At 45.8% G+C, this 72,089-nt stretch overlaps 2 long non-coding RNA genes across 2 annotated transcripts; both read right to left on the bottom strand.

Moving 5' to 3' along the window:
• Positions 1–11,907: 11,907 nt before the first annotated feature.
• On the bottom strand, positions 11,908–53,415 carry LOC125942298 (uncharacterized). The gene is made up of 3 exons (XR_007464977.1): positions 53,353–53,415; positions 48,109–52,530; positions 11,908–12,264 (listed from the first exon to the last, which is right to left on the bottom strand). It is a non-coding gene; the product is annotated as an uncharacterized LOC125942298 (long non-coding RNA).
• On the bottom strand, positions 27,466–34,638 carry LOC119437358 (uncharacterized). The gene is made up of 3 exons (XR_005189336.2): positions 34,325–34,638; positions 32,143–32,928; positions 27,466–31,469 (listed from the first exon to the last, which is right to left on the bottom strand). It is a non-coding gene; the product is annotated as an uncharacterized LOC119437358 (long non-coding RNA).
• Positions 53,416–72,089: the final 18,674 nt, after the last annotated feature.

Genomic DNA, 72,089 nt, shown 5'->3' with positions numbered 1-72,089 from the left:
CCACGAGTGCAGATGCGCGAACACCGTCAACAAACACTTTGATCACATTTCAAGGACTGCGTTGAGTACTTTCACGTTTCGACGGCGCCGCAGCCCTTGCCTCTTGGACTGCGACGATTAGTGTTCCTCGTCCCGAGTTACGGGACGGGGTCGCATCGGCGACACTGAGGGATGTCGTGGAGATTGTGAACGGCGAGTATAGTTGGCGTCGGGCACAGAGTCGGTGACATAGCCGAATGGGGGTCGGAATATGGACGGTTGAACTGGCTTGTCACGGCTGATGCGGCGCTAGGCGGCTGAACGCGATTACAATAACGAGCGATGTGACCGGTACAGCCGCACGCAAAGCATATCGGCCGGTTGTCGGAAGTACGCCACCAGTTCGCTGGAGTAGGTCCCATCCATGTCGAAGAGGTCGCGTAGTACAGGGCGGCTGCTGGTATGATGGCATGGCGGGCTGTGGTCGGGGCCTAGCCGCGACGTTGTCATAACCGAGAGGGACACTCGGATAGAGTGGTTGAGTACTCGCGACGACTTCAGCGTAGCTGAGAGCTGCAGCCGTCGGGACCTGTTGGGGCGTCGCGACGACATCAGCGTAGCTTAGTGGAGCGGCCGCAGGAAGAAGTTGATGCTGGTCTGGCAAGACCTCGACGATTTCCTGCTCGATCACGCGACGGAGAGTGGGCATAACATTCGTTGCGGGCTGTTGCACATGGGGAGGCTGAGCGAAGGTCAGCAAAGAGAGCTGGCGTGCAACTTCCTCCCGAACGAACGCTTTCATTTCTGTAAGCAGCGCGGACTAGTCGGAGATGGTGGTCAAATCAGCAATGTGTTCGTTACGCGATGAAGGGCGACGTGTCAACGAGTGCTGCCTTCGTAGCTCCTCGTAGCTTTGGCAGAGAGTAACGATATCTGACACGGACTGAGGATTTTTCGCAAGTAGCATGTTGAACGCATCGTCTTCGATTCCTTTCATGGCATTTCGTATTTTGTCGGATTCCGACATCGTCGCGTTGACTATTTTGCACAAGTCCAGAACGTCTTCAATGTAGCTGGTAAATGATTCACCCGGCTGATGTGCACGTTCGCGCAAACGCGATTCTGCTCTCAGCTTGCGCACCGCTGGGCGACCAAACACCGCCACCAAAGAAGTCTTGAACAAGGACCACGTCGTAAAATCAGTCTCATGGTTGCTCTACCAGAGACTGGCTACACCAGCGAGATAGTAGATCACATTGCTGAGCTTTGCGGGGTCGTCCCATTTGTTGTGAGCGCTTACCCTCTCATACGTTGTCAGCCAGTCCTCCACATTGCTTTCGTTCGCGCCGCTGAAAATGGCAGGGTCCCTGCGGCGAGGCACACCAGAGCACATGACAGACTGAGGAGGCGCTTGCTGGGATGGGGTAGGTGGCACTTGCTGGGATGCGTCTTCGGGCATGGTTGAGCGTAGGGTACGGGATCGAAGCTCCAGGATTTACGCTGTAGGCAGAAGCACTCTCCACCACTTGTAAAGGCGTTTATTAGACACCGGCCGTTTGGGCCGTCCGTTGTTTGAAAGTCCAGGCTCTCAGCACGAGCGGTGTGTCTCGAGGAAAGCGCTGGAGGGATCGACCCACTAGAAAGGGCTGGAGAGCGTGACCCGCTATGGCGTTCGTATTCTTCGCTACAAAATTAATGTATGCGACCAAATTACAGTAGCTCCACTTGCGCGCTTCCTCCTGGTACGCGCCGCGGTTGATTTTTCGCCCTCTGTGGCGATCGCTGGAACTTGAGTGTGCGGTTCCTGGGGAAATTTCGCAAAGAAAGCTCCGATTTAGTGAAACGCAGCACGCAACCCGCAATTCCAGCAAGTCACGTGTTGTGCTGCATGATGGCAGATGTGGCTGGTAAACTTTCTACTCGATAAGAGCTACAGTCATTCGAGCGAGAATTTGAGCGTAACGCCTCTCCTGGTCGTGGAAGCGGATGTGGAACATGCCTCTGTTTTCCGTTTACCTTTTCGTATTATTTTTCTACGTGTCAACCCAACAAATAACAGTTAACTTCCCTTATGGTTTCTTTGGCTTCACTGCATCTTGGCTGCAAGCTATTGTAAGAAACGAAAAATCGAACCCTTCGGTTCCCTCGTTCTTTTTGCCATTCCTTCTTTCTGGAGTTTTACGTGCCAAAACCATTTCTGATTATGAAGAGCCGTAGTAGAGGGCTCCGGATTAAGTTTGACCTCCTGGTGTTCTTTAACGTGCACTACAACGCAAGCACACGAGCGTTTTTACATTTCGCCTCCATCGAAATGCGGCCGCCGCGGCCGGGATTCGATCCCGCGATCTCGTGCTCAGCAGCGCAAAGCCTTAGCTAACTGAGCCACCGTGGTGGGTTTCCTTTTGCCATTCCCCGAGACAGCTCAGGGGCTATGGCGTTGCGCTAATGAGCTCCAAGTCGTGGTTTCAATCTCGACCACAGCTGTGCCGCATTTCGGTAGGGGAGAAATGCATACACGCGCGTGTACTTCAGATTTAGTTGCACGTTAAAGAAGCCCGGGTGATCAAAAATTAATCCAGAATACCCCAACTACGGCATGCCTCATAATCAGGCCGTGGTTTCGGCACGGAATAACTAAGTATTTAATTATTATTATTTTCCATTGCACGGCGAGGGCATCTAAACTGGCAGTCTTGATGCGATGCAGGCAGCATACCAGGATTTATTGGTCAGTTACTCCTAAACGATCACGTACTACTTGACGCCGGCGGCTGAAAAGAAGTTCCCCATCCTCCGCTGTGGCCGTCAGTGGCGCTGGCTAACATTCATTTAGGGCTACCTCTATAGAGTACCCAAGAAAGTTCACTTGAGGACAGTCGCCGCCGCGTCACTCCTTCGAACGGTTTGGTGGGAACCCGTGAATATATTGACTCCCAGGATGCATTGCTTTGACGAGCGGCACTGTTTAACGTCCAAAAGCAAAGCAGGGGCCATGATAGACGCAGTAGTTGGAGGCTCCGACTTAATTTCGTTCGCCTGGACTTCATGAGCCTGCACTCATTGCTCAGTGGAGACTCCATTTGACTGCGGTCCATTTGTAGCATTTCATTTGTAGCATGGCGACCGTAGTCAAATTCCATTTGACTGCGGTCGCCGCGACCAGGAAACGAACCCGCAACTTCGTGCTCGGCAACAGAACGTTCTAGCCGCTGAACCAACCTGGCGGTTAGAAATGACTCATGTCGTGCCTGTGTTGCTGCTGTACAATAGCGATCAGGGATTCGCGGCTTAAGGTGAAAGTGCGAGTTTTTTTATTATTATTATTATTATTATTATTATTATTATTATTATTATTATTATTATTATTATTATTATTATTATTATTATTATTATTATTATTATTATTACCGGAAATGCCGCAAGTAGTCAATGAACGACGTTACAGTGAAGTAAATCTTACAAGTTAGTTTTACAGCTATAGTAAGTATAACGATTTCTTTGGTCCTCTCATAACGTTACGGCTTCTTCCAAGAATCACCCGCCGTCGTGGTTTAGCTGCTATGGTGTTCCGCTGCTAAGCACGAGGTCGCGCGGGATCAAATCCCGGCCGCGGCCGCATTTTGGTGGGCGCGATAGGAATAAACGCCCGTGTCCCGTGCATTGGCGACACAGTTAATGATCCTTGGTGGTCGAAATTCATCCGGAGTCCCTCACTAAGACGTGCCCCATAACCAAATTCTGGTTTTGGCGCGTAAAACCCCAGAATTCAATTCTCCAAGAAATTCAACGGCGCTGACACGTTGTATTTGCTTTGTAACACAATACTGGCTTTATGAGCTTTAAAATTGCATCTTCGTTACTGTCGTTGCTCCGGCTCGTGAAATTGTATACTCTAGCTGTTCTAAAGCACGTGTTGTTACCCTGTAAGCCTAACTTATAATTACACTTGCTCGGCCTCTGAAGAGGTCACCGGATTTACTGAATAAATAAACAAGCAATGCACTGCAGAGAACTTTAAAAAAAAAAAGAAATGGCGCTCTCGTACGTCTGGCAGTCGCCTTTCTTTCCGACTGCTCTGAAACAGGAATGTCTCTCAATTAACTTCTCTGATAGCCTTCACAGCGGACCCGAGGTTTCTTTTACGCGTTATATGTTTGTTTGTTCCTTGTGATGACCACACAAATAGATAGGTTGTCTCAAGACAGTACAGCGTTCTTGACATGTCGGTGCTGTGCCAGCTCCCAGACAGTCGTGCTATTATCCTCGTTCCTTCGTAGCAAGATGGCATCCAAAACGATCCGGCCTAGCCTGCTGGCAGGAAACCCGCAGATTAACAGACGGCGAATGCGCGGCACAGGCTTGTCCGTATGTCAAGCAACCAACCTGGCGCGGTTTGTCGTGGATGGAAAGGCGCTAAATACCAATGCTTCCTCCTATCCGCCACCGGGTAAGAAAGCCATGCCACGAGAATTTCGCCGATCAACGACCTCGCTCGCTGTACAGCAGCAAGTTGCCATATTAGCGTAAGTTGTGGCAATGGCGCCAGTGTGTAGATGTAGAGCCTAGATGGTAGTGGCTTGCACGCCATGTTTTTTTGTCCCCCACGCACACAGTTTCCATACGTGTTTTCTACGTCGGCCAACACTCACAGGCACTCGCACTCACCTGCACTCACACTCACTGGCACTCACTCACACTCATCTGCACTCACACTCACTGGCACTGACTCGCACTCGCACTCACCTGCACTCATTCGCATTCGCACTCACCTGCACTCACGCTTACTGGCACTCACTCGCGCTCACCTCCACTCACCTGCACTCACATTCACTGGCACTCACTCGCACTCGCCACCACTCAATCTCACTGGCACTCACTCGCACTCGCCCCTTTGAAATGAGTGCGAGTGTGAGTGAGTGCACTCATGAGTCACTGTGCCGATTTATACCGCTCACGATTCGTGTACATTCATAACGAAGCTTCCAATTTAGCACCTTTTGCATCGGGAGTGCGCCAAGGCAGTGTTTTGGACCCAGTTTTATCTTTAATATTCATAAAAACTTTGCTTTCCCGATTACATGGCAATATCCGTCATTCGTTGACTATTGTATTTCGTACAGCGAAATTAATCACAGTGATAATCACCATATATAAAATTCTGCCTTTTCTTGGTGTCAGGAGTGGCAGATGACTCTAAATGCCCAAAAATTTGTAACGCTAACAGTAAGTAGAAAGAAACAGATATCTGAGTTTACTTACATTATTAATGACACACCTCTCACTTGAGCATTTCAGCATAAATATTTAGGTGTCACTTTAACACACGCTCTCTGATGGGAAAGCCATGTTAACAAAATCACCTCAAGTGGAAATCAATGTACATGCAGACCACTAAAGCGACTCTTCTTTCTGAGAAAACACCTTCGTCTTGCGCCCCCAGATACAAATTTGCTGGCCTATACAAAATGCCTGTTCGACCAGTGCTGGAGCACACCAGTATTATTTGGTTCCCGTACACAAAAGAACTCATTGCAAAGAATGGAAGGGGTGCAGAGGAAGGCAATAAGGTTCTGTTTTAATAAATACAAGTTAACGGATTCATTGACTGAGTTATTAAAGAGAGCTGGTTTATTCACACTGCAAAGTAGAGCAAAAGTGGCACGACTGAAGTTTTCGTTTCAATTTATTCATGCTGACATAAAGATTCACGTATCCGTGCTAAGTTCTTCGAATCACTCTAGGTCAACACGCCAGAAGCATTTTCGAACACCTAAAGAATACACCTTAAACTCAAATTGATTTAAATGTTCATATTTCCTTAAAACAATTAGATAACGGAATGAACTTAGTCATTCCGTTACTAATGCTTTATCTTTACATAACTTCTTCATAACTTCAAGAGGCCACCAACTTGGAACAGCGTTCGCTCGGAGCTTGCCCCTCGCTGATCATCGAGGAGGGAACGGCAGGCACGACGTAAAGCAAACTGGTTTAATACATCGCTACGGGCAAGCCAACATGGAGAAACTAAAGCCCCTCAATGAATTATTGAGGGCTTTAGGAGAAACAGAGCAACTCGTGCATGACAGCAACTGCAAGAAAGTTAAGAAGCTGAGTTCTTATCTACAGTGCAGGGCGCTCTCTCTTTATATCCCGTCCGGGGTTCTATCTTCACAGCACTGAGTCTGGAACAATGTCAATGCGTCTTTATGCTTTTGAGGACGCATTGGCATATTATGTGTGCTCGCGCGTGGCGCGCCGTGCATTCTTTGTGTTTTGAATGCAAAAAAAAAAAACTATTACGCGGTGCAGCGCACGTACGCGCATAAGAAAAACGCGTCGAGCAAAGGAAAAAAAAAACACACACACACGCACAACCTGTGCGCGCGACATGGGGAAGGGGGGCGGAGCGGGCAGCAAGCCGGCCAAGTCGGTATAATAAAAACATACAGAAAAAAAGAAGCTGCGAGAGGAGGAGGTGCCGCGCGGCTTCTGTTTCTGTTGCCATGACGATGTAAAGAACCCTACCCTATGCGCCGCCATTTTTATACAGTATCGCCCGCCTGTATGGGCCGTAACTTAACGGCGCCTTGGCACTAGCGTCAAAAAGAGCGGCTGCATTTACTCGACCAATGGGTGCCATGCGGAGATTCGCACTGCGGTCTCGAACACGAGACATGGTCTGGTCCAACCAGGAAGCGACTTTCCAATTGCCAGTAAGTACAGAGGGGGCGTGGCACTGCGGGTCATGTGACTTCTGCTTAACACGTGTTGTCATGGCAATCGTGAAGCTCCTAGGTGCCTAGGGACATAATCGCTTAGGGACTTTTGAGGCACTGGTCTGGGCCACGCCGACCACAATAGGTGAGGCGTAAACTCGTAAAGGCTCATGGGATTCGCCGTCTGCATCGACTTCCGGTTCAAGGCATCCGCGGCACGCCGTTTCGCCAGCGACTTTGTTGGAGCTGAGACACATTTTTTTCGTTCGATCTCGTTACATATCTTATCGCTAGCGCAATCATGGTTGGTTGTGCAGCTGTCGGTTGCTCAAGTTCGAGTACGAAAGGGAAAAAGATGTTCAGGTTCCCCTGGAGCGAAGAAAGAAAAATGAAGTGGGTTGTGGCAGTAAGGAGAGCCACGGTGAGTGGTAGCCTCTGGATACCAAGCGTCGGAGCCAGAGTATGCCAAGACCACTTCGTCACAGGTGGGTGATATCTGCCGTAGTTCTTGCATGTATGATTTATCGGTGTCTTACATATTCGGTATTTAACTTGCGTACAGGCGCACCTAGCAAAGATCCACACCATGTTGACTACGTGCCATCGATATTTTGGCACGACGAGAGAGCAACTGAGGCGTCAAGACGGAAGCGTGAAAGGTATTTAGGTATATAGTTGAATGGAGCTGTAAACTTGTTTCCCACCTCAAACCGGTGTCTTGGTGCGTCGTTTGCCTGGGTACCAGCTGGGAAGGCTGTGCCTCCTGGATACTTGCATGGCTGGCTGGTACAGAGCTTCAGTAAGAAAAACCCAAGTGTCAAGGATTAGTGTTATGCAGTTACAAGAACGTCAAGTTTTGTAAAGCTGCCGATAATCAGTGTGAAATGTGTTCGAGTGGAGCTGTTTGCTTGATTCTAATCTCGAACTGGCGACCAGCTTTGTGCTGAGCTGAGAAAATGAAGTTGCCTGGCTGGTTTGGTCACAACTGCAAAAAGCCAGATGCTGTCACTATGTAAACAAGAAAAAGCGCACTACTATTGTATTTAAAGAACGGTGACACTGCGTTATTGGTAATTCTAAGTGTTTCTCCAAGCATTTTTTTTACAAATCTATTTATTCTATACCTTATCTGGTGCACATGCGTGCCGAACAGGCTGCAGCTACGCGTACAAAACACGCACCAGAAGATAAAGTGAACGTCATCTCGGCCAGTCTGTTTGCCAACGCGATGCCGATACGTAAAGGCCCACCAAGCTCGATTTAGATCCCGTGGACAGATTTAGTTTTTAAAGCCTTTTCAGCACTGCATTCTTATCGCGGCTAAGGTACAGCTGCATTTGCGAACGGACGATTCAACAATTTGCCAGGCTGCCGCCGCTGCACGCTTAGTTCCAGTAACATAGGGTACCCATTGCACTCGGTGAATATTGATAAGAGCTATTATCCCCCACAATAACAGACGACAACAGAGCAGGGCCGCTATTTTGTAGCGATGCCTTTAATGTCATAATGCCTTTTCGCGCTTATCGCGCTTTGCAAGTGGTCAGAGCGACGGTCGGCTCACGATATCAACGTTGATAACGCGAGCGGACCGTCGCTCTGACCCTGACAAAGCGCGATAAGCGCGAAAAGGCATTATGACATTAAAGTCATCGCTACAAAATACCGGCCCAGTACAACGACGTGTGTAAAAACAGCTGAGCGCCCCGCCACAAAGAAAGCCTCAAAAATAAACACGTTTGTGGCCGACCCGCTGTAGCATGTACATTACTGAAAAGTTACAAAACCATAATGGTGGTTAAAACTAGTACAAAGGCGTAAAAACAAAGGCCACGCCACTTATACCAGAAAAACAGAGATTCGTGACAGCACGTACAGTCCGTCATTTGACACTTCTATTTAAAATGTTATTTGGCAATGACAGCGTACGCTTACCTTTCGTGGTCTGTCCTAGGTGCGGCCATAGTAGGGTGCACAAGGAATCAGCCGCATAGATGATTTGTTGCGATCACGAAAGCGAACGGAGACATTGCGTGAGCGACACGGAACACGTAGAAAGACTGCAGACGGAAAGCTGTTGAACCGGAAGTCGATGCAGACCGCGCGCATCCCATGAGCCTTTACGAGTTTACGCCCATAAAACGAGTAATCGCAGGGAATTGTGGGGCGCGCCGTCTGCTAGCAGCTTCCGGTTCGACGGACGACGCGGCGGCATCGGCGGCATGCCCGGCGCACGTGTTTTTCTACGCGGTTTCAACTGTCAGTCGTGCGAAGTTTTCCGTCCGCTTTGTCAACCAGCAAGGTCGTACCATTCATGCAGCTGACTTCTAGGTTTCAGTTCACTCTGGGTGCGACGATGATGAGCCAAGAAAGGCAAGGATACGTTTTTATTCATAAAGGCTTTCGTTTTGGCGGCCTTTTTTAGTGGCGAAGCTCCTTAGGGTGTGGGTCTGTCCCTCCTCTGTAGTATGTAGTAGTAGTAGTCGTAGTAGGTAGCCACGTCTACTTTTATGAAAAAAAAATCCGAAAGTTGTTTCCGTAGCGCGGAATCGAACCAGAGACCCCTCGCTTCCGAACGCGCGGCGCTAACCACTACGCCACGAAGCGCACATGGACACACGCACCACGATAACAATAAATACCCAACATTAACGAAAGACTGCGCGTTTCTAACGCGTTTGTGCTAGCGCGTTACGGCCCGTGTAAGAAGCTGGTGTAAGACGCTGTGGCCTCTCCGCCTACCCCCGTATTCATAAACGCTCCTCGACTTGAACTTGACTTGCCACCGCCTTGGGCAGCGCGTTCGAAACGCGTTGAAGGCGGTGGCAAGTCAAGTTCAAGTCGAGGAGCGTTTATGAATACGGGGGTTATACTATCAGCAATCATGTGATGGCGTCGGCAAACGCGGTGCACCTTCCGGCATCATGCGGCATGTGTAAACGGCTGTGTAAGACGCTGTGGCCTCTCCCCCTTACTAGAGAGTACTGCACGTTTCTAACGCGTTTGTGCTAGCGTCCCCTTAAGTGGGAGATGGTGCAATTATAATGAAGGGCGCTGTTACAAAATAGGAATGACGTCACATATGGCGCGTGTCATTGGTGGAAGTCAATCGTTCGATTTAGTGCGGCGAGACTGGGCGAATTACACGGAAGATTCACGGTTTACCGATGATTCCCTCCGGAGCTTCGCCCACTCATCATCATTCACCCCGTGGATATGCGGTGTTTTTTTTTTTTTTTTTTTTCTGCCAGGTTTAGCTCTACAACATTTTCCGTTGCTTGTACGCACCATCACTGACTGCTCTGCCTGCGGGTCAGTCAGACAGGTGAAAAAGTTTTCGTTATCCGATAATTTATCAAGCGTATAGAAGCATTACTTAGAAAATCGGGTGCTGAGGCGATGGCTGCAGCGGTGCATGCTGCTCTGTGATCGTAGCTAAAAACCGATATCGTTGGTATAACGGCGCAGCTAGCGCTGAAAATGATAACGTTGCACGCTGTCAACGGCATTTCTCGGTCGAAACTCTAGGTTCATTTGAAGTGGTACGTATACAGTTAGACGTTCTCGCTTTTTTGTCAACAATGGCCGTATCGCCGTCATAATACGGCTGCGCATTATCTCTATGTGTGCTGAAGGAGCTAAGGAGGGCTAAAAAATTATGGGGTTTCATACGTGCCAAAACCACGATCTGATTATGAGGCACGCCGTAGTGGGGGACTCCGGCAATTTAGACCACCTGGGGTTCTTTAACGTGAACCTAAATCTAAGTACACGGACACGGGTGTTTTCGCATTTCGCCCCCATCGAAATGCGGCTGCCGTGGGAGTTAAGGAGGGCTAGTTGGTTACGAGTATATGTATGTATCTCGCTGCGTCCCGCTTAATTTCGCGCCGTAAAACCTCGCTTCATATTACCTCTATATGGGCATGCGAGTACTGAAATAGTTCTGGTTGCCTTAGTCAATGTTAGAGAAAGAAATATCTTGGGGAATCATTCCGTGTCGGCCCTTACACAGCTAAACGCCGCCTAATAAATGGCACTGTATGTTCCTTTACTTTTTGTTCACGGATGGTCTCTGCCTTGTTACAGTTTTGGAAGTGACAGCCATTCCTATGATGCTTGTGCACAGCTGACACAGCAAGGGTTGCTGAAAGGCAGTAGTTACATGCGTTCACCTTTAACGCTTGAATTTGAGCAGCCAAAGGCTGAACATCCGACGATGGTTTTGCTAGGCACCTGCAACCGGGTAATCTTCTAATGGGACAAAGCCGGACTGCAAGCGCAAGTGGCTCAGTCAGCTAAGGCGTTGCGCTGCTGAGAACGAGCTCGCGGGATCGAATGCCGGCCGTGGGGGCCGCATTTCGATGGAGGCGAAATGCGAAAACGCCCGTGTGCTTGCATTGTAGACATGTTAAAGAACCCCAGGTGGTCAAAATTAATCCGGAGCCCTCCACTACGGCGCGCCTCATAATCAGAACTGGTTTTGGCTCGTAAAACCCCTGTAAAAAGAGCGGACTGTAAGCGCATCAATGGAATTCAACGGCGAAGCGGTGGCGGCGGCTGCGCTGACTCGAACCGGAAGGAGCTAGCAGACGGCGCATCCCACAATCCCTCGCTATATTACGGGGAATATTTGCCATATTCATGTGGCATAGCGCTTCATCGAGTTAGCGAACCAGAGCTGCGGCGTCGCCGTGTCTGCCCTTTACGTAACCATGTGCACTTGCTTTACGGAGTTCTAGGGATGTGCTGCATCCTACAAGTTACATATCGGCGATTGCGTCGACCGCGCGCTGCACAACGCGAAACGTGTGGTTTGTGTACTGCGCTTCTTGAAACGAGTGGTGCAGCCGTGCCGCTCATTGCGTCGACCTCGTGCTGTACAACGCGAAACGTGTAGTTTGTGTACTGTGCTTCTTGAAACGAGTGGTGCAGCCGTGCAGCGGGGGCGGTGGAGAAGGATCGGGTCTCCATTTGCGCCTTCACAGACATATGGTCCCGTTTCGATCTCATTGGCTGCCGGCTATCGCGAGATTGTGCTGTTTACCTGGCGTAGTATGAAGTTTACGATACTAACAAAGCTCGTTCACGTTCCTCCGTTCTAGATGTCATTTGCATGACGATCGAGCTGAAAACGAGACCTATATCTTAAATTACTTTGTATTATGCAAGTTATGCCAATCTTATCACGAAGGGAGTGCGGGCGTAAATATATGAACATATTTGTGCATGTCTCAAATTTTGAATTATGTTTCTCTGTATGGCGCAAGTTTTGAATTCTCCAAAAGTGGGAGGAGACTGCTATCAACTGCTTCATGCTACGAAGGGTGCAAATAGGCAAGAATTCCCCGCAATTACATAGTTCTTTCAGGATAGTAGAGTACTTACTCGAGAAATGTAATTTCCGAATCTTTTATTACACAGTTATTGAAATGAGTGTGTCTGTAAAACAAAAATGAAAGCTTGCACCAAGTGGTCGTACAGGCATACTGGCTGCATTAGAAGTGCTGGCTTTACCCCAGTGTTCTGAAGACCTCCGAAGTCCATGTGCATTCTTAAGCAGTATCTGCAAGGAGTGCAGAATTTGTGCAGCTCAGGACCATGGAAAACAAGGCACTTGTGTCATAATTCGCAAAGTGGAGGGGAGGCAAATAAGCTTCACCACTGATTAGGTAATTCTAATCAAAATAGAATGGGAATGTAAACAGCCTATATCGTCATGGGACCTGAAGACAGCTCAGGGCCTTCAAGTCGGTTGTTACTACTACTGCCCGATAGGCTTTGCATTGGAGACTCAAGATAACAAACCCACTTGCACTGAGTGAAGCTCCATTGTGCTAGGGCACTCCATTTTCTTTTATGTCACTAAATAATGCAGTCGGGCATTGTTGGTCTTCCTGACCTTCAAATTCTTCACTAATTCAGCATCAAGCAGCAGAAAAGTGCTACCTTTGTGGCAAGTCTCTCTTTACATATGTGGTTTTGAACAAATTGCAGAAAGTGTCAGTTATGCAGGTTCATTACACAGGACTGACCAACACCTTTTGCATGATATTGCTATACCGAGCAGACAATATTTTCTGCGGAATTGCAAAAGTTGCAAATGGTGCATATCGTCTAACATTTACAAGAACATGAATATTTGAGATAATGTTGCAGCTTTCGAAACATGATGAGTGAACTTAAATTTGAAACACATTTTCTGGTGGTATGTATGCACTGCGTTTCCCAATCCATTTCATTACTAGGTTTGAACATGTTGCACATTCAAATGATATAGAAATGTCTGTAAGGAAGAAATATAATGCCTTGTAGGTGATCATAGAAATATTTTCCTGAATTAATAAAATGTGCCTTATGGCAGCTTTGAAAGAAAATGTGTACAGCAATAGTTGCGTTGCTTCGTGCAATGATGCAGCTCACGTGGTCATGAATGGAACAAAGAAGGGCAATTATTTCCGACGCTAGCACAGGGGTGAGTCGAATGTAAGATGCACTGTTTAGGGGCCTCTTTGGGCTACAGAAGCAGCCAGCAAATATCTTACTCTGTTGATCACCACAAGCTCCTTTCCACCAGCTTCTGCGGAAGCCTCCCCTATGGCCTTTTCCCCTTCAGATTGCAGGCGGGTTGCTGTCCAATGTGAGGAACACACCAAACTTCGCTGGAAATGCGAACATTCCCACGCTGAGGAGGAGTTGTGTGTAGCGTTGGACAGCCAGGCACAGGGGTCACGTTGCCAACATACATGCCGAGACAGCGCAACCATAATTCCAAATTTTACTTACATGTGGCCCTGGGTAGTCCGATGCATGGTAAGGTGGCCAACGGGTGTGAGTGGCTGTTCAGCTGTTTGGTTGGTTTGCATGAGTGCTGCCATTTTCACTTGGCAAGGTCGCAGCCATCGCAGTGTCTCCACGTTTGCCATGACAACAGGTGTTAATTTCAGCAATGCGTGTCACGCTCTGGATTTTTTTCGCTTTATCAAATCTTGTTTAACATTACATACACCACATTTATCTTTTCGCCGTTTCACTGCATTACAAATTCGTTATCGTGGTGAAGCTTACTAAAGCACATTTGCCATTGTAGACCACATTGTTCACCTTTAGAGCAGGAGCACAATGCCAATTCATGCCTATGCTTCTGATTGGACTACGCATGCTGTTTAAGAATTGATTCTTTGTTCATAAGTGTGCAAGTAGCCTGAAGTTTCTCCTTCACCAGGGCACTGCTCATTGATTACATTGATTGCTCTATTTGGGAGGGCTGAAGTTAATAGGGAAGGGCGATTTTTATTAAGGGGACAAGAGGTTGCCAAGATGGTTGCAGCAAAGCTTTTTTCTGGCACCTGTCCTGCTAGAAGCTTCAATTTAAATATTTGTAGCCTCTTTTAGCCACCAGTTAGTGTATATCAAAAGCTGACACTGACTGAGCTTGGGAACATCATCTATCCTCTGTGCAGTGAGCGTTATCCTTTCTCTTTTTTTTCTGTTTTTGTGCTTGTTTTTATGTATATTCTGCACACTACCCGCATGAGTGCCAAACTTGAGCTTGTTATTATCAGGTCTCATGGTTGTTACTAACAGAACAGAGTGAAAAACAAGGGCTTGGAGGCATCTAGTGACCTTGCTTGTCATCTCATGGTGTCACTCCATGAAAACACCATAACGTTCCAAAAGACCAACTAGGAAGGGAGGCTTGTTAGAATTGCTTCTGAACTGTATTGCCATCAAAACAACAGTGCTCTCAACAGTGGCGCACCGACGGGGGGGGACTCGGGGGTTGTAACCCCCCCCCCCTGAGGCCGACTTAACTCCCTAGTCCCCCGCTTTTTGTTTAACCCCTTTTCTTTCCTTACGCATTTGAGTGCTGCAACTAAGATGTACGACACACAATCATCTGCACACTCGCAAAAAGCACATTTTTTTGACAATTTCCCGTGAAGAAATCGAAATTAGTGCTGTTTAGATCGTATTGGCCAACTGTCAACCCCCCCCTGGCAGAGATCCTGGATGCGCTACTGGCTCTCAATGACAACTTTTGGATGGAAGAAGGCTTGCACCAAGCAAAGGCTAAGAAGAAAGCATTCAGGATATGCAAAGTGGGCCCTTTGAAGCTGGCAACATCACTCAAGGAGCTCTGCCTGCCTGCCCTCTTAATTGATGCACAAAGATGATTCCCCCTTTGAGGGGATTTTTTCAGAGGTTGCTACCTGGCAACAGTGTTCGGTGTTTAATAGCAGAGAAGCTTGTATTTGCCCTCTGTCAATAATCCGTTGTCTCCCGAGCCCCTGTGAAGTGCCCAATCTTTAGATGCAATGTGCTTTCCATGCATGCATACATTTTTAGCTCATAAAGACGTCAATTACTCCTTGCCTCAAGCTGGTCCTCACTGATGTCGCCCAAGAAGGGATCGGGGAGTATGGTGATGCACTTGGCAAAACACTGTTCATACCAGTGAAACCAGATTATTGGAGCTGTGGTTTTTTTATGTCCACTCCATCCGCCTCATTTACAATGAGCCATTATTTGCTCAACAGAAGCCATACGTACTTGGTTGTGCATAGCCTGCGTACTAAGACCTGTTAGCGTGTTATGACAGCGACCTGCCCTAGAACTTTAGCATGGCATCTATATGTCAAAACCTTCTAATACGTTGATTACTTCCTTCTCTTGTTTCACACTTTGCCCAATGAAGCCAGCAACAGGGTCAGCCACATGTTCAACAGGCTTCCCATTAGTTTCTCCTTCACCAGGGCACTGCTCATTGATATGTACGTTTTCTTGACTTCGCGCTGCACTTCAACCATGGCGACAACTGCTAAAACCTATAGCCAGGAATCAAAAAAGTGCTATGCATCATGTTGCTCCGAACTCATGACGTGTGCTATAAGGCCTTGAGGAACAACCTCGTTTATTTACGCCATCATATTGCATGAAGCTTTGCATCCTAAGTGCAATGATTAGCATGTGCTGGCTTTCCAGTTATTACTGTCCGGCTTACTGAAAGCTATCCTGAGTGAGTTTCGGAAGCAAAAGACTGCTGCCTGACAAAAAGTAGATAAAGCAAAGGTTGCTATAGCCGCATATGTCAAACAAAATGAAGAAGGCTGCCGAGTGTACAGGTGGTTTACTTCATATCCAACAAGCTTGGTTCTCCCTTTGCAAGTGAGTAAACTCAACTTTCCCCGAAGCCATTGCCTGTGACAAACTACATGCCAGATGCTGTATCCCTTGCAAAGCCAATGTTTTGTAAGAGATTCTGACATCCCGCAGCAGCTTCTGCACTGGGCAAACAGGCCACTGTAAGAACAACTGCCCGTACAAACATGCTAATATCATAAACATGGGGGTGTTGCATTCTTCTTGGCTACTGAAGGGTGATAGGCTGGGCGCGGTCCGAGATGGTTCTGTGCTTACACTGTGAATATAACCTGACGGCAGGTTTCCTTATCCATATTGTGTGCAAAATGGTTAAATGATGTCAACTATGATAGCCATTTTTAATATGAAATGCAACAAAAGAGCAAGAATAGGTAAATTGTAATGCAAAAAGATGAAGACAAGCAGTACACAGGATAAGTGAAAGACTTTCTATTATTGAAAAAGATGTCACACACGTGCAAGTATGCCACCAGCAGCGGGTAACAAACTTTCAAGCGTAGGTGAGAGCCATAACTTAACAAAATGCTACAATCCCATTCAAATGTAAAATGGCCTTGGACACAGAACAAGTACATATTGTACAGAAGGAAAGGGCAAGACTCCATCCATGGCACCACACACTCCCCTTCCATAAAGAACTGCAACAAGAACAAAAGCATAACACATTTAAGACATCACTAAAGTCAGTGACGTCAGAACTTTATTTTCACTGGGGGAGCGAAAAAAAAGAACACTACCAAGACATCAGCATCATCATAATTTATTCATCTCGAGTGCCCAACATTTACTAAATAAACACAATCAACGCACTGACATAAAGGCAATATTATAAACAAACTACAATTTTGGCTTACTAACTGCAGCAAACAATTAAAAACGTAGTGCCTGAACAGTATGTTTTGTGAGACGTTTGGTAAAGTGTTTGTTAGCGATATTCTATAGATTTTGCCAGACTGTCTTTATATACATTCATCATTTGACGTGATTCTAGTTTACCCCCAGTTAACAAGGTTGTCAAGGAGATTAAACATAAGAAAGCTGGCAATGAGACATATTTAAATCGACATGGTATGCCTGTCCAGGTAGCGTTGGGAGCGACAGCAAACTAGAGTACACATACGATAACACACGTGTATGGATATAAGTGTAGAAAAGAGGTAAGTAAACCAATTTGACAGCTTTTCACTTGTACGATCTTTGGCGCCATAATCTCCTACAGCAGCAACAACAACATATTCCAAGCTACAGCCAAAACATGGAATATTATGACACATCAGAAAATAATAACTTAAATTTCAAACATGTGAGACACTGCTAGCCAGGGGGAACAAACCACCATAAATCGTAAACGAGCCCCAAAAAATTACGACATGCACATATTCGTCGTAGACTCACAATAAAATTGCAGAAATAATGTGTATGGATATGTAAATTGCAAAATAAATTTAATGTAATCACAAACATAATTTACACATCTTAAACATGCTTTCCATACACAGAAATATTAATGAATCCTATAACGATACCATGGCCAGCTGGGCTAGTTGGTACGTATTCATGCTGAAACAGCGCGACGACAGACGAAGCGAGTAAACCGGTAAGAACAGCGCTCGTTCTGTCCAGTTTACTCGCTTCGTCCGTGTCTACTTCAAACTGTATCAATATGAACTATACCATGTAATCAACCTAGGATCCAAATGTATATTCCTAAGTGATGTTTGAAATGCTACAATGTCGCACAAACGCATTTATGCGCTCGTGCATCTTATGGTCACACTGTGCCAAACATGGACTTCCTTTCCGAGGTTTTTACAACAAACATCTCAATTACGGAGTCTAAGCTCAAAGTGGCGGTTAAATCACCGTGCATTTGCAAAAGGAGTAGATGCATCAACCTTTCCTTGGACATTGTGCTTCGAAAGCACGTCTGCATATGTTGCAGGACACTGAAGGATCGTTCAGATGTTGCCGACGATGCGGGTACCGCAAGAATTAGAAGCACAAGTTTGAGCCATGCTCCCTCATTTGTAGATGAGGGGGAGCCGTCGCTCCCCTCGCTCCCCTTGTTCCGACACCCCTGCTTAATGTGCAATTTGCCGAGTCCGAAACCAAAAACAAACAACCCAAAAAGGTTTTGCTAAGTTTTAAAATGATTAATATTGTCAAACTGTCTCGTCACTCTTTAAATCATGAACCTGAAGGCCTGATAGCAGGGTTGCAGAAAATGGCATAAAATAACCATACCTCGCTTACCAAGGACACCTCTGGTTTGGTTGTTCTCCGATCTTGCACAATAATTGTGTATATGCTTTTCTTGTTTAAAATGGTTAAGCAGACAGGGAAAAATGGCCGTCGCAACAGCAGGTGTATGCATAGTCTGCGCACGAAAAGCCACTGCTTTCTTACTTTCTTTTTTGTTCTCTACTACTATTCACAAGTATTTAAGCACCTTAATAGCACTGCTGCACACATGCTATTGCAAAACACAGAATTGGGCAAGTTGTGGCATTAAGAAAATTGCAGTTTCACTCGTAATAGCTGGTGAAATGTAATGCACAGTAAGCCTGCTTCATGCGGTGTCTGTTGGAATGAACACTTGCCGATGCAAGTGAGTAATATCCTTTTGAGACGTAAAATAAGTGCGAGTCATATTTGCTTGTGGACGTTATGCCTCCCAGTGATGAAGTGGAAAGATTCGGCTTTTCTTGGTCCTCTTTCACATCCAGACTTGGCCACTGGTGTCAACCAAAACAACCCTTTATCTTGTTAATGCTGAATTCGTTTTGGTTTTCTCAAATCTATATTTGGGCTACCTCATCACTAGGCCTTACTCTGTCCTTGGGGAAAACAAGACATCAGCAGTCCCATACAGTAGGCATGAGAAGCCAAGCACTGGAAAAAGAATAATGGAGACTAAGCAGACACATCCGATCATTGTCATTACGTGTAAGAAGAAAATTTAACAAAGGACTGCCTCCACAAGTGGGACGGTGATGTGCCACAACCTGAAGGCGTGAACGCCAGCTCTATATATACAGTACACAAATATTGAACAGGTGTTAGCCAAGCATGGCACCTGTTGAATCGCGCTCTCCAGGATCATTATTCGCCACGGCTGTAGCTTCAGCAGAGTGGCTTAGATGTAGAATTATGGACTGCCAATCTTTCGGTTGCAAGTTCAAATACTCACTGCACATGAGAATCCTTTTATTTGCAATTTTCTCGCAAGAAATTTGGGAATTCCCACGGCAACACCAGTAGGCATCAGAACAACCAAGGCTGTTACAGCCGCTATTACTGTAAAACAGATGGCACAAGCCCAAGAATTGAGACAAGCACATTCAGTAGCGCACCCAGGATCTCTGCCAGGGGGGGTTGACAGTTTGCCAATACCATCTAAACAGCACTAATTTCGATTTCTTCATGGGAAATTGTCAATAAAATGCGCTTTTTGCGAGTGTGCAGACGATTGCGCGTCTTACATCTTAGTTGCAGTACTCAAATGCGTAAGGAAAGAAAAGGGGTTAAACAAAAGGGGGGGTTAAGTCGGCCTCAGGGGGGGGTTCCAACCCCCAAATCCCCCCCGTCGGTGTGCCACTGAGCACATTACATGCCTTTGTTCTTCTGCTAGTGCTCCATTACTTTTGTGCTGCAGTTAATGATCTTGAATGAGTGCAAGGAGCAAGAACTTAGCCAAAAAAAAAAAAACATTAGGCTTAACAGCTGCATCTAGTAGTATAATTTCACCTATGCAGCTTTATACAACCCTGTGCATACTCACCCAAAGCACATGAGTGGCATCCTGCAGACAAAAAAAAGAAAATATTGAGCTTTTCTAATTGGTTTGGAGTAAATGCATTTGTTTTGGCCTAACTGGTATTCCATACTGCACGTACTTGCACTTTGTATATGTTATCAGCAACTGTTAAGTCACCTTCTTATCTCTGCAGCAAATCACTCCTGCAATCAAGTGTGGCGGCCCAGGCTTTACGTGCATTTCCACCTGTGCAGTTGGTAAAAGTCCTTGGCTGTTTACTGCCACTTCATATTTGAAACGTCCGGTTGCATAAGAAGGCTTTGACAACACTGGCAACCCTAACAACAGCAGGCGTCACTAAAAGCCACCAGTACCACCTCGTTGCAGATTGTGTTGAACATCCATCTTGTCTACTGTGACTAGGATCCCAGGTACCTTTCTTCCGCAGCGGCTGGTATTGGTGGTGCTTTCATGCAGAAAGAAGCTATGGTCGCATAAATCAAAGTTGGGTCACAAACCAATCTGGCACAGGTGGAAACAGTCCTCTTTCTCAGATGGTAGTTCAGCCCATCTCGCGAGGCACATTTGTTCAAGCAATTTGCATGTTGTCGATGTGAATGAGATTGGTTGAAGGTTGTCTGGTTTCTTGCCTGGTTTCGGTAATGGCATCACCATCGAGTGTTTCCAACACATGGGAAATTAACCAATATTCCAGATTTCATTTATTACAAGCTGTAGTGCTTGCTTTCTAATTTCGGGAAGATTCCTCAACATCTGCCAAGTGACTCCATCTTTGCCAAGTGCGCTTCAAGTGTTGACATGCTCGAGAGCAGCAACAGGTTCTGCCATCGTAAAGAGGCTTTCGATTCCCTCCTCGGCAAGTGGTGATTAAGGTGCATTTAAGTCTGGGGACGGTCGGTTGCTGTGAGGTGGTTGGGGAAAGCATCTGCTGCTTGTTCCTCAAATTCCTCAGACGTGCACGGTAGATTGAACATCGTGTTTTAAATAGTATTAGAGTTTTTAGTTCATCCTGTTATAGTTGAGAATGTGTGTCACAGCTTACTGAGAGCTATGTGTGCAAATAACGTGCAGCGGTCCATCCACTGGTCTCTGGTGAGTTGCTTAGCACAATGTCTTGCCTGGTCAGTCTTGTGTAGAACATTGATCAGGGCTTGTTGCTTGTGGCCACAATTTAAGTATGCAGTACGCAGCTTGGCTTGCTCGCCCCAAAGTTGCAGCAGGTGCTGGTTAGGGTTGGATATTACTCCAGTAAGCTCTGTTCGCATGTCACTCCTTACATTGTTGCTAGCCATTCTTCAACGCCTTCACATTCTGCAGGTTCAAGTGAGTCACGGAAATGCTCCCAGCCTGTAGCCATGATTTTGCGAATGTGGCACATTTTCACCTACACTTGAAGTGTTATCTTGATCAGATAATGGTGGCTGCGTCTCGGGTCACAATTGCACTGACACTATGAACGAAGGCTGCAGTCGCCCAGGTTAGATCAGTGTACTGTCCTTGTGGTTTGAGTGGCGGGTGTGGCATTGGGATAGTTGCTGTCATTTGCTAACTTGAGGTCTGCGGTGTCTGCTTCTTGAAGGTTGCATCCTCTTGGCCATGCGTCTTTGTATCCCCAATGTGAGTGATGTCCACTGAGTATTCTGTGCAAGGGAAAGTGAATTTGCAGATGTCAAAGCCAAGTGATGTCTCCTTGAGTGCGGCGGTTGGTTTTGTGACAGAGGTAGACCAATGTCAAAACGGCTTCCTTCCACCCTTAGCCTGCAGCACACTGCTGCAACTTTCTCATAAGAGGTGCAGTATAGAATAATGTTCAGTTATATGTGTGGGGCATCTGTGTAAACAAAGATGGCCATTTGAGCCTGCTCTCGTTTGAGCCTCTCCTCACTATGCCTGATGCTCTATAGTCGCTTGGAGTTAGCCTTTGTATCCTTGTATGTCTGGCGTTGTGCCTCTGTTTTCCTGGAGTAGAAGGACGACGAGTTGGCCCTCTTGCTAAATAGCTGACCATTAGGTCAGCTATTTCAATGGGTTACATTATGAGATCGCATGCATTAGGTCGCACTAGCACTTCAGTAGAAGCTTCTGCCGTGTAGTAGCGGCCGTCTGCAATGTTTGAGGGAGGCTAGCAGTAGGGTATTGGTGTTGTGGATTTCACAGTCTTTCAGAATCTCATGAAAAAATTGAGCGAAGATGACTCCGATTATTGAATGAGGATTTGGAGTTGTCCATGCTAATCCATGCACACTGCCATCATCTGTTGTTGCTGCTGGCATTGTTACTGCTGCTGAATGTGAAGTTTTCGCTATTTTGCCTTGTTCTATGAGAACCTGTTCAAGCTTAGCAAACAGAAGTGACATGGCTTCTTCAATTGTCATTTTCTTGTGCACAGTTTATCTTGAGGGAGCACAGCCCTCATGGTAGCTGTTGACTGGTGCAGCCTCTTCTGTTGCGGCTTCTTGCTGTGTTTCACTTTTTTTGTGTGCACCGAAGAAGCAGACTTGCAGGATGTGCACCTACTATGAGAATTTCTAGGCTCCGGTGTGGCTGACTGCAGGCGCTGCCTGCTTTTCCCACCTCCTCTGGCTTTCTCCTGCAGCTTGTGGTCCACTTCTTCCCATGCTGCTCATTTTCAAGTGCAAGGAGGCGTGCAGAGAGCAGCTTGCTGCTTGTCTAGCTGCTCTGTTTGATGCAGTATGTCTACTAAGGTCACTCTCAGTTTGAAATCATCCATAATCGTTTCAGTGCAATGTCCAAATGTACTGCGGTGGCCAAGTTTCCATTTTGATTATTCAGACACTGCTTGTGTATAGCTCTTGTATAGCAGCTTGTTCTGTCTGTATTGTGCAGCATGGTCACTTGATTCTCGTCTGGTGTATTCGATTTCATGGGAGCTGGAGGACGACTGTGCAGTGATCGGCTACATGGCCTCTGTGTGCTTCTTCAGTTCTTTTTTGCAACAAGCTTTTTTGGGGTATTTTGGGCAAGGTGCCCATCTTCGCTGTAAACAAACAATGAGGTGGGGCAGTCTTCAGGTTCGTGTTTCGTGCCCCACTTTATACAAACAGGTGGTCGCATGCATGTCTTGTTTCTTGTTTGTAACCAGTCCCGTGGCATCTAAAGCATGCCAACATTCTGGGTATGTATGGTGACACAGGCGTCAGCCAGCTGCAGTACTTCACAATACGATGATGCCTAGGTGTCGGTGAAGTGAGCAGCGTCATTTGGCTTTCACCCACTGAGAATGCTGCTGGTATCGTGGCTCCTTCCGAGTCCAATGCTTCCTCTAGTGATTCAGCTGTTTCTACTTGCATATTACGAACTGCACCTCGAGACATGCCTTTGCTGGGCTGCTGGTAGGCACTGACTTCAAGAGAATCATACAAATCAAATACAATCAAAGTTATGCGAGTTAGCGGATGCAAATAGTGTGTTGCCAGTTGTAAGTGGTTATGGAAAGTTTTGGAAGTTTCAGTAGGTCAGGTTGGCCTGCGTGAGCTGTGATCATCTTGTGGAGGCTATCAGAAAATATGTTTGACATGGCCTGCCTGGCTCTGGCCAGTATAGAGAGCCCATATTCTTCTAGCCCTTGACATTCTTGCAGGCATGGTGTTCACCTATATGCCTTAGTCTAATGCAGTTGGGTTACATGCAGATCAGCTGGCTTGAATGCCACGCAGAACAATGTTGTCTTCACGCTCGGAAGGATCATTTGCATGTCTGTTTTTTGCTGTTAGCGGAGACATCATGCGCCACTGTTGTCCCTCTTGCGCCAGAGGGCATGTCATTGACTACATGGTGCTCGCTGAAGTCTAATTGATAGGCAAAATTTATGCAATATTCCATGCCCAGATCACACACAAGCCATAATTTTCCACTCAGTTCTAGGCATCGTCACACTGCATTGAAAGTGTGCAAAGCAAATGGAAAACAAGATAGTGTGCACAATTGGTCTAGGATTAGAGTTACTGTATTTGCTCCTGGCAAGAGCACCTAGCTCCATCTTGTACTTGAACCATAACTATGAAGGAAAGCCACGCCCCATGCTTGCAATAACTAGAACCAGTGCAACATCAGCAACAGGTGCATGCGCGGCCAACTTTGGGACACTTGAGGATTACCTGATTACAAAATATACACATTTGAATAACTGAACAATGGTAGGTTGCTGCTTCACAATGAACAGAATAATTTTGTATGTGGCAGGGGTAACTTTTTTTAAATGTACTTTGCTGTAGACAGTATAGTAAGGGCACCTAACAAACATGTACGACGTACATGCCAGCAAACCGGAATGAGAAAGGAAAAGCCTCTATCAAATATTGCATAGAAAAGGCAATGCAAATTTCAGAATCACTTATGTGTGCACTCATCCACACACAGAAGCTGCAAAGCGCGGCGCGGAGTGCACGGCGCATTGTTATCACCTTATTTGTTTATCTGTGCTAGATATGTCAGTGCCTTAGGGGTGGCTTCTCGGCATTGCATGACTAGGGTCACGTGACCACACTTGGCAAATGAAGGAGCAAGGGACGCATGAAATAACACATATACACTTGCTGCCTTTGCAAAAAAATGTACCAATTCTGCCTCGCGGACAAGCCACCAGATTTGTCGCAGCCAATTAAAAGGGCTGAAATTAAAATGCGATACACAAGGCGGCGCTGTATGTGCTTGAATGTAAACCACATGATGTAAACATTCGGCTCACAAATAGTGTCCAGCATGTTCGTGTCGCGCGGTGATTAGCTTGTTCGGCTGTGTACACGAGTTCATTCTTGTGTGTACAGTCATCAACGAATGAAATAGATTCTGTGCTCAATCCTATAATCGTTGAAACATGGCAGCGCAATTAAGATGGGTTCCAATTCATATGCAACTTGTGTGCTTTCAGTTACTTGGCGTCGTATGTTTTGCCACGTCAGAATATGTGACACGGATAAAGAGCGCTCGCATTATCGTGTTTCATTCACTGACGACTGTAAGCGAATCTTGTGGAGGGAATCGCTGAAACGTGGCCGCCGGATTAAGGTAAGAGGCGTGCAGATTCATGTGCAACACACGCATGCTTTCAGTTACTCTTTAGTACGTTTTGCAGCGTGTTATGTGCTGTGGAGAAACAGCACTCTCAATATCGTGTTTCATTCGCAGACAACACACATAGGAGTTTGGCTCAGGAGCTTGAACAAGGGTGTGAAGCAGAAGGTGATTTCTGCATCACACCCCTGCCCAAGCTCTGTGCAACACAGAGCTTTCATCAACACAGAGCTTTCACACATGCTTTCATCGAGCAGCCGTGAGAGAGAGTACAATGAATACAGAGGAAACACAATAAATAATTATTTTTTAGAAAGCGCTACTGAAAGAAAGCGCTACTGTGGACTTCTTCCTATTTTTATTTGTCGCATTCGTAGCATTTCTTCTGTTGACGTAGGTACACTCTAAGTAAACGTGCTCCGCTGAGCACTCCACCTGCGGCAATGGCAAGTTGGAATTGTTGGTCGCTGCAAGCGCGGCTTCCAGGAAATAAAGATGCATTGTTTTCTACAGAAAATTGGCAATCTCAGTGGCATACAACAAATGCAATAGAGAGAGTCAATGTATGCAGCTGCTTATTTAGATAGTCCCTCTCTTACCATGAGAAACGTTAAGTAGGATGCTGGGCAAGCTTTGCACTTCTCTGTTCGCGCTTTTTAAGTGTGCGAAGAGGACAACGCGCGGATAATGGGACACATGAATGCAACATTACGAACTATTTGAATCAACTTTAAAAATAACTTTGGCGGTGACGCTTTGTGTTACCTGCTGTCTCTTTTATCCGCATTATGCTTATTGGAGGTTTGGTGGATACTTCAAAAAGGAAAGGAAAAACCGTGAAACTCTCGGCTGCACAGGCAAGAATTTTTGTTGGCTGCATAAAGATGCTCTATTCCAAACTCCAGAAGCTTGTTTGATAAGGCCCTGGATGAGCCAATAGACAAGAATGGAGTGACTCTTCGCGATATGGAGAATTAGTCACAAAACATGATGAAATCACAACGAAGGCTACCTGCTTTCTCGGGTGGTTCACCCAACCCAGGAAAACATATTGACCTATGGTAAACTTAAGTTCCACCAGCTGGAGCCGTTCAAGTTCCATGGGCGTCGATTGTGGCACATGTCTTGAATTAACTTCGAGCCTATGCCATTCACAATAACACTGACTTCACTGTAGCTGATAAATTTAATTACCTCAGCTTACTTGTTACTTGGACCAGCTGCATTGGCTATTTTAGAGATCCAAGCAATATGAAAGGATGCTAAAGACAATTAAGCTTCTACCAAAAAGAGAGAAAATTTGCAAGATCATCTGCAAAGCCTGCTTCAATGGCAGCCAGTAGCTAGAGGCAATGCACATCAGCCTTCGCCTGATGACATGCAAAGCCTGTGCACCGTCAGGAGCTTAAAAGCCATTGTTACAAGTCTCACCACATACTGTTAGATGTGGAACTGTGTTCTTCAAATTCTGCAAACAAATGTAGTCCTTTAGTTTTATGAAATACATTTGTCATGAGTGGGCAGCAAGGAAACTCGTAGGAATGAATGAGTCTGCCTAAACGAAATCTGCAGTGTCTTCTGATGTTCATCGGTACATAACTTTGTGTGCATGCATTTTATTTTTAGTAATTTCTTAGTAATACCTACATCGCCCAAAGGCATTGTTGTACGGGGGTAAAAAAAAAGCAGGTACAAACATTGGCAGTTATAGTCAACTGCACTGAAAACAATCTATATGAAAGCACTTTCGAAGAAAGAGGACAAGCACCAAAAGAGGATTACTTCAGGCTGTACGCTGTAGCCGAGACCAAGGTGCATGTAGCTCAGAAGAGCAGTGGTACCCACATACACTGACATTTCACACAAGAACATCGACCACAGCGACCATTAAAAACGCAGTATAGGCAGAAGCACCCTCTTCTTTTTGTGATTCTGCGGAACCTAGTGCATCAAGCAAAAAAAATTGCTCACTAAAGCTGGGAGATGTTTGTACCACATCGAGAGTAAGGGCCTCTGTCAAGGAAATGAAGAGACTTGTATTGCAGTCTATGTTAGAACATGGATGGTATTAGTACTGCAGCAAATAAATGTTGAAGCATGGTCAACCTGGGTCAGTCATGAAGGTGGCACAATGTCGTACAATTTCTACATAGCATTAGGTGGTAAGAGGAAAGTACTAGAGAATGTGAGACAATTCCGTGCATTTTAACACAGCACCTCAAAGCACGAGCTCCCAAGAAACTACCATGTGGCACACTCGCCACACATCTCAAAGGGCTAGTGGGCTTCAGCACGCTAGGGGTATCCGTGCGATCATGGCCTAGTGATTAGAGCATTGGGCTGCTGTGCTCAAAGGCAGACTTGATTCCATTGTTGGTCAGGCATTTCTACTTACGGATGCCCAAGTAGAGTAGACATTGCAACAAAGCTAGTGCATCTATGCAAACAGCAGAGTAAGCTAGATCTCCTTATGCAATGTTTGAGAATGCAGATGCAGAAAGCAAATCAATCATTCAATGCATTAGTGTGGACAAGGTGTCCAAAGATGGAGTTTGCATTCCTGAGAACAGTAGAGACTGCAGCAGCGTTGGAGCAACAGCTGTGCTAGCATTCAACAAGGGTATGCCAGCATAAAACAGAGGCACTCCATGTCAAACAGGACAAGGCAGCTGTCTGCCCACACCGTTGCCTATGTTTGTCATGTGCCTCTGAGAAACATCCTTGAAAGACAACCTGCGAATATTGCACGCTCGGTTGGCCGCAGCACGGTCAGTGACGCAAGGTTCAGATCTGTCGAGGAGCGGAGCAGAAGAAACAGGAGAGGCAGTCAGCTCTGAAGCACAGACAGCATAGGTCTCATCCAGTGAGCAGCCCGAATAACGAATTATATAAGTGAAATTCCAGCATGTTTTTATTCAAGTAATACAGTTTTGTGATCTTTTTAAATGAACAGACGCTTGTTTTCTCTGTAAACATCGAGCAAGCAACTAAGGGAAACAGCTCACAAGCACAAACAAGGGTAATTTCTAAACCAGGAAAAAAGGACAAGTTGAAGTGAGTGCCACCGAGCAGTGTTGTGTAGAACGGGGCCCAGCTTATTGACATTTATTGCGGAGCACTTTGTTCAAGGGAAACGGGATGGCGCTTTCAGCGGTGTGCCCTACGTGATCTCAGTGACCGCACATGAATACGAAGCCTTTTCTGCTTCTACCTTGCTTCTGTGCGATCAGCTGTCGGAAATGCAACTGAGCTTTGCTAACGCACTGAGCTCCAATCATGCTGGATTGAATCCTGTGGGTTGAAGACATGTGCACTAGTTGGCTGCAGAAATAGTGACGGGCATATTAAGGAATGTTATGAGTATGTGTGGCTAAGTTCGCGAACCGCTGCTGCAACTGTGAACTTCGAGATGTACGGCTTTCTTTGAGTATACAGAAATTTGCTCATCCGCTAGCGTTATATCGCTAACCTTCAAAGAAAGGGCTTCAGCTCCGGTACGTCGGAAAGAGTAAGTACTGCTCGTTAAACAATGATAAAGGGAGTAGCGCCACTTCCTGTCATAGTAGGTACAAAAGTAAGCAATAATACATCTTCACTGCAAGGTATTACAATGTGCAAAGTAGCTACCTTTCAAGCCGTGTACTCAGCAAGTACAAATCTATTGGAACTGAGCACACCCACGGGCAATTAGGCAGAAACTAATCCGATAGTGACCGCACCGAGCAACTTACTGAGTCAGAAACATGACAAGCCGCTCCTTCAAAATATTTGCCATATAAACAACGAAGAGCAAAACACACTAATCCTGATTCAATTTATGAGCGGAAAGTTTGGATAGCTTCGAATAAATAGCCCCGCTTTTAGAGCAAGCACCATATACACTGCTCGCGCTGCTTGGACGTAGCTTAATCAGCTCCTAAAGCGCTTTTGCATATTCTCTGAAACTGCGGCCAAAGCTTCGTGTCGTCCACCCAGTCACCGTCTACGACATCTCCCGAAACAGGTTTGCTAAGCCGCACTGGCGTCAGGTACATCCATTGTAAACACGGAGGCAGTTGAGGCAAGAAATGGACGCGTCACCACGTGATCAAAGATGGCAGCACCCGTGGAATCACCGTGAAAGGGGTCAGTAGACTAGGGGCCTTCAACCAATTGCTCCCACCAAAAAAGTAGTATGTTCTGCTATCTTTTAATTGGTTCTCCTTTACCGAAAGCTGCTCTGCTGTTAAGGTGGCTTCTCAAGTGAAATTATGTCAGAAACAAGAGAAGGTATTTCTCACCTAAATTAAATTTCTGGTAATGAAAATATCAGGTATTGGACATATGGTGACAAAACAAACAAAAGGAAAAAAACTTGGTTTTTAAGTGATGGGATTTTTACAGTTTACAGTTCTTAAATAAAAAAAAAGAATTGGCTGCCCTTATCCTGCATTATATGGCACCTAGAAGGTATCACTTAAAAAAAAGTGCTATAGTTTTGAAATGCTTTTGTAAGCTGATAACACTCATGCTTAATACAATGACCATAACTTACTTTGTGCCAGATTGATGAAAGTTTTGGAAAATTCAATTAAAATAGGTTAAATGGTTCGAAAGTTGACCTTTCAGCCCTATATCCCCTCTAAATACAAAGATTTTTTTAGCTGCACCTAAATTTTTAAAATTGCCTGTGGAATATACAGTGTAGACCGCTTATAACGTAAGTCGCCGGAGTCGCGAATATCCGCACTATAAGCGGTACCGCACTATAACCAAAGCAACAATTTTTAAGGCCCGCACATATGCAAAACATGTGCATCGAGCCGCCACGTGTATGCGACAGTCGAGGCATGCGGCTAGAACGTTTGCATTCAATGTACAGTCGAATCTCGTTAATTCAAATCAATAACGCAGCGGCGCCTCCGACCGGCATTGCTCCGGCACCGCCATAGAGTAAAAGCTTAGGGGAGACCCCTCAATGTCGGGCGCGAACAAACAAAAAAAAACGAAAAAAAAAACGCGGTGGACATTTCACCCTCTCTCACATGGCAAGGTCGCCAATTCTGTGTTGCGCCGGAACATGCCTGTACGTGCTGACGTCTCAGCCATGCGTAGAAAATGGCAGTGAACCCTTTTTTCTCCTTTATGCTTCCTCTACTTTCTAGTCATGTGTTGACCTTGCACGCTGCGGCTATGGCGCAGAGGGAAGCAGCGGCGCTGTCCCAGGCCAGCCAACGAAACTACCCACGCCGGCAAACGCCCCCTTCCCAATAACGGCAGAAAACGAAACTTCGGGGAGCTGACGCCGGGCTGGCTGTAGCGGCGGCGCCTGCACGGCGGCGGGGGTGCACGGTGACAGTCGAAAGTGAGGGAGCTACGAGGGAGCGCGAGGGGAGCCACCGAAGCGGCGGAGTTGCCAAGGCGAAATCCGCTTCCCTGCCGCCCTCCTCCCTCACATTCCACGGTCTCTGAGTGCGCCCTTCGCCGTGCCGGCGCCGCCCAACCGCTCGCTCGCTGAAGTTGCTGAAGTTTCGTTTACTGCCGTTATCGTGAAGCGAGCGTTGGCCGTTTCGTGGCCCTCGCTCGCACTCGACTCGCACTCAAGATTCTGGTGTCAGCCGCACTGGCTTTTCGTTCGCACCACGTGCCCTTCTCCTCCACTTCGTCTCTTTCTTCCTCGATCACTCCTTGGGGCGCCCGTTTGAGGGGAGTTTTCGCCGTCTCTGCTGATTTCCGTACTCCCAGGCAGCCGCACTGTAACCGGTATTTCGTTTCCCGCAACTGCACTACAAGCGATACGTGTATACATGGAGTGCTATGGGAAAATTAACGGGAGTCTGAAAAGGCTGCACTATATCCGGTCCTGCACTATAAGCGGTTACGTTATAAGTGGTCTATACTGTAGTACAATTCTAACCCTTAAACTACATTACTCGATGAGGCAGACGTTACTGCTACAAATGATGTAAATGCTTAAATAATTTTGTAAAGATCACTAATTGCTTAATTTAGTTCACGGCATACGTTGAAATTTACAAATTGTAGCCAGTGAGTTTGCAAGGTGTGTCCACTTGGCACAAACTCTCAGGATGATGCCATTTTCGGGGCATTCATTTTTAAAGTGTTCGACAAAATATACGGCTGTTCTAATTACTAGTTTGACAGCGTAAAACGCAGACCGATACCATCCTCAGAATTTGCTCCCAGTCGATATGCCTTGCATACTTGCTAGTTGCAATATGTAAATTGCAATATGTGCTATAATTAGTAAAGAACTAATTAGCAAAATTGTGATAATTAGTTGATTGCACATTTGATTGTCCGGGGATTATTGTCTGCCTCATCAACTTAGTTCAAGTGCTAAAATTGTGCTATCTGCCACAGGCAATTTTTAAAGATTTGGTGCAGCTAAGAAAGAAATACCTGATATGTTAGCTGCCGTCAGCTTTAGTGGATCTTAGCTGCCAGCACATTCGCACAAACTGAATCGCTTAATTTGTGCCTGCATTTAGATTTCCTTGCATTGCCAGCTTTGGCTGGCCGACCAGAAGGAATTCGGGCAGATTTTCTGGTGACACCGGGTTGGCGCCTTGCCAAGGCTGTTGGCTGGACCCACATTTTTTTTCCGTGGCATCTCTCTGCTCGAGCAGCAGCATTTAGCCTCAGGAGCATGCTGTATGCTCCACTGCTGCTGGAAACTTTTCCTATTCCATCGGTAAAGCTCCTCAGCAACACTCTGTAGGCGGCGTTCCCTTCTGCAAGCTTGTGCATTTTTCTCAGTGCCTTTCCAATGCACTGTACATTTCTTCGGTGTCCTGCAAAATAATTTTTAAAAGTGTTTGTTTAGCATCTATATATTGAATAATTATGTTACATGCTACTGCACCATTTGTTTACACAGGCTACAGTAGAAGAGATCAAACATCAAGCGTTCATAATCAGACATGCAGCTACACATAGTCAACTATGTAAGTTCGATCTGTGAAGGCTGTAATCTTTAGTTACATAACATGTCTACAGGCTATTTGCATTATGGGTAAACCTTGTTCTGTCTTTGCGCAGACGAACGTGTATTCATATTGATGTGGCGTTGTCGCATTGTGCAATGTCCCTGTACATGTTTTGGTTGCTTGTTGAAGTTGTGTGCTTTTAATACTGAACATTACTGCCAGCCATATGCTGTCTGTATCAGTGGCAAAGGTTGTGAGAAATAGTCACCCTGAAATAAGCTTGGATGACATACTACACAAGTTGTGGCTTTGAAGTGCCCATGTGCTTTCATGTATGTGTGCAGCAATATGTAAAGAAGAGTTTTGTGTTCACAGCTGGCATTGTACACAATCGGACACAATTTTATCAGGTGCCGTTATACAATCTGGACTACTATTATGACTGTTCTAAGCATGGGGCACTACTGAATCTGGGATATAAAGCATTGCACACAGTTATTCACACCTCGAAATGACATGAGAGAAAGTGTCGGCATACCTCTGGTTGTGCACTGAAGTCAGGAGCAGTGCTTGGCCCTGGCTCTGGACAGTAGTCATGAGCAGTGCTGGGCCCTGCCTGTGGACTGAAGTTGGAAGCGGTGCTTGGGCCTGGCTCTTGTGACGGTGCACCCGAGTCACTTTCCGCTATGTTGACACCTTGCTGTGCTGGCCTCATTGGCAAATAGAATTCCAGTGGGGGGCATCGCTCACCTAGTGCAAGTTGCCCGAGCTGCTTGCAATCTGCTGGTGTGAGCATAGGGCTGTTAGGGAACCACCCTCCGAAGGCCCTCTGCACTGCAGCCTCGTGCTTACAGAAGGCACCTTGGCTGCCTACCCGACAGCTGCATATGCCCAAATCAGCTTGTACCTCGTGTGCCGCCGTGCTTGAGGAGCTGGGCACGTAGTAGGTTTCGCCAGATTTTCTGATGCTCCCTGCGGGCAGCTCTGGCAGGTCTTACAGCAGGTGCTCAAACGTGAGGCGATGTGACACTTCTCGATGGTGCGCATGCCGCAGAAGCCTGGTCTCAAAATACTTTTCCGACCAAGGCAACAGCATTGTATGCTTTTGTGCGGCAAAGGACAACATCTTTTAGGATTCTTATTGATGCTTCCGAATAGTTATTTGTGTTGTGCTCCCTTGTCGCTAGATTTGTTCGGTACATCTGTACCCACTCCTTTTCACAGCAAAAAATGCCTCTACTCGGCGGATGTAGGCTTCATGACCAACAGTGCGCAGGTGCTCCTTTGCTGCCTGAAGCTGGCTCAGGTCCTTTGCATACAGTATCTGTAAATTAGAAGGCAAGTAGGATCTCACTCATAATTTTTCGTGTTCAGGACATTCACGATTACAACCAGTGGGGATTAGGAGGAGAATAAGAAAGTGCGCCTAGCAAGCGGAAGTCTTTGGTTAAACAAAAAAGGTGAGGGAGGAGAAAAGCGGGAAGGAATGGTGTTTACGATATAAAAAATGACAGGTATGGGTCCTGCTGTTATCTATAAGCAGGGCTGACAAAACTGAAAACAGGTTCAAACACACAAGCAGGGGCTGACAATACACTAGACTTACCTTCCTGCAAAGCAGAAAGTAAAGGATAGAAGATTAAAATAAAACTGGTAGACGAAACCAAGTTTCCTGAAGGCGTGTTCAATTGGGAGTAGAATTACTAATATAAATCTTTTTCAGGGGCAAGGGAAAGAGAAATGTGACTGACCAAATATGAAATGAAATAAACTTATACTTGGTAAAATAGCAGAATAGTAAAACATGCCCGTGCGGTAACAAATTCAAGAAATCTAACAATGTAATAAATTAGAATAGAAAGGGGGATATGATCAGCTCTGGTCTAACAAGGTGTCAGACCTAAAGGTATGATTGTTTCGAAGGTAGGTCATGAGTCCATTTGTTACACTAATGGACAAATATAACCAGCAGCCCTTCATTTTTTGCAGTCTGTGGATGGGCTTAGGATCATTGAATCATTGAAGACATAACCAAAACCTGATTTTTTAGTAATATATAAGTACCTTTTCTTTTTCTTGTAGCAACAAGCAATACTGCTCACAAACAGTAGGTCCCTTTTTCCCTCTTGTATTTCATTTCTTACTCGACCTTTGGAGTGGAGGCACAGCTGATTATAGTCATTATCATAAGCAGATGGACATGTTTTAGCAAGTTCCCATGGTGAGTGTTCTTGTTACAGATTTATTTTAGCTTATTTTCCCCTCCTTTTGAGCTCAGCAATAAGAGCTGCATTAGGCAATTTTTTCATATATGAACATACAATCAAGTTTACTGAAATGCAAGAAAGTTTGGGACAGCTACCATTGCAAATGCACATATGCTCCAAAGATGTGTTTTTTTTTTTTGTAAAGAAAATGTATGCAGTCTCACTGTCAACACAGGATAGCTGTCAAAGTCTTGAGGCTCATACACCTGAGTACCTAAGGACAGCCACTGCTGTAATTTTATTGTTAGTGGACTGTAAGTATGCGACAAGTAGAAGTAATGTCTGCTGCTTAGATCAGTGTGATGATGTATGCCAGGCAAATTTCTTTGCACTCGGATATCATCAAAAAAATTTTTAAATATGCATTTCCATTGCACTTTGCTTCATTTCAACACCTCTTAGTATGTACGACAGTCATCTCGTCAGGCAATTCTTAAATGGCCATTTCTTTACCATTTGGAAGGCAGCCATCAGCTGACATCGGTCTTCCTTTGGGACTTTGTTAGCGGTTGCAGTTAGCCAGCGCCATTCTGCTTGCAGCACATCAAACTGGCATAGGAGCTGTTCCTGCTGTGGGCCATATCTTTTTCAGAGCATCCTTTTCAGGACGGGAGTTGTCCGTCATCAGTACTAAAGGAGCCTGGAATAAGGATTGCATAGATTGCAAATATATTCCAACATTTTGATGTAGATATCTAAGTAAGCTTTATGCTGCCTGTTTACTGCTTGTTTTCCTCCATAACCCTATATCATTAAAATGAAATACTGAATGAATAGTATAAAGGATGACGTCTAATGGATGTGTTATGCCTGTGCTTGTAGACAATTTATAACAGTTTGAAAATTTGCTTTTTCAATGCATTTATAACACCACAAAACTGGCTGCCCAGGCTATAAAGTTTGTTAAGTACATAACCATTACAAAAAGAGTCTCCGCCATACATTGCATGACTTAGCCACCCAAATGGCAATAAGGCAATAACCAATTGCAGTAATAGTAGTCACAAGCATGAGTGACACCTGCAAGGCTGTTGCCTTGAACTGCTATGAATTCATTTGTCCACGCCAAATGCTACAACGCAGCTGGCACCAAATTTAGTGCGCATGTACTAGTAAAACTATGGTCAAAACATTATTGTATCAGCTATTTCTATTGCCAACTGCTGATTTAGGTAATTTATGTTTATAATGAATCAAATTATTGAAAAAACAAAAGAAAAAAAAACCGTAGCAATCTTATTGAAGCTATATTCACAGTAGCAACTACTGTCAAAACTAAGGTGAACGTTAGCAGTGTTGTGAACACTTGCATCATGCTTTGTCCTTCGTTTCTTATGTCACACGATTGAAACTTAAACCAAAAAGCTTGCTCTAATTCCCAGAGTATTTTATCTTCCCTAACCTTTGCAGAACTTGACAAACTTAAGCCATTATTAAAATGAAGAAAGCAAAGTCAAAAGAGGGGGAGAGCTTAATTTTGTAACCAGGTGCCCTTGGAATCTACCGTAAAATTCCGAGCAAGAGCCCCCCCTAACTTCACTGCCAATTGCAAATTTCCGCGCCGTTCCGGGAAAGCGCCCCTCCCCCCCCCGCTCTGCACCTAACACTGGCCTGCCGCATCCAGTCCACGAAAATGATGGCAAATTTGGCAAATCGCAGCAGGGCGCCCCGATGAGCCATTTCATCGAATCATGGTCGTACCCGGGCGCCCCAGTGGGCACACGAGTGCATCGGGGCGAACTGCGGCTGGCGGTCTGTAGTTCACGGACTGCCGGCTGACGGCGAGATCTGCCTCTCGCACGGCACAGAGGAGTTCCCTGCGGCACAGCGACGTGACCACTCGGTGACAGAGGAGTGGTCGCGGCTACGCTCTGGCATCGCCGGCAGCTTCACCGCTGCTAATCACTCGCCACCGATATCGTCGCTAGGCCTTTTTCAGTTCACTTCGAATCTGTAGCAGACGGCACTTCAGTACAAACCGCTGACGCTCCCAAGCAGCAATGTTTTGTTACCGTCGTTGCCGGTTTACCCTCTCCTCGCAATAATTTCACACGATGAAGAAAACATGCCGATATTTGCGGCGCCACCAGCTGCGATGCGAGCATGGCCGAGCCGCAGTTCGCTGTCCGCCGTCGGTAGCCACGCACTGCAGCTGAGCTTCACTTGTATCGGAACTCTCATTAGTGCTAAACGTTTCACCATAGACATGGTTTTTAATAAAGGGAACATTACGCCTCACTTTACTCTCGCGGACATAATTTTGCCTGGAATAGAAGCTGCATAACCAATGTTCGTGTCGGCGGTCGCAGCGACGCGCCGGTGCAGCGTTGATGCGCTCTTTCTATAGTTCTTTCGGTGGTTTTGAGTAACGGTGGTGTTGAGTGTGGTAAACACCACTAACAAATCTTTGGCTTAATAAAGTTCATGTTCAATAAAATTTGAATGCTATTCCCACTGCGCTTTTTTTTTTTGCGGGAAAATTTTTTCGTGGCCATCTTGAATTTTAGTGCCGTTCCGGGATAGCGCTCCCCCCCCTAACTTTGCCGGTAATTTCGACTTGCTCGAGGGGGGGCGCTTGCTCGGAATTTTATGGTAGTTTAATACAATGGAGTAGAGATGCATCTTTGTTGGACTGCAGTCCATTGTTTGGTTTATGGGAAGCACTGTTCCACTATGGAATCGAGGGGCAGCTTCAATGTCCTCATTCTTTCCGCTGCCTGCGTTTTACCTGCCTTAACATGTCGCCATACTGACCAGCTCACATGCATACTTTAGTTCAATGGGGCAGCTTCAAGTCAAGGCTCGTTTGAGAATGTGGCATTTGTGTGCACTCCTAGTGCATGCACTTATCCTCATTTACTTAACAAATCGCACCATCATAAGTAGCTGATTAACATTGTGTGTGCGCTCCTGGTGTGCAAGGCGCTCATAGATGGCGCCAGTTCTGTGCGAGTGGGGCCAGCCGGCGGTTTCGGCGCCAGTGTAACTTGAACCCGGAGTTCCCGGAGTGAACCCCCCTCCCGTGCACGTGGGTGTGCGCGGGAAAGAAGGGCAGAAGAGGGACGGCTACGCACCGAGCGAGATGCCGCATTCCAGTCTCCCCATCTTACTTTTACCTAAATAAATTTTTTCGTTAAAGTAACCGCTGTTCCAGTTTCCCTCTATCTCCGAAAAGCGTATTTAACACTTCAGAAGTGGGATAGCGTATGCCCAGAACGCAAGAAGTCAACCATCGAGCCCTACCATGCCTGTCACTCGCAACGGAATATCTTCGACGGCTCCGACAAGCGAAGGCGAACGGCGGAGCACCGATGGCGGGGAAGGCAGCACAAGCCGAGGCATGCCCGACAGCGCATCGACCAGCGGCACGCACCACTTCGACACCCGGACCAATGTTTGACATGTCGGCAGTCCTTCAAGCAACCGTGCAAGCAGCAGTGAGGGAAGCAATCAACGGGATCGTGCACCTCCAGTTGCAACAGGCAGCGACCATGCCTGTAATCGGCGCAGGAGAGACGTCGCGCCTGCTCCCTTTGTTTGACCCTACTTCGTCGGACTCGCCAACAGTCGACGCGTGGATTCGACGGGTGGACGACCTAGCGGAAGTCTACTGTTGGTCGGACAGACTAACATCTTGTAACACGCTCGCAAGGTTGGATGGACTGGCGAAGACGTGGTACTATTCCCTCCAGTCTGTCAACAAAACCTGGCCCGAGTGGAAGGTGGAGCTCAAGCGTGCTTTCCCCACGACATCGGGAATGCAGCGACTTCACCGAGACATGGAGGACCGTATTTACAGGCGAGGTGAGCCCATCGAATCATACTACTATGACAAGTTGGCCAAAGCACGCCGTTGTAACCTCAGCAAGGAAACTTGCATTGAGTATCTTATAACCGGCCTCAATGATCAGGACTCCATCAGAGCCATCAGTACTCGCATGTACGATTCGCCAGAGGAGCTTCTCCGATGTCTGAAGCATCTTGAAGAGCGCATCGGAACCATTGGCTCCCGGGATTCAAACCATTTGAAGGAGTGCGGAATTCCAAATCTTGCAGGTCATGGCAACAGGGGAAACCGAGCGCCAGAAACGACCTTGAACGAGAGCCGACAGAACTCTCCGTCCGAACCGAGGAGGAAAACCCTCTCCAACGAAAAAGGAGGGCCGCGGTGTTTCAACTGCAACAAGTACGGCCATCTCTCTCTCAACTGCCCGAGTCCGCAGCGGAGGGCGAGGTGCGGTGTTTGCAACCGAATAGGACACGAAGCTCGAAACTGCAAAGAAAAGGAGAGCGGGCCACGCCTATTTCAGAGCATCGTAAATCTTAACATCCGTGCAGCGGACGCGAAAAATATTTCATGCTTGCTAAAGCTAACGGTCACAACGTGAGAGCATATGTTCACCTCGGCAGCCAGTGCGTTACTATTCGACGAGAGGATGCAGACCGAATCGGAGTCAAATGCACTGCGATAGACAAGCCGCTCACCATCGGAGGCTATGGATCAGGGCTTGTGACGCCGTGCTGTGAGGCAAACGTTAACCTCACAGTCGATCAAGCAACAGCTGACGTTCCCGTGCTGATTGTGCCGAACGAGTCACAAGCGATACCTCCCATCGTGGGACAGCCCTTCACCGAGCAATCTCACGTTACAATTGTACGGCGAGGGAACACTTTGAGGATCTTTGAGGAACAGAAGAACGTGGACGAAAGTCCACACTGCAGTCCATTGAAATTCCAGATCTTCCGCAACGCCCAGTGTGCCTTTGGGCCAGGGAATCCACAGTGGTTCCACCAAACTACGTTGGATTTGTTAAGCTCTACGTTACAGGCGGCGAGCCCAATGCGGATGTATTCGTGGACGCCCAACTGAGCTGCCAAGAGGGGCGCGAACATTGTATTCTGCGTTGCGTCGTCAACGTCGATGCGGCGAACGAAACATGCATTCCCGTCATGAACGTATTACATCACGAACCCAGCATCAAAGCACACGAGCGGATAGCGCAAGCGGAAATCTGCTACCTCGACAAGGGGCCAATGTGACACGAGGGGCCAAGCTGCAGTGCCACTCAACCACGTCCAATGGCGAACGTTAACTTCAAAACGGGCTCAAGCGTCACCCCGGAGCACCGTGAGAAACTCGCTCAACTCATCGACGAGTATCACGACTGTTTTGCCAACAGTGTTTCAGAGATTGGCCACACGAATGTAGCAGAAATGAAGATTGAAGTAACGACTGATGAACCTGTAAGGTTTCGCCCGTATTGGCTTTCCTTTGCGGATAGAGAGCACACGAAGGTGGTCATCGAAGAGCTAAAGCAAGTGGGCATCGAAGAGCGAAAGCAAGTGGGCATCGTCGTTGACTCAAATTCAGACTATGCAAGCCCTATCCTCCTGGTGCGGAAAAAGACAGGAGAGCAACGACTTTGCGTGGACTACCGTGCACTCAACCGAGTGACGAAAAAGGACCGATACCCACTGCTGTTAATTGATGATCAGCTCGACCGTCTGCGAGGAAAATGTCTTTTCACGAGTCTCGACCTCGCATCGGGCTATTATCAGATTCCTATTGCCAAGGAGTCCCGACACAAGACTGCGTTCATCACACCCGACGGACATTACGAATTCACCCATATGCCATTTGGTTTGGCCAACGGCCCAGCAGTGTTTCAGAGAATGATCAACGCCGTTCTTGGTCCACTGCGATACACAGTGGCACTTGCATACCTGGATGACATCTTGCTACCGACGATAACTGTGGAAGAAGGGCTCCAGTCACTGCGAATGATCTTGGATGTTCTCCGTGGAGCGGGACTGACCTTGCGATTGAGCAAGTGCTACTTCTATGACCGAGTGGATTACCTTGGATACGACATTTCTGCGGAAGGCGTGAGACCAGGAAGTATCAAAATCCAATGTGTCGCCGTTTTTCCAAAGCCCGCTGACGTACATCAACTGAGTCAATTTTTGGGTCTCCCTAGCTACTTCAGAAAGTTCATTCAGGCTTACGCTAGTATTGCAAAACCTCTGACGAGGTTGATGGCCAAGGATGAGCCCTGGGTATGGACCACGCAGCACGACGCCGCATTCGTCGAGCTCAAGAAATGGTTGGTTCAGAAGCCTGTCTTGGCACATTTTTCGTTCGAAGCGAAAACTGAAGACCATACGGATGCCAGTAAGGATGGGCTCGGAGCAATACTGCTGCAAGAACAAGCGAGCGGAGAGTTTCATCCTGTTGTTTACACTAGCCGACGAACGACAGAATGCGAAGAAAGGTACCACTCCTACGAGCTAGAAACGCTAGCAGTTGTGTGGGCCCTGGAAAAGTTTCGGACGTATTTGATCGGTCTGAAATTCATGGTAGTCACAGATTGCAATGCCGTGCGAGCAACGTTGAGCAAGAGGGATCTCTTGCCACGAATCGGCAGATGGTGGCTCCGTCTTCAAGAGTTCGCCTTCGATATCGAGTATCGGAAGGGAACAACGATGGCGCACGTTGACGCGCTGAGTCGCTCACCATACGACCCTCCCGAGGAAACAGAGGTTGTCAGTGGCCTTCACGTCCTTGCAACATGCATTGAGATCGACGACTGCCACGCGATTGCTCAACAGAACGATACCGACATTCAACTACTAAAGGAGCGACTGAGCAGAAAGCAGCACCTGTCCAACGAAGACCGGCGCGTTCAAAGCGAATACCATCTCAGCAACGGCAAGGTGTTCAGAAAGGTGAATGAGGGCGATTCGGCGCCACGACTTCTTTGGGTGGTGCCAAGGCACGCATGCTGGCGCGTGGTGAAAGCTTGCCACGATGACATCGGACATTTTGCTGTGGACAAAACAATGTCGAAATTGAAGGAAACGTACTGGTTTCCAGGCATTAGGCGCTATGTCAGACGATATATCGCCGCGTGCATCGAATGTCTCTTTCACAAGATTCCCACTGGAAAGAGACCAGGCAAGCTGCACAGTAATGACAAAGGTGGCAAGCCCTTTCACACCATCCACATCGATCACCTCGGTCCGTTCGTGAGAAGCAAATCCGGCAACGCCTACATACTGGTGGCTGTTGATGGCTTCACGAAGTTTGTGCTATTACGAGCAGTCCGGAACACATCAGCAGGACCGGCCGCCCAATTTCTTCGCGATGTGGCTAGCATTTTTGGGCCAGCAACCATGGTGATCACCGATCGCGGGACTGCCTTCACGAGCACCAAATTCAAGGCAACCTGTGAATCCTTCAGCATCAAGCACGTGAAAAACGCCACTGCGACGCCACGAGCTAATGGTCAAGTCGAGCGATACAATCGCATGATTACCCCAGCGGTCGCATGCTTGACGATGAACACGGACGGCAAAGACTGGGACATGACTTTACCTCAGGTGCAGTGGGGAATCAACAATACACTTCACCAAGCTACGAAGACCACACCGTTTGGACTGCTGTTCAACTTTAAGCCACAAAACATCAACGGCGACTGCGTGGATGACGCCCTTGCCGAGGAATTTGACCGCGAAGTAGAGGCCAAGCGTACATCTGCGGCAGAGAGAATTCGCGAAGATCAACAGAAACAGCAGGCAAGGTATAACAGGAAGCGTTCGGGAGCGCCGACTTACGAGCCGGGAGATGTAGTTTTGGTCGAGCGAGAGCCGACAGCGTGTGGCGAGTCAAGAAAACTCAAGGAAAAATACAAAGGGCCGTACATCATTACGGAAAAACTTCCCAACGACCGATATCGCATCGGAACGCTGCCCAATGCACGGCGCGGGAGGAAAGCATAAAGCAGCATCGCCCCAGTGGACAAGCTAAAGCGTTGGGGCCAGGACGAGATCGACTACGAAGGTTCCGACAGTGATTCCGACCGGGAAGGTCGGTAGTTGCAAGACGGCCGAGTGTGTGCGCTCCTGGTGTGCGAGGCGCTCACAGATGGCGCCAGTTCTGTGCGAGTGGGACCGGCTGGCAGTTTCGGTGCCAGTGTAACTTGAACCCGGAGTGCCCGGAGTGAACCCCCTTCCCGTGCACGTGGGTGTGCGCGGGAAAGAAGGGCAGAAGAGGGACGGCTACGCACCGAGTGAGACGCCGCATTCCAGTCTCCCCGTCTTACTTTTACCTATTTAACAATTGTGGTTGGTGCTCATGTGATATCAGATTTAGGTGCCTGTACATATTTCTACACAACAGTAATGCATACATTGGTGATCCTAACCATTATTCTTTCTAAAAAATAGCTCCTCTATGAGGCTTCAGTAGAAACAAACATTTGGCCATCACAACATTGCTTTCTTATAGTCTTCCCAAGGTAATTGTGTTAATTTGCAGTTTATTTGTTATTCATATGGCAGTCCCTAAAATTCCCAACTCTAGGGTAGCACCAGAGCTAAAAAAAAAGATTCAAATTCTGCAAGGTCCACGACTCAGCCACACATCGGCGCAGGAAATGCTAAAGCATTAACAACTGCATTTTAGTTATTGGGCTAACATTTGTATCTGTCATAATCGTTGAAAGTCAACCCGTTGCTTACTTCACTAAAATAAATTCTGGTGTTATGCACGCCAAAATCACTATCTGATTAAGAGGGACTTTGTAGGGGACCCTGGATTGATTTTGACCACGTGTAATTCTCTAACACTCATCTAAATCTAAGTATATAAGCTTGTGGCTGCCACGGCCGGGATCGAGCTCACAGCCTTGCATTCAGCACGGCAATGCCAGTCACTAAGCTACCTAGACAGCCTTGCTTGTTTCCCAGTAGTACTCTTCTTTGCATATTTTTTTACTAGAGCTGCCATATTTACATATTCTGGATGCTAGGAAAAAAATGTTCTACAGAGCCTATTATGTCATTGTTAACCCTTTAATAATGGCACATGTAAATACCCAAAATATTTTCGGCCACATTTTTTTCAAATATGTGGCTTGTGGATAACACTCATCAATTAAGGGTTTTAATCTATGCAGCAAAAAAGGGCCATGTATGAGTCTATCTTCTAGTTGTTTCTAGTGGTTGCCCTGCTAGCCTAAAACACTACTTGCTCACTCAGTAGTCCCTTTACAGTGCAAAGAATACTCTTCTGTATGAGACAGCACTGTTGCTCAGAAGGAACACTAAGATTATGATTTTTGCCATGGCTAAAGTGACCTATAATATATCTTCTTCAGGACGTCTCAATAAATTCTATGTACAGCTAGTAAAAACATAAGAGAATGCGGGAGATGGAAATTCAAGACAATGAGCAACATGAGAACAAGGTGAGAGCAGGAGCCAACGTTTCGACAAGTGGACTTGTCTTCTTCAAGGCAACATCATATGCTTCAAGGCGACATCACCCACCCACCTTACCTTCTCTCCCCTTTAGAAAAACTCTGCCTATATATACTGTGCCGAGGAGAGCATATGTTGCCTTGAAGAAGACAAATCCACTTGTTGAAACGTTGGCTCCTGTTCTCACCTAGTTCTTGTGTTGCTCATGTATAGCTAGTGTCACTTAATATGGATAGCTACACGATTCAATTTTTCATTAGCAGGAACCTGTCTGCTGCCGAGGCATGATGGGCAACTAACTATCCTTGAGCAGTTCAAAGGCAAGGCTGTAGCCCTCCGTAGTTTGAGAGCTGTGCAACAACAGAGCAATAGGCACGGCACCTGCTTTTGTAGCAGTAGGCATGATTGAGGCTGTGCTCCTTGTCGCATCACACGAGGAGGTTGAATCCACAAAAATTATCTCCTGTGCGGCATCCAGACTGAGCTCGCTGCATGACAGGGATAACCACAAGCACCGCCCAGCAGTTTGGTGCGCCAGCTGTGTAGATGCAAGTTCCTGCATAATTGGAGCATTTTGTGTGGTCATGAAGTACATTCCATAATGTCAAGCAAAGGAAACAGTGAATAAAAAAGTTTCTATGACATGATACATAAATTTGATAGATTGTTATAAGAATTGCTATTATTGCACTGTTACTCAAATTTTACTAACAGCAGCAGTGATGGGAAAGCTGCTACAATTGCTCCAAGCTGCTACATTTTGCTAATGCTCCTACATCCATGCTACAAATGAGCGAAACTGCTCCAAAGCTGCTCCAAAGCGTGGTCTCCGAAATTACCTGACACCGTGCCGCGCAGTCTCTGAGGCCAGAACTGAGAGTACTTGTCGCCGACACCAGGAGGCAGTTACCACCAGCCCTATGCGCAGGTTGCCTTTGCATCTGCTGCCACTCAAAAACCGAGCTAATCCAATACAATCCAGTGCACAAGCTGTGCCAGGCAGGGTTGCCAAGTTTGGTGACTTCTCGCCAAATTGGTGACTGAAAATCGACTTGGCTGGCGACTTGGCTACTTTCTGGTTACATTTGGCGGTGGTATTTCATATAGGTAGAGTCCAAAGCGCATTTCCTTCAATGGCTCCCTCGATACGACAGCCCCAAAAGCCAGGTCTCTAAGTCCATGATTTTGTGGTTTGCAAGCATCGGATGTAAATCCAGAAGCTAAAACATATCACAGCCACCAACCATATGCCTCTTCGACTTGTCATCCTAGGCTGCCAAGAACTGCTCGAGATGCTTCATTTGCAACACGCATTGGCTGAAATCACTTCCTCAGGCAGTTTGGAACTATCAGCGATGGATAATTTAATCTCTTCTTGATGAAGTAACAGTGCTCAGCTTGGACCAGTTAACTGCTGGTTCTGATATGCCACTTTACAGATACTGGCATCAAGTTTTAATGATGGATGCTCAAGGCGGGCCGAAATATCCACTTCTGTCAAAGCTAGTCAAGGCACTTCTATCACTTCAACATGGTAACGATGATGTCGTGTGGGTTCAGTGAAAATTCAAGAGTCCTGCATGAAAGGTCAAATCTTTCTTTGTCGAGCATAAATGGCATGCGTCACACCATGTCATATGCAAAGATGTTTGACAGCAATGCGTGCCTGTTTTCATTTAATGCACATGTCATCAGGGCTGTCAAGGGGTCATGAAAACGATATGCGGAGCACCTTGGTGTTGAACATATAGCACCATAGTGCCTTTGTACAGATGCAGAGCAAAAATCAAGTTAAGGAAGTGGCTGTTGCAGACCGAATGTTCAGAAATGCCGAATTGTTGATTCGGTAGGGCATGAAGCTGAAGAACTTCTCAGACATTGAGTGGCCAGGCAAAACTTGCTCAAGCAAGACAAAGAAAATGAGTGAAACTATTTCTTACTTGGATGCTACAGATAAGGGGCAGAAAGCGTAGTGATGTTTCATGCAGCTGACATTAACGTTGTGTGTTTTTGTTCCCATCACATTTTATGCTTTGGTTTGACTTTGATAAAAGCTTGCATTAATTATGCTGTCAGTGAACTCATGCTCACATGGTATTTAGCACTTCATTTTAGGAGTACAAAAGCTAGTCATTTCTGAAAAGGCACATGTATGATACATTTACTAGGCAGCTATGTAATAAAAGCAATAAAGACTGCTTTTGGCCTGTTTTTCGTCTTTTTGCAACGCGCTACAAAACTGAGGGCAGCTGCTACAAATTGTCAATTTTTCCTGCTATAAAACCTGCTACAAAATACTTTTGGCCATTCCCATCACTGCAGCTGTTAGTGATACTGCACTTTGCAGGTCGAGGCATCTCTCCTTTATGCCGCTCTCACTTTCTGTACTTTATGCAGTACAGCTGTCAGTGTTCCTCTACTTTATACAGAGCAGCTTCTACATCATATTTGGAAACTTGACTAAGGGCACAAGTTAATACATGAGAAAAAATACAACTGTTTTCAACAGACGCATGATCTTTTTGTGGAAGAGCACCATTTTATATATATATATATATATATATATATAAATGTAAAAAAGAGCATAAAAGTAATTTCATTCATTCTTTATGCAGCAACAAAAGGTAGGCAATGGTGAAGTGGTGCACACCAAGATGCTAAAACAGCATAAAACCAATGCATTTTGAATGGCTGAATAGTAGTGCTAATCTCTATTTTTAGCAGGTGTTGCCTTGTGCACTGGTTAGACTAATTTTGGGATAGGAACATGACCTTTAGAACTTTATTTGAGTATGTTAATAGTGCATTTAAATTAGTAATTACTGCCCTCCAACAGATCCTAATTTTCACCACTGCAAATCATAGTTTTATAATTGGGGACCTAAATGCTTTTGGGGTACAAGAAAATAGTGGCCCCACAACTGTGCACATGCAGATCTGAAGGCAGCTTTCTATTTTCTTTTTTTTAGCTCCAAGAAAGAAAAAAGACAGGCATGGCTGTTTGTATTGTTCTCAAGAGGAATGCAAAATTGCATGAAATCCAACATAGACAGAATGAGCTGGTATTATGTCGTTTTTTTTTTTTTTGCCATGGTGCATTGTTGCTGCAGGATGAACTTGATACATTGAGGTCACATATTATTTCACTATACAGTAGTTGGTCAGAGGTGTAAAATCACTGTGTTGTGTCTAAGGACCCATTTTAGTGCCGAGTCAGACAAGCTATCAATAAGTAAAAAAAATGTGGGATTATTTATACACAAATAAAGGCATGCTTCACTTTTTGTGCATCTCAATGTTTATAAAGCAGTTAGAAAAGATGCATCACAATAGCATAGGTAAAGGTCAAGGCACTCACTAAAAAATTCACATACACACACCCACACAAAGAAAGAAAAAATTGTCGTCTTATGTCTCTCGCACACTCGGAGAAGTATGCATTCCTTGCTGACATTATGCGAGTGCACTCATGTACCAACTTGTAAACAAATACTATGCTGCTTCAATTCTACATGCCAAGTAATGCAATCTCACTTTCTACCTATGACTAAGTAAATCTGGCTTTGAGAAGAAACCTTAATTTGTGGCAGTGCTTTGTCCGCATCGCTGTGGCTTTAAGAGGGGATTGCCGAGTTAACTGCCAGAAAAACGTTCTAGCTGTTCGCAGCAAAAAATTAAATGTACCCTGAGGAACAAGACGGCACAAAGCCAAGAGTGGAATACCACTGTAAACCATCTAAAAAACGGTTCACTGATATTTAAAAAGACAGCTCGTACTTGCATGTCACAATAGTTGTGCTGGTTGGTGCATTTTTTATTTAGAATAACCGAACTGTGCATGCAAAACGTATTTAGTTCTGACACATTTGTAACATTTTGCACCAAATCTTTATAGTGTGCAGGCTGTTGTGTATTCCTAGCATAACTTTTTTTAATTAAAGTTGGCCTCCCTGAACAATGAATTCATTGTCCTTTTGTTAATGTTTGCCTGTTTTTACATATACCAGCCAATTTATGTAGTCATCCTTTTAATGTCTCATGAGAAAATTACGCTGAAATATGAAACTCTAAAATGTGGTACAAAATTTCAGAAGCTCTTAAAGGTACCACAACAGAAAAATTATTAGAAGTTGAGGTCAAGGGCGTATACATTGAGCACAACGATTTGTGGACTAGGGTGTGATCAGATAAGGACAAACTTGGGGGGCGTACCAACAATTTTTTTGTTTGCAGTAAAACTTTTATATGAGGTGGGCAAATAACGCTGTACAAAGGAATCAACCTTTGTTTTGCGAGACATAGCGTGCATTTCCTTGAAAAATATTGTAATTGACTAAAGTTGAAAAAGATCATTTTTGCAACATGCAGATTTTACAAGTTTAAAGACCTGTCACTCCAAAACTAAATCACTGTGCACCATCAAAAAAATTTTTTTTGAATTTTACATTATCAGAACTACTAGCCCAAGGAAGCTTAGACCTGTATCACCCACAGTATTTTTTTTTAAATTGCCAAACTTAGCTTTTTGAGCAAGGGCTTCACTGACCTCGAGATCGGTGGCTTTTGGGGACAATTTTATCTAATGAATGAAGCAGAAAGATTTTCGGACAAATCTTCGAATAGTTTTTTTGCAAATTAATGAAAAAAATGTGCAGCCACATTTTGTATTTATTTTGTAATAAAATTTTAAAATGATGAAATTTGAAAACTAGTGAGAATTGGCCAATTTTAAGGGTGTTTAAAAAAGTTTTGTCAATATTGTGTGGGGTGCACCGATTGTAGAAGAAAAGCTGTTTTGTTTAGCATAATGCATTTTTTTACCTTATGTTACCGAAAATGCTTTCTCCATTTAGTTCCCAACCAGTAACCATTACTTTTTTTTGTTCAGGTTTTGTTTTTGATTCAGATGCTCAAAATCAATGGTTTGGTACTGTTCTCACTTCAGGTTCAGTTCGACAGCTGGTATGAAATCTTACCTTGTGCTGCATAGTCTGCCAACTTTTCTTGGAGTTTCAGTAGAGGATTCGCTAGAGGACCATACTTTGCTAGCCTCCATTCTTGGTGCCAGTAATAAACAGTCCTTTGTGTTGGATTCACCATGCTGTTGGCAAGCAAAATGTGGCTGTTGTCTTCCAGTGCCAGTGCCTCCTCGTGGTGCCGAATGGCAGCTGCAAGCGTGAAAACAGGCTCGAAATATGCATCGAATGTGGCCCTTGTTTCTGGGCTGGCACGCAGTAGCTTTAGCGAATCAGCACACTGTGCTGTGATTATGTGTTGTGGCCAATTGGATCACAGCTGGAAGGGGAGTGCTTCTGCACAAATACTCATCATTTTTTTAGTGTTGGGGTTCACTTTTTTAATTTTAATGTCTATCTTTGCTGGGCAGCCAGTGGTGTGCTGTGCAGTCGTTTTGTTTCGGTGGTGGTGCTGACACCGCCACACCTTGCGGAAGACCATTCTGTAACAAAGTAATGTGAAAACAGATAAATAATTTAAATGTTTCACTTATATTCGAATGGCTTCTATACATAACAGCTCAGTCGCACATCAAAATCGTGGTAGCCATAGAAGAGTACTAATGGTCATGCTTCGTTATGTTATAGGCGAACATAGAAGAGCACATGAATCAGACAAACAGCAGGCATACATGAAGCCCTAGCTGTCATTGAAACTTAATTACACGCTAGGCATTATATAGAGGTGCCAGAACAGAGAAAATGGTAGAAACATGAAAATTGTAAAGCAATCTTTGCAGGGTTCGTACAGAATGTCCGACGCAAAATTCAAGAACAATTCAACGATTACCAGGTTGCTGAAGGCTTTAATTTAAGGAGATTAAAACAAATTTGTCATAAATAAAACTAATATATACTGAAATCTCCTTCTTGGTTATAATTCTTTATAGCTAAGCACCCACTCAATTGCATGCACGTTTCAAATCCTTTAGGTGGCTTTTCAGTCTACTTTTCTATTGTAACAATGTCAGTCGCATTGTGACACATCAGACACTTCACTTAATGTGAGTTAGTAGTGTCCGGCTTCACCAAAGTATGCTTGTGTTGTTAAAGCCAAATTGCTGAAACCTACTTTCCTTCGGGCATTTGTACAGCTCAGACCTCAATAATGAAGCCATGATGGCTGCAACGTAAACCAACTAGCGAAACAACAAAAATACTGGTACAACATTGTCACTTAATCTGCCTTCGTCTAGCACCATGATGGCGATGATTTAAACAAGCCTGTTGCCAGTTACTGCAGATGTGCTAGACAGCAATTGCTTAGCAAAACTCTCACGTGAGATTATGGACGATTGTTTTTCCCCAATAGAAACGGCATAGCACAGTGTGGCATTTATTTTACTTGTTCTGAAGTCGCTTCCAACCCTAATTTTCAAGGAAATCAAGCAGCGCACTTATTTTAAGGTCCTAAGGGCGCTTGAAATGTTTTCAAAATGCAAGGATTTCCAAGCAGCTGTACGAACCCTGCGTTTGGGTGCCACTGATACAAATGAACCTACTTTGCAATGGCATGGAGATTTTCATGGGGTAATACTCGTATATGCTACATATCACATGATGCAAAGCATCGGGAATGGCATCTGCTGTTGGGCGCGTCTTAGGAGCACGCCAGACGTTTATGCCCATTTCCGCTTTGCTGCAACTCATAAAAAGTGCTAAGAACAGGTTCTTGTGGGTGGCCTCATGCATACTAAATATGTAGCAAGAAAGCACATCGTGCCCAGAAGAAACACGGAAACTATGTGTTTTAGCGCTACACTTTCACCACACTTCCTCACCTACTGGCCTAGCAATAAGCCTATCATGCATACTTCTCCTCTCGCTCGGGGATATTCAATCTATCGACTTGCAACAACACATCATCTTAACTTTTTGTTTAGGGCACGGCAAAACGAAATTGCTTGTTCGACAACATAGCTAAATGCATAGCTGCTGCTTTCATCCAAGTTCTATGATGTTGTCCCACTGCTATTCGCTACTACAAACGAAACAAGTGGTTTGTGGCAATGCCGGTAACAAGCTAGGCTTGCTTTCTTCAACAAGAGACAAAAATTCGGCAAATAAAATATGTGTGTGAAGCATCGGCCAACATAGACAATGCTTTCCATTTTGTTCCCCCTTATTTGTTTACTGTGACGCGTTTCCACCACCCCTTAATTTTTTTTTCACCACGTTTCCTTTACATCAGTGCTTAAGAGCAAATCTTGTTCCTGTACGAATAATTGTTTCAAAACGCAAATGCCTGTTTAGCCTACGAGTGCAACTATTTTTGTTAGATTTTTATCTGAAGGCACTGCTATTTTCTATTCAGTGCACTTTGATTTTTTAACGTTTTAAGGAATTTAGCAGATAAAATAATATTGCAAAAGGAATGAAAAACACCGCACGGGTTGTTGCAGGGCACATTTTGCTCTAAATATTTTCCAGACAAAGAAACAATCAAGAAAGCTTCTGAGAAAACAGCGAGATAATCGCGAAATTTCGATTTTTAATCGCACGGAAAATTAAAAAAGCGCGTTGACACGTTAGCATAAGCATGCAGATGGAGCATTTATTACACTATTTATTGACTTAAAAGTCTAGACAGCTCAGATAAGTCCATCAAAGCAAGTTTCCCTATACGAGAAAAAGTGGAAGAGCTGGTATGATGGAGGGGCACATCGCCGTACACATTTTCGCAGCAGTTCCTCAACGACATTGAGAAGGCCCGCACGCTCTGTCCTCAAACTTCACCACGCAGCACGCTGTGTAATGGCATGTGGAATTTAATTACCGTGTGTTTCTTGCGTTTTCGGCACCGCGCTATTAGTGCACCCAACCGTGCAGGGCTGCTCAAGTTATCGCTTGCTCATGATGTGCTTGAAACCGGGGTGCCTGTAAATAGCTAAGTCCGCAATCCACGCACGAACGCCTGCAGCAAAAGGCAGTGCGGAACACGAGTCGTCAGAGAGAACATGCGCAACGTCCAATCCTGCGAAAATTCGACACTTGCAGCGGAGAACGGCAGAAAACAGCCCACGGAACAAGTTAATTACGACCGTCAACTCGCACATCACGTTTGCCCTTCGTTTTCACGGGACGTGCATGTGCGACCTGACTCGTACAATTTCCTAACGGAGCAACCACATCATAAGTTGCGTGCATGAAATCCGCTTCAACGAATAGCACTACTACCGCGGACCTTTGACTTGCCGCAATGCCTTTTCACATGAGACGCGTTTTCTTGAGAATGCAACGAACGAGTGGGATTATAATGCACTGCAACGTTGTTTTAGAGGCTTCAGTCGAAAATTGGAGAGCGTATAAGCAATTGTTTATAGGGTCCTTAGCTCAGATTCGAAGCGAAGTCGCTACAGAAAGATGTTCAGCGAAGGTTTCGGTTTCAAAGTAGTACGCTTCCTTGAGAATGCCATCCGGACGGATATCCAAGGGTCCAAGAACCAGCGGACAGGGCTTGGTTGATAGTTAGGGGCACAGTGAAATTGACTATTCATTAAACGCGACTATTGCATTTTAGTTCTGAATAGCCACACAGCGACGACCGCCGATCCGCACTGCAGGTCGCCACTGCTGCGACCGGGTCGCAGCACACAAAAGGTAGTAAGTGGTTCGTGAGGAAAGGGAAAGGTTGACGCTATCTTCTGCAGCCCTTGAGAGAGCACGGCTCAGCGCCAACAGGGAGGGGTAAGTGGGAGAGAAAGGGGGATAGGGTGGAGTCACCATGGCTGGGCGTAGCCAACCGGCAGGCTGTGGCAGCACGTATCAGGTCGAGATGGAAGGCCTTGGAGTGCTGCCAAGACTGCAGGGGTGTAGTTCCGAGCCTGTCAGGCCCGGGACGGGTTGGGAGGCCACGAGGCCGTCCCGCTTGCAGAAATCATGTCTTGGAGGCGTGCGGAGAGCCCTGACGAGTCAAGGTACTCCACGTCGCCTCGAAGTGCAGGAAGGTGGTGTCGGCCGGGGAAGAGAAGGCCTTCCTCCTTGCTTGAGGGGAGGCCCAGGTGGCGGAACTCCTGCAGGAGTGGGACCCGCTGCTGGAGGTACGCCGGGCAGGCTAACAGGATATGCTCGATGGTCTCCGGCTCCCCGCAGGAAGTGCAGGCCGGGGACGTCGCTCGTCCTAGTCGGTGGCTGCGAGCTGCCGTCCAGCTGCAGCCGATGCGAAGCCGAAGTAGGAGCGAGGTCTCCCTGCGAGCCAGGCCTCGCTGGGGGAGTGGGCGTGGGGTCATCCCAGTGACACCCTTTTGTCAGGGTGGTAGGTCGCCAGGTGTCGCCGCAGCCTCAGTCCTGTGAAGTCGCCCTCCGTCACGGCCCGGCTGAGGGACACAGTGGTGTGGTGGGCGTCCTTCGCCAGGGTGTCAGCTGCCTCGTTGCCCGGGATCCCTACGTGGGCGGGGATCCAGCCGGGTCACAAAAGGTGCCCAAAACGTCTGCGTTCCGTGACATGTCCCTTGAGAGCGGCCCCTTTTCACTTTTGGTATGCTTCATTGCAACAACTTTGGGTAAGCTTCACCGCGTAACACAAATCTACTGCGGCGAAGCTGACTTTAGGAAGCCGATTCATTCAACGCCTTTTACGAGGCAGGTTCGCTTATCACGCTTGGCAACGTTTGAACACCAAACTTACTGCATTCATTTCTTTTGTTATTTTTAATTGTATTGTCATAGTGACCCTGCATCCCACAGTAGCAGGCTGATACTGCGTCATAATCGTTTTAACTGCATCAGGACAGCGTGTGGCTGGTAAGCGTCCATGCAACAGGCACGGCGGCACTGGCTGTTGTTGGGAAACTTCGAGACACTCTTTCGCGCAGTAATGCCATTTGTCTTATTAACAAGAATGCAGGTGATGATTAAATGAAATGCAGTAGCAAAGCTGTTCGACCATCTCGCGCAAAAACGCGATTTAACACGATCTGGCAGAACAGCTCACCATGCCAGGGTTTTCTAGCGTCCTCGTTTTTTCACGCATCATTCACTGAACCAGACTACTGGATGGTTCTGTACACGTACTAACGATCGTGACCGTGGCGTATACTCACAGGATCAGCTTGCCACGGCCCATTCCACGGGCCGGCTGCAATTTGACGCGGCCACGAGGCAAAATATGCGCGCAAGATAACTAACGGCAACACATCACGCAGCTGACAGCCCCAACCTTAAAAAATATTACATGCATATAGAGTGGAAAAATGGATTACTTACGCTGTAAGAAGGCACAGAATACGGACCGCTCCACAACGCGACCGGCCCCTAAAAACAGCCGCCATGAAAACAAACGGATGTGACATCATGGGTTATAGCGGACGTGACGTCATGGGTGAACGCAGACGTTTTGGGCACCTTTTTTGCTGCGAGTCACGGCCCGAAATAAACTCCTATTTCAATACAAAACGAGCGAGAATCCGCCAGCCTTCCCCGTATGTTGCGGTGCAGCGCATCTTCTTGGTCACCACAGCTCGGTGTCATTTGCGCAACCTTGCGCTTCTCGATCGAGTAGCCGTAGTTTTGCATGCCCATCGCTGCTGCAACTCGACACGATATACAAACACGATTGCGGTTTCCGTGGCTTGTATGCACGGTGCATGAGAGGCGCGGTGTTCTGGTGGCCATCCGCTCGATCCCAGAAATTGCAGCGTTTTTGCAATGGGTGAAAAGTTCGTGGCATAGCTGTCAGCAGTAGCGATTGCATTTAAGGGCAAATTGCAGTGCAAAGTGCGAGTCTGTCGCAACAGCCACGTTTATTAAGCGACATATGCAAATGATCAACCAAGCGTATCGCGCTGCCTCCACGTCGCGTCGTTTGCAGCCGTCGCTCGTACGTACGTGGTTTCACCTGCGGTTTCACCAACTAAGCAACCGCCTTGACAGTCAGCGATCTCTGTCTCGTCGCCTGTTGACGTCGCGCGCAAATCGTGCGACAAGGATGAATCGCGCCCATTTGCAAGCCAAGAATGCAGGCGACGCAAACAGCATGCAGTTAGCGGCGTCACGAGTTCATTATTGATGCTTTTAGCTTCGACGTTTCCGCATAGAATTAGTTGACATCTAGCGTGAACAGCCACAGGGCATTCTTGACGATGATGATGACCTTATCATCTTTGGCGCACACCCACTCACGGGGATCGCAAAAGTCACACAGATTTACGAGCCGACACGCGCGCGACGCGACAGAGTTCTCCAACGCACCAACACGTTGCTTCAAGCGAAAGTACTGAGATGCGTTGACACTACACATAATGAGAATATCCCAAAATCGTCGAGCCACAATAATCTGACATTTCCTCGTACACAGGTTGCATAAGGAAGGATTTTCAATGGATTATCACTGATTGTCAACGTTCAGCAAGTACCGTTTAGGTGTTCGCACCTAACAAAACTAGGCTTCCGTATTTGGTCTGGGGAACTCTATTGCTTTGACAAAAGGTTTTCGTAAAATCAGCTGCAAAGAAAGCGCCCTTTATAATTTTTTGCATGTCTTTCATCCATTCCGAATGTTCTTTAATGCAAACTCTTTATTAAAGCTAGCTGAAATGTACCTTGCTCTATTTTCTTTACTAGTTTAATGTTATTGTTTTGCGAGAGATCGGCTGTTTTCGGACGCCAGCGCACAACGGCGTGGTGCTGAAGAGTACAGCAAGGATTTCTGTATCAACTGTATGGTAGCGAAGAGTCATGTGACGCTGCGACACCACCAGATGGCGTCGGCTTTCGCGCATCACTCGATCCAGCAAAAGTAGGGACACAACAAACAACGGAGATGTACAAAAACAGAGTTCCCAGCAATGGTTCAAAAAGCTTCATGTTTGGAATACTTTGTATTTGTTTGTTTTCTCAAAAATTAAGGTAGGGCATTAGGCAAAAAAATAACAAGGGCTTGGTGGCACAACCCACCGTCCAGTTTCAAAGGGGGCGCTCATAGCATCCATCCATCTACTAAGTCCACTGAATAAAGAAAGGTAGTGACCATCATGGAGACCTCCATGGACCCACGGGTCGCCGCCGCGCTGAGCACATCGCCGCAAAGATGGGGTGGCCGAAGAAGAGCGTTCGAGCTGCTACACGGGCTGTTTCGAAAGCCGCCGAGTCAATAAGCTATCGAGTCAACGGAGCACCCTACAACTCTATCGAAACCCCGATGGCCTTTGAGCAACGGAAGCGGAAACAGCGCGAACATGCCCTCTCGTTCACCGTGTGGTCGTAATCATGATTAGAAAGAAAAATAAAATCAAACCAAAATGCTCTAAAAATGTATAAAGAATTTATTAAAATGTTTAAACAAAAACAAAAGAACATTTTGTGCTTTAAAGGATTTATTATTATTTAACTTTTGGTGACATTAAAACAAAAAGAAAGATCCGCAGCGCCACACAATTTTTGCGAGAAACGCCTGAACCACTGAACGGCCTTCCAAAAGTGCCGTGTAGCAGCGCCACAACTCCTTTGAGTCGATAGTTGTGGCGTTTCGAAGGCTGTCAAGCGCCGCCGAAGCGGCAGCGTAACGTCGGCGATTCGCAGAAGATCCGGAGTGACGAGCCCGCGAAACCGAGCTAAAGCGTTTGAGCGTCAAGATACTTTTATGACCGAGTGTTCGCTGCTCCTTGGGTTATCGATGATTCCGGGGTGCGTATTTCTATTTGCGCCCCCGTACAGCACTCGACCGCTGGCGCCGCGCTGCGCCGCTCGCGCGTACCACGTTTCTAGCCGCCGCCGTTGGAACGGAGGTACAGTGTAACGGAGGAGGCGTGGACGGAGAACACGCGGGGTTGGGGGTGACTAGCCTGCTGTTAGGGGATCGGTGGTATTCCTAAATAAACGCATCACTGTTTTGATGATCCAAATATAATCTCACTATCAGGGAGGGAGCAGTCTACCTGACTGGAGCAGTATTTTTTTTATTTGGGGTGTTGCTACGCTGCGCTCCGCAACACCCCAACGACCGCCGCTTCGCGTCGGCGCCCGGCACCACGGCTTCAGTCGGCAAGCATGCGAACCATATCATTGCGTTCGAGCGCCCTTGGCAAAGGCAACCACCTCAAAACGCGGTACGCGCGAGCGGCGCAGCGTGGCGCCAGCGGTCGAGCGCTGTACGGGGCGCAAATAGTAGACAGTTTTAGTTTAGCGTTAGCGTAATAGCGGGGTTACGGGAAATAGCGTTACCGTTCCGCAAACGAACTTTGCAGAAAGAGAGTTTTAGTATAGCGTGATAGCGTAGTTTACGTGCGGGACGCTATTCCAATACGCTTTGAATTTCGCATACACAGGGCACCTAATTCTATGTGTGTGTGCGTCCGGAAAGTGCGATAGGCAGCGCAATGGAAGCCAGGAGCGCGTTGTATTTTTACTTCACATGTCCGTCGATCTGCAACGAAACAGACAAGCAGTACAAGCTGTCTACCATAGCCTCCGACATCCTCCAATCTCAGAGGCCATATGCCGTCGTCGCGCCTATCTTCCGACTTTGGCGACAGATGGCGCTCGCATCTCAGAAAAAAAATTTCTCTAGTTAGGCTTAGGCGCGTTCGAAACGAGAAGTGATCTCGAAAATTCCTCAAGATTAGCCATAACACTCTCTCGGCGAAGCGGCATGAGACTAAGCAAAAGCCGTTTACGCAGTCATTTGCTACGAACGAAGTGAATTCTACAAAAACAACGCCAAATTCAGTTCGAAGCGGGCGACCGGGACCGCCGCCATGTTTTACGTACACTACGTACACCACGCTAACACGGTAACGTTAGAGTTTTAGCTTGTCCGGTAAACGGTATGGGTCGGTTAGCGTTCTGCGCATGCGCACTTCGATCCCGCTATTCCGGTACGCCCGCTATTCCGGTAACCACGCTAAACTAAAACTGTCTAGTAATACGCCGCCGGCAGACAGCAAGGAGATAACGCAAGCTGCTCGTTTTGCCGGACCGGAGATGTGACGAAAGGCAGGGGGGCGGCGACATCGACAACACAGACGCTCTTTTTGCGGCCAGTTTCAGTTTCAAGCAGCCTGCCAAGGGTACACTGTACCAAGGGGAACTAATTGTTCGCGTAGCTCCCACATGAACTCCCCTATTCAAAATTTGATCGTTGGGCTAGGTAGTGTCGAGGACGGCACCAAAGTACTCATTTGCTGTAGCCACCTAGTGTTAATAATTAGAAAGTTAATTAGCGTAACTTCGCTAATTACGCACTAAAGTGCGGAAATTGCTCTGGATCTGACGGCCGCCAATCCGTACACTCGAATGGTAAACATAACGTAACCAAGAGTTACATTTTTCTCATTTAAAAAATTTGGTGCAGCTAAAAAAAAAAACCCTGTATACCAGCAGGTGTTCCTCAAGGCTCAGTCCTGGGTCCACTTCTCTTTTACAGCGAAAGCTGTATATGGCTTGGCGAAACGAGAAACCGTTCATCCCATGTTTCGATAAACGTCTCTATTGGCTGCGCCGACAGTTACGTCGTTCTCTACGTCGCATCCAAGCGCGCACGCCATTGGTAGCGCCGTTGGTAACGCGTTCCCGCCACTGCCACGTTGACGTTGCTCTGCCCGCAACGCCTCCTCCTGAACTCGCCGTTGTCGCATGCGTTCGAAATCTCGAGTTAGCTCGACGTCGTGGATAGCAGCATCCGCCCGCCATTGGCGCTTGCGTTCCACTTCGCGATTTCAACGTGCACGTTTCGTCGCAGCCGAAGCCAAAGTGCCGCTCGAGAAACTCCCGCCGAAAGCGGGCGTCGGCCCCGGCGAACGCGTGCCCGCCATTGCCACGTTGACGCTGCTTTGCCCGCAACGCCACCTCCTCGGCTCGCCTTTGTCGCATGCGTTCGAAATCTCGAGTTAGCTCGGCGTCATGGTTAGCAGCATCCATCCGCCATTGGCGCTTGTGTTCCACTAGAAACACAAACATGTAACCAATAATTGAGAAACGCTTCAATACAGCTTCGGGATTAACCCACTTCTTTCTAAACACCGGGGCCGCACGTTTCAGCTTCGCTGGTTAACCATCTGTATACGGAGTGCTTGGGCGGTGTTTTTTAAATCTATATTAACGATCTTCTGAACTGCATTCTTTGTTGTTCCATAAAGCTATTCGCAGATGACTGTGTTCTCTACCGTAAAATTACTAATCCTTCCGATTTCCAAGAACTGCAGGGCGACCTTAACCGCATAACTGAGTGATGTTCTAATTGGTGCATGCAGCTAAATTCAAATAAATACAAGGCCGTGCGAATATCTCGGAACACTGTCATGCACACGTACTTTATTAATGGTGCACCTGTGACGTTAGTTACTTCTTACAAGTATCTCGGCCTTCACATATCAAATAACCTTTCTTAGCATTCGCATATTGACTATGTTGCTAATAACGCTAACCGTATGGTTGGTTACTTGCGCCGTAATTTTAGCTCTGCCCCTTCGTCCCTGAAGCTAACTCTTTACAAAACTTTAGTTCGCTCCAAATTGGAGTATGCTTCAGCCATTTGGGATCCAACTCAGTGTCTTCATTAGTTCCTACTCTAGAAAGTATTCGAAAGCGCAGTGCACGCTTTGTCTTATCTAATTATTCTCACCATGCAAGTATCTAATCAATGAAACGAACTCTTAACTTACCTTATCTTTCGTCACGCCGCAAATATTCCCGTCTTTCCCTTTTTCACAAAGTTTTTCATTTGAACCCCCTTTTAAAAGAAACCCTTCTTGCCCCTCCGTCTTATATTTCGTCCCGCACTGACCACAGCCTTAAAATCGGGGTGCCATTGTGCCGCACAAACCGGTACAGTGACTCATTCATCCCTAGGACAAGTACGGACGGGAATCGCCTTTCCGCATCAGTCGCACTCATCACCAACTCTACCAACTTCAAGACCGCTGTTCGAATGCCTTTTGTTAATATTTTGGTTAGTATTTTTGATGCATTATTTTTTGTTTTTAACTGCACTCCTTTCTGTAATGCCTTCGGGCCTGGAAAGTATGTGAAATAAATAAAAAGTTCACTGGCTGCAATTGGTAAATTGCAATATGTGTCGTAAATTAATTAACTATGAAGTTAATTAGTAATTTTTAATTAGTTGAATATGTGTCAATTTCTCGTACTAATGTCCGCCTCATCAATGATAGGAATTATGCTACCTGCCACAGGCACTTTCTAAACATTTCGTAAGACTTAAAAATGGACACCCTGTATGTTAAAAATGGCACTTACTGAGTAGGGTGGACATGGGGAAGGATAAATTAGAAGAGAGCATTGCAGCACGACTGACATCAAGAAGTAATGGCCCAACACGTGATCGCCACATCAGAGCGCGCGGTAGGTTTAATCCTGCCTTGCTGCAGGGTGCGGGGCAGCAGCTGAACGGGTGCGCACTGATTTGGAACTACTGCGAACGAAACACTATCGGCCAATATGTTGCCTCTCAGAGTCACGTGTTGACCCTATACTGCGAAGTAAAAAGCGAAGGAAATGGCTTGACGGTGAGTTCGCTTGCCAAGACTTGATGCCTCTTTCCGTAATTTATTTCTTCTTCCATGGGGGCAGGCTCTCTTCGGCCCCAGGGAGCCTGTGTGACTAAAACCCCTATATATAAAAAGTAGTGTCACGCTTTGAAGAATGCCGCCGCCTCCTCGCACACCCTGTCCGAGGCCGACGCCGCGTCGGTATTGGCCTAATGGCATCACGTGGACCGTCGAGCCCCCAGGCGCTGGCGGCGTTTGTTTACGATCACGCTCCATCGCCATTTTCACCTGAGAAGTGTCTACCGACTGGCGAGGAGCATGACGATAGCAACGAACACAGTCGGCGATCGTCGAATCTGATCATCGGTGAAAGATCTTCTGAGGTGGTTGCACCGTTGGGATATTGTACGAGTCAGGTCGCACATGCACGTCCCGTGAAAACGAAGGGCAAACGTGATCTGCGAGTTGACGGTCATAATTAACTTGTTCCGTGGGCTGTTTTCTGCCGTTCTCCGCTGCAAGTGTCGAATTTTCGCAGGATAGGACGTTGCGCATGTTCTCTCTGATGGCTCGTGTTCCGCACTGCCTTTGTGCTGCAGGCACTTCCAGTCCCTTTCAGATTTGGTTTGTTGCGTCATGAAAGAAGTATCAATGTGCAATATTATTTTTACTTAAGCAATGAAAATTGAAAGTTCTGGTCCTCAATGCGTCAATATACCATCACCATCTTCTTAAAAAGTTATCAATTATGCACTGTGTTCACCAAAAATTCTGTACATTCCTTTACTTTGAATCTCTCAACCAAACAAATAATGCAACATGTCTTTCCAGGTTGCGTTACTTCTGTAATGTGCTTAATTTGGTAATTTTTTTAAGAATCCAGCCTCTGCTAAAGAATTTTAAAGTAGAGCTCAAACTAAAGCAATGCCCAAACATGAGCGCTTCTCGTGGATTACGAGAGTTAACGAGGGCAGAGCTATTTGCTCCAAATTGTGTGCTGTTAATAGATGCAGAAAAAAACTTAACTTCGGCCAATATGTGCAATGTTGCCTTTTCAAAGTTTTACTTCTTCATATCATAGCAGGGATACTCCATGGTAATTAGTTTGAATTCATGCTATTGGCCAGCAGTCTGTGCCAAAATATTCTTAGAGCCATAGCCACAACACTTTTTTTTCATCTAACCAAATTGCGGATTTGGCAAAATCCAGGAAAGATGCTTCCAATTGAGCAGATAGGGGCTTCTACATTTTTTTTTGCAAAGAATTTTTTTTCTTGCAAAACTAACATTGATTTTGATGAGGGTAGCTGCAGGGGCTTAATGGTATGGCACCTTCTATTTTGTTGCTGTGCAAAAGAGCGAGAAATTTTATTTACAGAAAGGCAGAGAGGTCAGCCTGAGCTGTAACTTGCTCTGGCCTGCTACTCTACACTGGGGAAAAGGGACAGGGAGGAAAAGGGTAAATGAATGATGATGATGATGATAAGAGGAGGAGGTGTGTATTTGTACGCTGAACAACAGGGTCAACAGAGAGGCACATTTGACATACACACAGCGCTAACTTTCAACAATAGATTTATTTCCACTTCTGGCCACTATACATACCCTCAAAACGTCATACAACACGTGTCAAAGCTCGTTAAACATGAACTAAAAGGAAAAAAATACACGAACTACACGCATGCAGTTTTTTAGACACACAGATTTCCAGACATGTACAGGTTTAACACAAACAAGGATAATCAGGCTCTTTTGCTGATAATGAAATTGAAGGCTTGCTGATGCATGCGTCACCAAATGTTGTTATGTTTCTAGCTTCTATTATTAAGCATGTCATTTCGCAGCTGCTTTTACTCATAATACCTGTTTTCTTTAATCTAGGTTTGCTCTTTTATCTTTGGCAATGGCAAGAAAACTATCAGCAGCCACATTATTTACTTTGTTATTGTGTTCTTATAGCCTATCATTTATACATCTACCAGTTTGACCAATGTAGGACCGTCCACACCTGAGAGGAATGCAGTATACAACACACGTGGCACTATCAATGAATTTTTTTTAATCTTCTTTCTCGTGTGCAGTATCCACGATTCTTTCTACCCTTGTCCTCCTACACAGGCTCATCAATTTATTAGGCGCCGAAAAAATAATGTTGATGTCACTCCTTCCAGCAATCTCCTTTAATCTGTGGGAGAAACTATGTCTAGCTGTTGGTAGGGGATGACAGCAACTTTTCTTTTCTTTATGTCGGTGCTTGTACCATCCACCTGCTCGGAACCTTAATCCTGTGCATTCCTAAGCAGTCCTTCATGGCTCGGGTAACCAGCACCGCTTAAGTGTGAGACTTGCTGTCCGAAGCTATCGTACATTAGGCGCACAATAGCCATGTGACGGAGAGTTTAGATTCCTTAACATTAATTTTGTGCTCACCAATAACAAAACCTGCTGATGTTACGAACCTAGGGCAAATAACCCACTTTTACCATTTCATTTCGTGCATACAAAACTTGTGAAGAGGAGAATCGTGAAGATGTGTGTCAGTGAAGCGCTGAAGAAGTCATGCCAGCACCTAATGCACGATAGCTTTGGATAGCAAGTCTCACATTTAAGCGGCGCTGGTTATCGAAGCCACGTGGGAAAAGGTTCTGAGCAGGTGGATGGTACAAGCACTTACCTAAAGAAAAGGAAGGTAGCCATCATCCCCTCTTACATACATAGTTTCTACCATAGATTAAAGAAGATTGCTGGAAGGAGTGACATTAACATTGTTTTTTCGGCACCTAATAAATTGGTGAGCCTGTGTAGGAGGACAAGGGCAGAAAGAATCATCGATACTGCACACGAGAAAGAAGATAAAAACAAATTCATTGATAGTGTTGCATGTGTTGTATACTGCATTCCTCTCCGGTGTGGACGGTGCTACATCGGTCAAATTGGTAGATTTATAAACGATAGGCTACGAGAACACAATAACAAAGTAAATAACATGGCTGCTGATGGTTACCTCACCCTCCATTGCCAAAGATAAAAGTGCAAACCCAGATTAAAAAAAACAGTAATCATCAGCAGAAGCAGCTGTGAAATGAGATGCTCAATAATACAAGCTAGAAACAAATCAACATTTGGTGATGCATACGTCAGTAAGCCTTCAATTTCATTATCCTCAAAAGAGCTTGATTAGCATTGTTTACGTTAAATGTGTGCGTGTCTGTCAACCTGTGTGGGTAAAAAACTGCATGTGTATGGTTCCTGTTCTTTTTTTTTGTTTAATTCATGTTTATCGAGAATTTACACGTGTTGTATGACATTTGGAGGATATATATAGTGACGAGAACTGGAAATAAATCTGTAGTTGAAAGTTAGCGATGTGTGTGTGTGTGTCAAATGTGACCTTCTGTTATCCCGGTCGTTCAGCTTGCACTACAACAAAATAGAAGGATAACATTGATTTCATTGTCGTCAGGCGCAGCAAAATAAAATTTCTTCATCAAAATTAAAAGTGGTCACCAGGCATGTCTAGTTGAATTTCTGTGAACATACCCCACTGTATGTGGTGCAGATGTTGCCAGCTTAAAGGACTGCAAGAAGGCACTAGTTATGTTTTCTAGGGCAAGAAGGCAACAGAGTATGTTACTTAAGGCAAGTAGTCACAGGAGTCCTGGATCATAGAAGAGAATTTAGAGAATAAAAATTGGTCGGAACACTTATGTCACGCACTACTGAGTCATGAACAACAGCTGATCATTATCCGCGAAAAGCACCATCATTACGTTGTGCTTACACCAACCTAAAAGGCTGAAACCTGGCATGATAAAAATGAACATTGAGAATGACAAAAATTGATAGGTATCTTACTTAAAGATTGCAGTCGAAGATGATAAAGAACTAGGCACCATGATGAAATTAGGAAATCTTCAGGCATAGGATGGAGTCAGTTGACACAAGCCAGACAATTGTAGATTGCTGAGAAAGGCCTTCATCCCGCAGTGGACATAATGTGTGTGAAAGAGCATTGATGCTTTGTCTTCTCTTCCTGTTCAATATAATGTCTTCATACTGATCAGATCAAGCTGCATTGTAACGATGACTAAATTGATATATTTCTTGAAGTGCTGTGTCTTGTTCATTCATGTGTTCTTTAACACCTACAATGAGTGACATGAATTTTGCCATGAGCGGCCTGATGAAGACTAGCTTCTTGCCCAAACATTTGCTCTAGAGACAGCTGTCATTCAACAACTGTTGATCTGTTCTTAGAAGCGACAATTTTGCAATAAACCTTTCAACGAATTATGCACTATGATGACAAACTTGTTTCAGAAAACTTCAAAAGTGTACCTGTCCTTTTACTCACTTTTGCATCTAAGTAAACATCATGAACTTGCTGATGTCTCTGACTGCTGTACACTTATGATATAGGGTTAACAGTATTTGAAGCTTTGTACATTAAGGCAGGACAGCAGCACTTGCTGGATGGCTCATCATTTATCATTTATTCATCAAAATTTTACTTTAGGAGCTCACCGGCGTTTTCTTTAACTGTTGGTGTAGTCGTACACGCAACAGTACACAGTTCAACTCGTTTTTGGCCGCGATTCTGCGTCGTTCTTTCAAGGTGCCATGCTTTCGCCTGCACACGCTCGCACTCAGCAACGACTGATTAGTAGCGCTCCGTTTCGCAGGCGGCACCACTTGTTCAGCTCGAAGCTGCAGCTCTCGAGCCCTGTAGCTTGTACTACTATACAAAATAAAACCTATAATAAAACTTACCAAATACAGTATTAGAGTAGTGGCAGGTCAAAGGGCTCCTCAGCAATGCTTGTGTCCTTCCTGGGAGAACAAAATAAATGTAAAGCTTACACTGACAGCACCAAAACCACACAATCTTAAGTGCCACAGAACATGGGGAGTTCTAACTAGATACTGTCAGCCTGCTTAACCATCTGATGGACAATCAATGACAGAATGTACTTTCATGGAGCCTCTAATCTATGAAATTCATGCTGTCATAGAAACCTGCTAGCAGACAGATTCAAAATAGCATGTATGAAAACTCTCCGGAAAACTACATTTCCTAGCTACCACAGTCCACTCCTTGTGAAGTGTAAGAAGTGATGGTCTAAGCTACAATCAGAAGGTGGAAAATTCGGGATCCTTTCTGGTAAATAACTAACCATACCTCTACCTGTATTCAGCAATACAAAGGTGAATTGCAAGTACTATACTGATAAAGAAAGAACAGTTCAGAACTGCTGCCAAGCAAGCGCAATAAATAAATCATTTCGAATTTATCTTCATGTAAAACTATGCGTTAATTTTCTTTATATTACACTGAAGACTGTTCAGAAAAATATTGAAATCAGTGACCATTTGTTTCGAGATGTTTCGAGAAATTGTTTCAAGGAGCGTCTCTCCTTATCGCCCGCCAATTAGTTGATTGAAAACTTACGTTCAGCGCATTTCTTACATCTTCAGAATCATAAAATGCTTACAGCTGCACAATAGATTAAGAGTTTTCAGATGTTTAGTGAGTTTTGTCAAGCTTATAGAAAGTGGACTCCATGCAAAAACTCACTGCAAGTACATCAGATATGCAAACATCAACTACTTCATGTCTACCAGGCATGAAAAGCAGCTATCCAGCCACTCGAAAATTATGACTGGTGCAACACACTGTTAAAAACATTGAAAGTAGTGACCCACTACCTACAATGACTTACTCACACCAAGCAAAGTACCCAACCATCTAGCTTCATACTCGTTTTACTAAAACAATTTGCCTGTGTAATTCAAACTTGCAGCACTATTTCAATCAGAATAGTTTCAAAATGTAGGGGACACATTTTATATATCCTTGCTTTAATCAATGCTATTGTTATTGAGGCACTGTCTTGGTGTACAGTGTACACAATTGTGTGCATGGCATCTGAAATAATTAATCTTATTCATGTAATCTTTACTAAAACTGAAGGCATAATACTCATACTACTTTACAGTCTTGTGATGAGACATGAACATGACAGACGCGGGAGTTAAAAAGCATCTTTATAAAATGCTGTAGAAACTTGTAGAAAGCAAGCCGAAAGCAAGTTTCTACAACCTCTCACAATACCGAGCTATTTCCTATGACCGTCGTAACATTTCCTTGTAACATGATGCACTGTTTTTACAGACATAGCTTGAATCGCCGTATCTCAAGCTTTGGAATCAACATAATTGCTATAAAAATACACATTTGAAGCCCTACCGAGACAGCACAGCCACTTTTGTTTACACCAACACATGTATTGAATTATGATACCTGTATGGCACAGTTTTTGATTATATTCCAATGCCTGAATGTCATAAAATAAATTCTGCAAGAGTGTACCTATGCGATTACTTGGGACAGCACGAAAAGATGGGAGAAGGCTAGACAACAAGAGTGCAGGCAAAGAATTTTTTTTACAGATGAACATATGTATACTAGGCTTGTGCGTCCTGTGTAGTTGCAGCTGCAGAATAGTGGGATGTGGTAAACAACAATCGCACAGTTGATGAACTGTTGTTGTGCCTCTTGCTAAACTTTGTGTCAAGGCTTGGTCTGACTCACCTTTTTGCACAATGTACCCCGATTGCTTGACGTGAAAAATAAAATGAAAGTTCCAGCTCTCCCAACAGTCGGAGACTATGGCTGACCTTGTGAATATGATATAACAGTGGCCACCCCACTGCAAGCAAATGTTAGACCTGGGTTCAGAAGCTCTTCTCCACTTGGTGATGCCTCGACTTGTTGAGGACACTTTGGTGTTCCTGTGACGAGCTTCACAGCCAAAGAGAAGGGAGGCAGAATACCCTCCTTCAAACATTGGGCTTCAGCACACATAACACTCACCAAAGAAAACCCTGCGATCTAGAAATGGAAGATCACTGTCTAGTGGTAGTTTTTCCTCATACGTGAACTCTTATAGCACTGTAGAGAAGACAGACAAAAAATCACTCTAACCATTTAGTAGCCTTACTTCACCTAATATCGAGGAGAAAGTTGCCAATGAAGCAGAATAACTTTATTACACTGGTGCCCACAGTAGCTAGTGTTTTACGGTTAGTTGACAGTGTTCTTGTCCGTGAGAAGTTGCCAAGCAAGGCTACTCAAAGGGTTGAGCCATTTTTTAATGTTTCCACCGCAGTGCCAAGTGTGTTCGTGGAAGTAAAACTACTGGAAGGTAAGCTTCGATATCTGGCTTGAAGATTTTCTGTGGCGAGTCATCGTGCTGGAGTGTTTTGGCCTTTCCCATTAGCGCACTTGAACATGTTGCTACAGGAACACAAGGGCGCACTCTTAACATTTGATACCACCATGAAGTGGAGGGGAGCTTACACACTCAAGTACGTTTGCTTTTAACAGTGTGTTCGTAGTGCCTTTTGGCATGCATTCCGAAGAAGCATTTAACGGAGTTGAACATAGGTGACGTCTCAGGTCGGAGAACTTCAAGGAAACCAAGGCCTACCACTGCTATACAGTATATACACAAAGGAAGCCGTCAAATCAAGCATATTGCCGGCGAGACTTGAAACTACCTTTTTATTTTCAGGGCCAAACAATCTGGGCACATACGAAACTGTCAATCGACCACGCCAAGACGTGAAGCTTGCATCAAGAAATATTTGCTGGAGTTCACAGGAAGTGCAGTTGGTGCTGTTTACAACATCCTACTGCTCTGCAGCAGCAATTATGTTGGACAAACAGGATGACGACTCAAGGACTATTTCAGGAAACACGCACAGACCCTTGACACAAAATGGGGGAGCAACGTAGCTATTGATGCTGCTTTGTGCAGTTGTATATCAAGTTTTGAGCAATGAAGAATCCTCATGACACAGATTCAAAACGTACAAAACTCGTAGAATAGCCCCCACATATATATGCTAGCGTGTCATCACTCAATCTTCTCGACAAATTGAGGTATTCAAATTGACTGTGGGAGCTTTCTGACTTGGGCTGGTTGGTGCATGTTTAGAAGGGAATCGAATGGTGCTACAGACAGGACAAAGTGAATACGTTGCTGTGTCCATCGTCTTCACTTCGTTCTGGCAGTAGTGCTGTTCATTATCTTCTAAGTATTCATATATTTTGGTCACCTGACCACATGACGCAGCTGCGTGTTCAGGCTATAATTTTACCTTGTTATGTTACCTTGCAATGTCGCACGCAGTTCCGTCAGGGCATCTTCACCTATGACCTATGTGGCTAACATTGAGCTTAACAGTGGCTACACTTAGTTACCATGGAGCCCATGCATGACAGTGCTAAAGGCCAGTATGCAGGTGTATTTGCATACTCATGAAGGCAACACTAGAGAAGGAATTATTTTACTGATGCATGTTTTATCTGTTGCCTCAAATGCTGAATTCTAGCACTATTAGTGTTTTTTGAACACCGCTCATATGTGCACCCTAGAAAAGCATGAAACAATAACACTTTCAAGTCAACGTCCTCAAGCTGAACCAGTTGGTTGTCACAGGAAAACAAAACGTCATTTAGTTATCTTTTGAATGCATATGCAACAATTATTCTACTTGCATACGCCTTGTCATTCCACCAATATTTGCAGTCAATGTCCATTAGGACTGCATATGCAAGACCGACATACGATAAAATGGCACAGCTTACCAGAACAAATAGCACCATGCAACAGACTGCTGTGCCACTGGTATTGCAAGCAGGCCCCCATGGCTGAGAAACTGAACGCAAGGCGGCACACAGACATCCGTCATGGGTGCAACAGCTGCAAATGAAATACTGACATCAGTTACTCTCCGACCGGTCATCCAAAGCAAAGCACGGACATTTTATATACAATTACACTCTTTCATATAAGCTTGTCACTGAGTTACTGTTATTGCTGTGAGACAGCCCACAGTATTTTATAAAGTGCTGATGGCCTGGTTTCACTTATTTGCAAAAAACTTGATGAAGCCCCTTCTATTAGGCAAAAGAACTCACATTTTTCCCTGCATAACTTAAAACACTCACATGCATTTTAGAATGACTAATGTAGTGATGTGTATAAGCTTAAAATTAGTCTACGCAACCCGAGACAGTCGGTGTGAACCTTCCTTCAACATCAGTGTTGACATCTTTTTTTATATGTATACTTGTTTGCAATATTTATAACTTTAGCATGTCTATAATGCATGTTTGGCCACCGCCATTCTATGTCCAGGTTACATTAAAAACTACTTAACGCATGCATTTGCTTTACAATTACAGCCGCATATGGGAAGAATTTAAGCGGCGATCGTCCCTCCCAGAATATGTGAAATGCTCATGTATTACATCAGAACGTTGATCGTCATCCTGGTAGCTGTCAAAAGAAAAAGAAAAAAAAACTAATACAGATTGCCAAGTAGAAAATAATCCGTTTCCTTTGCAACGACCCTTAGCGGGTATCACGCGGACACTTTCAATTGCGATCGTGCACGATTGCTCGGGCTCGATCACAATTGAAAGGGCACCATATGACACCCGTGTTACCAAACACTGCAGATGGCACAAGGTTACGGCAGCAAGCACGCTACACCGTCCTTTCATTGTAATGAAGGGTATGCGCATGGAACATGCTCTATGAGCTCTTTATACATAAGCAATCTTCCAATCCCGGGTGTGAACTCTGCGATTATGGATGCCAAGCCACTAGCTGCATTTGAAGCTTAAAGAAAAATAATAATGGCTAAAAGTTTCACTGCGATGCAATACGTCCCCGAATGTGGCTAAGATAGCGTTGCACCGCATCGTGAGAGATTGCTATGGGGTACACCGACTTCACTTAATTTTGGAACGCCAAGCACCCAGCACAACACAGTACAAAGTGGAATGCTAACGTCAGTAGACCAGCGGCCACATAGAGACAACAAAGGAGTTGCTACAGGTGACAACGACACTTATATTGCCTACGCGTCTCACTTGTAGTAAGTATGCAATGAACACAACAAATGCAACACCCCTTTATCAGACTCGCAATGTCACTTTGTCAATCCTCATGGCCAAGAAATCTCATTACAGAGCGTGCTCACATAACACAATTGATCGCATCACCGCCCATCGCGGAGCATTTCACACGCGCAACGTGCGCCAACAACGACAAAAGGGTACTTAAATCACTTACTAGAGGAAACAATGCAGCGCTGATTCCTTTCTATTCAGAGTGAAATCACAAATGCGACAGTAATACCACCTTCGCCCACTGCCATTTGCAGCCGCTCGTACTGTTGTGCCGGAGCACAGCCTTCTAGGCATTGCTTCTATATAGGAGGCGAGAGAGAGAGAGAATAAACTTTAATAAAAAGAGCACGCGAGCGTAGGTAGCTCCTTCGCTCTGCAGTGGGTGGTCCCCTCAGTCCAGGAGTCCAGCGGCCTTAGCTGCCCTTCTCGCTCGGTTGACCAGGTTGAGCTGGTCCGTCGAGTCGGAGCTGGACAGCGCTGCCTCCCATTGCCGTGTGGTGGGGTGTGTTATGGGTGTTAGCTGTGGTGTGTTTGCGCAAGCCAATACCATGTGGTAAAGTGTTGCACATTGATCACAGTATGAACATTTATAGGAATACAGCACAGGGTGTATGGCGTGGTAAAGACTCTAATGTGGATATGTGTTTGTTTGGAGTTTTCGCCATATTACGGCCTCTTCTCGCATCAGAGAATTACGAGGTGGGGGTAGTGTTCTTCGTGAAAGGCGATAGTGTTGTAGGATGTCAGTGTAGGTTAATGGTATGGGCTCTGGTTGGAACTCCTTGGCACTGTCATCTCGCGGCTCCCGGTGTGCATGCGCTCGGGCGTAGGTGTGTGCCTGCTGATTGCCGCATAAAGACTCGTGCACCGGAGTCCACACGAGGAGGATGACACGACCTTTCTGTTTGACGACAACGACAACGCTCGAACGCAATCATATGGTTGGTATGAATGCATGGTTTACAAGCGTTGTTACGTCCTATCGGTTCCTCATGGCAAGATTTTCACTTGAGCACCTCTCCAATGTAAAAAGAAAGCGTCTTATGAAGGATCTTGTTAAGAGTGTGTTCCCTCTACCATTGTATCGGTTAATGTTTCAAGAAGGGCGTGGGCAAGACGTACTCAAGAGGGTTAAAAATATGCAGATACCAGCCAACGTTAAAACATTTTTCTTCAAGCTTCACACGGGAACCTTGCCTGTTAAAACGTGGTTAGAAGAGGCATTTATGTACTGTGGGGTAACAGATGCTTTCTGTGCAACAAAGCTGAAACTATTGAACATCTTTTTATTGACTATAATAATGCTATATTCTTTTGGGATATATTACAGATAACTTTAAAGATAGACCTACCCCTCAATCCACATGGCGTTAATTTTTTACTGCCTGAACGCAATTTTGAACAGATGGAAATTATCTTCCTACTCGGGCTGCACGCAGTCTGGCATAGTCTGTTAGCATATAGATACTGTGATGTTAAAGGCCAATCTGTGCATGATTATTTTGTGGAAATGGTTGTGAAAGTCTGTGATGTGTACAAAACATCTGACTGTGATGAAGATGTGATATCAATGTTGGATGCTTTAGCACATATAAAACGAGTGTGATCTGACAAACTCCTGTTCAGGCCTGTAGCCAAGCTGGAAATTAAAAAGCATGTATAGCCTAGTGGTTGCAACGCTTAATTTGGGATCGGGGCTAAGCGGGTTCGAATCCCACCTCAGCATGAGAGTTTTTTCGTGACCATTTTTTTCCTCTCTGGCGGCGCGGTAAGTTGTGCCCCGGTGCGCCGCGGTGCCGGGCGCCGATGGTCGTTGGGGTGTTGCGGAGCCCAGCGTAGCGACACCCCAAATAAAAAAAAATTTTGCTTCAGTCAGGTAGACCACTGCATCCCTGATAGTGAGATTATATTTAGATCATCAAAACAGTGATGCGTTTATTTAGGATTACCATCGATTCCTTAACAACAGGCACAGTTGTGCTTAGTCACCACCAGGCCAACGGAGAATGTTCTCCGTTCCGGAGGCGTTCCGTTGGAGCCATCCTCCTCGCCCTCCTTTTTTAGATGCTAAGCATCTTATGCTCGGGGCTGTCACTCCCTCCCTACCTCCCTCCATCCATCCAACCGCCGTGCGTCCACACCCTTACTGCGCATGCGCATTTTCCTCCCCCTCCTCTCCTTGTCTCAACTCCTCTCCTCTCGGCATTCCTCCTCTCCTCTCCGACGCTCCTTTCCTCTCTGGATTGCGCAACGAATGGCAACACCTGCGGCTCCGCGCGCAATAATGCGAAGCAGCTTAGGTTAGAGACGCGACGGTAGGGGTCCCAGAGGCACCGGCAACAGCAACGTTGGGCAACAGTCACCAACGCCGCGCGCGTTCGGTGCGAACGCGGGCAAAACGCCGACGGCGTCAACAACAGTCTTGCGCGTTGCTGGTGCTGTTGCATGTCCAAGTTTATACAGCTGATAAAACTACACTGAGTCGACCCCATGGCTGCTTCGCATACTACTCAGGT

This window comes from Dermacentor silvarum, chromosome 1 (genome assembly GCF_013339745.2).
Source record: "Dermacentor silvarum isolate Dsil-2018 chromosome 1, BIME_Dsil_1.4, whole genome shotgun sequence".
Classification (NCBI taxonomy): Eukaryota; Metazoa; Arthropoda; class Arachnida; order Ixodida; family Ixodidae; genus Dermacentor; species Dermacentor silvarum.
This window is presented reverse-complemented; position numbering and strand designations above follow the sequence as displayed.